We start from the raw sequence: 72089 nt of genomic DNA, 5'->3' as shown, positions 1-72089 counted from the left end.
AACCATTTTTATTGATAACAAGGGACTTCCCCAACAGTAGGGTATTCGGATCATTACTACAGAGAGTCAGAGATTAAGGGAGTAAAGGTTAACATTTAGAAAAAAGACAGATGATACCACCATGGAGCTTCAGGCCTCAAAGGTGCCAATCTTAAAAACGGGTAGTCGAAGGTCAAAGCTCTGTCTTGAATGGAATTTCCTGCATATAGAAATCATGACTTCAATCCTTGAGTCAGCATTGTCTTAGATGTGTGGTTTCAGACATAAATGGTGTTTTGGGTGGTGACGTTCTAGCAGCAAGAAGAATAACATCTCCTGTAGCAGACTGGCCCGTAAGTGTCGTAGCCAGAGCCATATTCACAGCCACAGCAGGAGCCGTATCCACAGCCATATCTGGTTCCATAACCGCAGTCATAATAGGGGCTCAATCCACAGCTGTAGCTGTTTCCACAGCCATAGCCAGAGGAGTTGCCGCAGTAGTTACAACACATGCTGTCGAGGGAAGCAGGTTCAGGTGGACTGCAAGGCGATGTTTCTGAAGTGTGTGTCTTCTCCTTCCCATGGACCTTTATATACTATCAGTAAGTGGCAGAGCATACCATTCATTCCCTGACATAGACAACAAATATGGAAGCGACCACCACGTGCTGGTCACTTTTGACAATCGATAATTTGCCTAAAGTAGCTAGTTATTTTGGAGATATTTAAAGAGCATCATTTTAATTTGCTCTGCCAGAGAATTTTTTCAGTAGAATCATGTGCCTCTAAACAGATACCCATTTCCAAAATTTCCTATCATTTAATATATATCTTATATTAGAAATGCGAGGAGTAATGTCGAAAAATTTTGCCCCCTTTTTCTCTCTTCTTTCTTAAATCATTTGCCACTGGCCATAAGAAATGAATATTCCTACCTCCTTTCTTGCATCATTGCAAATTCATTTATAGAAGCCAAAGATGCTGATGAAACTACAAGGCACAAGAAGCCCCCAACAAGAAAAAAATCTTCTCCAAATTGTCAATAGTAGTAAGAAAAGAAATCTTAGTTTATAGCTACATATTTATAAATGATTCTCTATCTGTAGATGCCTAAATCCAAACATATCCTGTCCTCTCATCTAAAGGAACACCGGACCTTTCTATCATCAAAAATGTGGTCAAAATGTTTTTGTTTGTGGATTTTTTTTTTGCATATCTTACTTGTATAGATTGTACTTTCATATCACCATTTTCAGAATCAGGCAGGTTCCAAATTTTTAAGTTTTTTTTTTTTATTCAACTATATTTGATTTACAATATTGTGTTAGTTTAGGATGTAGAGCATAATGATTTAGTATTTTTGAAGATTATACTCCATTAAAAATTATTATAACATAATAAATAATTCACCATGCTATATAGTACATCTTTATTGCTTATCTATTTTATAAACAGTAGTTTGCATCTGCTAATCCAGTGGCACTAATTGGTCCCTCTCCATTGCTATCTCCTTTCATAAGCAAAAGATTGTTTTCTATATCTTTGGGTCTCTTTCTGTCTTACATATGCATTCATTTTATAATTTTTAGAGTCTTCATATAACTGAAGTAATACAGTATTTGTCTTCCTCTATCTGCCTTATTCCTCTGCCTGAACATCTTTCAGTAAGCATATTCTCCAGATCCATCCATTTTGCTGCAAATGGTAATATCTCATTTTTATGTCTGAGTAATATTCCATGATGTGTTTATGTACACCATATCTTCTTAAATGAGCTGAGAGATGTTTGAATGCTTCCATATGTGAGATATTATAAACATTATTGCTAGGAACACTGGAGTGTATGTATCTTTTCAAGTTAGTGTTTTCACTTTTTCTGGATATGCACCCAGGAGTAGAATTGCTGGATCATATGGCTGTCCTATTTTTAGGTTTTTATGGAACCTCCATACTGATTTCCATAGTGGTTGAACCAATAATTTTCATTGCCCAAGAGTGTTCAAGTGGTTCCTTTTCCCATATCCTTTAAAACTTCTGATATTTACTGATTGCTTTGGTGATACATATTCTGACAGATGTGAGTTGATATTGCATTATTGTTTTAATTTGCATTTTTCTGATAATTGGTAATATTGAGCATCTTTTCTTGTCCTGTTAGCCATCTGTGTGTTCTATGTGCCTTTTTATGCCAATACCATGCTATTTTGATTACTGTAGATTTACAATATAGTCAGTTTGGGAGAGTTATATCTCCAGCATTATCGTTTTTTTTCTGAAGAGTGCTTTGCCAATAAGTAGTCTTTTGTTGTTCTAGTTTTAAGATTATTTTTCTGTAAATTTTATAACTATGTAAGGATTATTCTAGTTCTATGAATTTTAGGATTTTTTGGTCTAGTTCTGTAAAAACCATCATGTGTACTGGATAGAAATTGCATTAAATCTGTAGCTTTCTTTGGGTATTATGGCCATTTTAATAATATTAACTTTTCCAATATCCCAAGGGAATGGGATATCTTTCCATTTTTGCATATAATTTTCAATTTTCTTTATCAAAGTTTTATGGTTTTCAGAATATACTTCTTTCGCTTCCTTAAGTTGATTCCCAGGTATCATTTGTAGAACCAATTAAATAGGATTTCTTTTTACTTTCACTTCCTAATATTTCATAATTAGTGTATAGAAACATAACAGATTTCTCTATACTCATCCTGTAACATACAATCTACTGAATGAACTTATTAGCTCTAAGAGGTTTTCGGTGGAGACTTTCGAGTTCTCTGTACAAAGTACATCATCTGCAAGTAGTGACAGTGTTACCTCTTCTTTCCAATATGTTTTATTTCTTCTTGTTACTGCAGCTAGAATGTCCAAATCTACTTTAAATAGAAGTGGTGAGAATGAGCATCTTTGTCTATTTCCTGAATTTAGCAGGAAAGATTTCACCTTTTCACCAATGAGTATTATATTGGCTGTGAATTTCTCATAAATAGTCTTAATATATTCAGTTATTTCCCCCTAAACCACTTTGATGAGAGTTTTTAACTTGAATGGATGCTGATTTTTTTTAAACTATTTTTATGCATTTATTGAAGTGACCATGTATTTTTTGTCTTTCTTTTTGTTAACATAGGTGTATCACAGTGATTGATTTGCATATGTTAAATTGTCTCTGTGACCTGGGATTAAATCCAACTTGATCACAGTGAATGACGCTTCTTTGTATTTTTTAATTTGGTTTGCTAACATTTTGTGGAGGGTTTTTTTTTTTTTTTTTTTGGTAGTGTTTTTCTCTAGTTTGGTAGCAAGGTAATGGTGGTCTAGTATTGGGATAAATTAGGGCATGTTCCCTCATCTTCAGTTAGTTGGAATAGTTTGAGAAGGATAAATAAGTTATTTTCTATATGTTTGGTAGAATTTCCCTGGAAATTTTTTGAATTGCTGGTTTAATTTCATTTCTGGTGATCAGTGTGTTCAAATGATTTGCCTCTTCTTAACTCAGTCTTGGTATGCTCTGTGTTTCTAGGAATTTGTGTTTCTGCCAGGTTATCCAGTTTGTTAGTATATAACTGTTCACAGTATTTTCTTATGATTTTTTGTATGTCTGTGGTATCTCCTAGTCCTAGGGATTGGAAGGTAGAAAAATATATACCCTAAGGAGGAAATTTATGAAGTGAAGTGAAGTGAAGTGAAAGCTATTCAGTCGTGTTTGACTCTCTGTGACTAGAGCCTGCCAGGCTCCTCTGTCCATGGAATTCTCCAGGCAAGAATACTGGAGTGCATAGCCATTCCATTCTCCAGGGGATCTTTCCAACCCAGCGATCAAACCCAGGTCTTTTATATCTTCTGCATTGCATGCAGATTCTTTACCATCTGAGCCACCAGAAAAGTCCATATATAGTCCTAATTATGGGAATCTTTAGAACATATTTCACATGGATATTTAAAACCTACTGTTTAATAAGCCTTTGATCTTGACTAAAAAGTCTTACTGCGAGATGATACTTAGTTCAAATTATCAAAATAGACATAGTCCTAGAAATAAAATATTTTTCTACTATGGACTGATCTTTTTACTCCTGTGGAGTTTCAAAACTACTGATATCAAATTTTTGCATAAACATGTTCCCAAGACATATGCTTTAAAAATAGAACATAAAGTTATTCTTTAGTTTCTGAACTTGAAAATACGCATGATTCCTTGTCCATTATGTTGACATAATGTTGACACTGTATTTTGGGTAATAAATTACTATACAAAATTGCCCAGTCAGAGTGCAAAAAGGTCAATAGATAGGTAAATTATATTCAGATGGGTTTTGCTTCCTCATCATAAAAGCTTTTTTAATTAGGGCATACATATGTGTATACCATAGAATGACTTCTTTTATGTTACGAAGCTATTACATTAAATTCAGACTAAATCAGGAATACAGCAAAAATTAATATGGCTATTTTAAAGCTATTACTAAACAAGAATTTCAAACTATAGAATAAGAAAAATGAGATTTCAAAAATTTAATTTTTATTGGAGTATAGTTGATTTACAATATTGTGCTAGATTCTGCTGTACAACAAAGTGAATCAGTTATATATATACCTATATCCACTCCTTTTTTTAGATTCTGTTCTTATATAGGTCATTACAGAATATTGGGCAGAATTCCCTGTGCTATACAGTAGATTTTTATTAGTTATCTATTTTATATATAGTAGTGTAAATATGTCATTCTCAACCTCCCAGTTTATCCCCCCTTCCCCGCCCCACTCCTTGGTAACCATGCTTGTTTTCTACTTCTGTGACTCTATTTCTGTTTTATAAATAGGTTCATTTGTACTATTATTTTTAGATTTCTTAGAAATCTAAAAAAAGCAGTATCATATATTTGTCTTTCATTGTCTGATTTACTTCACTCTATATAAGAATATCTAGGTCCACCTTATCACTGCAAAAAAAAAAATTATTTAAAATTTTAATTTATGTTTGGATTCTAAAAAGTGCATACTTAAATAACATGTATTAAATGATAATCACAAAAATAAATGTATATAGCCAAGAGGGGGAAAAAAAAGGAAAGTGAGATAAAGGGAATAGCATTTATTGAGTAAAATTCCTGACCAGAACACTAAATAGGTATGAAACATAAGGAAAACAAATATGTAAAAATAGGTAGACCTCATTTTAGAAAGAAGAAATTTGCATTTAGACAATTTAATCATATAATCAAATGTCTTTACAGTATATGTGGCTCTCCAATGTTTGACTATATGTTTGATTTGATTCATCCATTTTTATGGAAGAATATTGAGTCCAAATTATCAGGGACTGTACTCAGAGTTGGTTATTCAAGGATGCACAGAATAGGGGTTGTCTTTACTGTTTTAAACCAGTATCCAGAGATCTGAATGGAAAGGTATTAGAAATAATGTAATAAAGATAAAAGAGTTTTTCAATAATCCAGGGATACTGTGACCAGAGAGTGTGTTGGCTGTGGTACTGAAAAGTAAAGTGTCTGTACCAGAGAATTTGTCAGGTAGAATTTATAGTTTTTAATTTCAAGACAGACAGAAAAGGCAAGAAACTGAAGGATAAGAAGAATGGAATGAGAATATATTTTCTTTATGTTTATGGTTAGGGATGAAACAGCAGAGTGTTCAAATTAGACCAGTGACCAATATCAGAAAAACCGGTAGAATGATTTCTCAACAGAAGGAAAAATGTCTGATAATGAAACGTCTCAAAAATTGAAGTTGGCAGCCTTGTGAAAATCCCTGTTAAAGGCATTCAATAAAGTACTCAATCACCACTTATTTGTTTGTTGTCGAAATTCAAGTATATCCAGTGGAAAGAATGATCTTGACTTTATACTCCCTTCCAATTCAGATTTCATGGTTGTTACAGTGAAAAATAATCTAAATTTTGGAGTCTGCCAGATTCTGAAAAAGTTGATTTAAATAAAACATAGAAACTAAGATAAGCAAAAAAAAAGAAAGGAAAAAATGTCCCACTACCCCAACAAACAAAGCAACATGACTGAATGTTTGGTCATGAAAGGTTGAATGTTTGGTAGGAAGTTACATTTCAGTTAGTGAGGCAAGACATAGTTTTAATAAACTTTGACAAGTGCTTTGACATGTATCTGCACATAAGAGCCAGGAGGTGCTGGCGGTGGTGGCTTAGATGCTAGCTCATGTCAGACTCTTTGCAACCCCATGGACTGTATACCCCACTAGGCCCCTCTGTCCTTGGAATTTCCCAGGCAAGAACACTGGAGGGGGTTGCCATTTCCTCCTCCAGGGGATCTTCCAGACCCAGGGATCAAACCTACATCTCTTGCATTGTAGGCAGATTCTTTCCTGAGCCACTAGGGAAGCCCCAGTACCAAGAGGAGGATGATCCAGTTCAGACAATAAAACGGAGGAAAGGCATCTCACAGGAGCTGATTACAGATCTGAATTTTGATGTACAAATAGATTTTTTTTAAGCCAAGAAATTTGGTGGCAAGAAAAATATTAACAGCAGAAGAAATGATACTAATTTCCCTCTTTTACATGTCAAAAAGGTAAGTGTGTTAGAGAGGATTATTTAGAAGAAAGGAGACATATTATATTGTAAAGTCACAATGAACATTTTTGTAGAAGGTTGAGAACTTCTGATTAATGTACATATGAATAAGGATAAAAGTGAGTTTTGTGGTACTTGATGTCATGAATGTATTAGGAGCTGAGATGGGCTTTTGCTGTAAGTATCAGAGTGACCCTACTTACCTTTGGCCTTTGAACTAAATGTGTAAGGAACAGTAGTGATATAACAAGGTAAGAATGATTAAGGGAGGGGAATAGACTAAGGCTTTATGTGAAAAAAAATGAGTTTCTGGTCTAACTGAGGACTTCTGATTCTTCAGCCAAATAAAGTTGGTTAAACTATCAAAGTCTCCTCAATGGTGAGACTCAGGTAGCTACAAAAAAGAGAGAAAAAGAGGGCTGCCCCACGTGAACAGGACCTTCCATTGCCTGGTGCATGGAAGAAGAAAATACAAGAAGGAACACATGCAGCATACTGTCTCCACGCCTGTAAGTCTTCACTCTTTCCGGGAATTGACTTCGTTTTGAATTATCAGATACTGATCAGATTCTTAGGATTTGAGGAGAGTCGGACAAGGCAGGGGTAAGGAATGCAGAAAGGGTAGTGATTCAGGAAAGGAGACAGGAATATTCCTTTTCCTGTGGTCAGAAGCAGGTATTTTGGAAAACTGAGAGAGAAAAGGAGGCAAAATTGTCTGACATTCCCCAACAAGCTTGTTTTGTAAGGTATCTGTTAAATGAGAGGAGATTTTGAAAATGATCAGCTTTGGGTCACACGATTCTACTAAGACAGTTTGTCAGCAGAACAAATTAAAGTGAAGCTCTTAAAATGAAACAGGAGTCTCTCAAATAATGAGCTATTTTAAGCAAACATTAGTGATTGTCAATAGTGACGTGACTGGCTCATAATGTTGCTTCCATATTTGTTGTCTATGTCAGGGAATGAATGGTATGCTCTGCCAATTACTGACAGTATATAAAGGTCCATGGGGAGGAGACACACACTTCAGAAACATCCTCTTGCAGTCCACCTGAATCCTCTTGCCTTGACAACATGTGTTGTAACTACTACAGCAACTCCTGTGGCTATGGCTGTGGAAACAGCTACAGCTGTGGATTGAGCCCATATTATGGCTGCGGATATGGAAGTGGATACGGCTGTGGATACGGCTGTGGATACGGCTCAGGATATGGCTGTGGATACGGCTCAGGATACGGCTGTGGATATGGGACTGGATATGGCTGTGGATTTAGCCCCTATTATGGCTGTGGTTATGGAACCAGATATGGCTGTGGATATGGCTCTGGCTATGGCAGCTACTGGCCAGTTTGCTACAGGAGATGTTATTCTTGCTGCTAGAACATCACCCTCTTAGCCTACTCTGCTTCTGAAATGAGGAATCTACAGATAATACTGCTTTGAGGATCTGTAACCCATGATTTGTACTTGCAAGAAATTGTATACGTAACAGAGGTTTTGACCTCCAACTACCCATTTTTAGATTGACGTCCTTGAGATCTGAAGATCAATGGTGATATCATCTGACTCTTCCAAATTTAGCCTTTACTCCTTAATCCCTGAGTCTCTGTTATGACTGTGTTAATAATCCTAACATTCTAAAGCTTGGATAACCCCTTATCCTCAATAAAAATGGCTCATTGCTTCTAACAAATCTCTGTGTACTGCTTATGAATTAGTCTTTCATGAGGTGCTATGGCCTCTTTCAAAGACTGGGCTAAGAGGTGGCTTGAACCTTGAGTTCTTTGATATAATACAAGCATTTCTTTTTGTATTTTCACCAAAAATAATACCTTCTCCAACTATTTCTTGTATCTCACATGCTCAGGCACTCACATACACAAGCACAAATCTCACAGTATTTCAGAACAGTCTGAACCGTGCAAATCTCACTGTGTCAAGAATGGAGCTGGAGGAGCAAGTGGAGGAGGAATGACACACATTCAGGTGGTCATGACAAAGTCCAGGTGCAGAAGAGACAATCTGATTTCCTGCAGGTGTAATGGAATTGAAGCGATGCTTCCCAGAAGCAATGAGAAATTGGAAGCAGAGTTGGGTGTTAGGCACTTGAAAATAAAGAACTAAGGAATGTATATTCTTTGCAGCCAAAGATGGAGAAGCTCTATACACTCAGCAAAAACAAGACCAGGACCTGACTGTGGCTCAGATCATGAACTCCTTATTGCCAAATTCAAACTTCAGTTGAAGAAAGTAGGGAAAACCACTAGACCATTCAGGTATGACCTAAATCAAATCCCTTACAAATATACAGTGAAAGTGAGAAATAGATTTAAAGGACTAGATCTGATGGACAGAGTGCCTGATGAACTATGAACGGACTTAGTGACATTGTACATGAGAAAGGAATCAAGACCATCCCCAGGAAATAGAAATGCAAAAAAGTAAAATGGCTATCTGAGGAGGCCTTACAAATAGCTGTGAAAAGAAGAGAAGCAAAAGGCAAAGGAGAAAAGGAAAGATATACACATTTGAATGCAGAGTTCCAAAGAATAGCAAGGAGAGATAAGAAAGCCTTCTTCAGTGATTAACTCAAAAAATAGAGGGAAGAAGAGAATGGGAAAGACTAGAGATCTATTCAAGAAAATTAGATATACCAAGGGAATATTTCGTGCAATTTGGGCTCAATAAAGGACAGAAATGGTATGGACCTAACAAAAGCAGACGATATTAAGAAGAGGTGGCAAGAATACACAGAAGAACTGACAAAAAAGATCTACATGATCCAGATAATCAGGATGGTGTGATCACTCACCAAGAGCCAAACACCCTGGAATGTGAAGTCAAGTCGGTCTTAGGAAGCATCGCTATGAACAAAACTAGTGGAAGAAGTAGAATTCCAGTTGAGCTATTTCAAATCCTGAAAGATGATGCTGTGAAAGTGTTTCCCTCAATATGCCAGCAAATTTGGAAAACTCAGCAGTGGCCACAGGACTGGAAAAAGTCAGTTTTCATTGCAATCCTAAAGAAAGGCTCAAACTCCAAAGAATGCTCAAACTACCGCACTACTGCATTCATCTCACATGCTAGTAAAGTAATACTCAAAATTCTCCAAGTCAAGTTTCAGCAAATGCAAACTGTGAACTTCCATATGTTCAAGCTGTATTTAGAAAAGGCAGCGGAACCAAAGATCAAATTGCCAACATCCACTGGATCATCGACAAAGCAAGAGAGTTCCAGAAAAGCATCTATCTCCTTTAATGACTATGCCAAAGCCTTTGATTGTGTGGATCACAATAAACTGTGGAAAATTCTGAAAGACATGGGAATACCAGACCACCTGACCTGACTCTTGAGAAACCTGTATGCAGATCAGAAAGCAACAGTTAGAACTGGACATGGAAAAACAGACTGGTTCCAAATAGGAAAAGGAGTACATCAGGGCTGTATATTGTCACCCTGATTATTTAACGTCTATGCAGATTACATCATGAGAAACTGAGAGACCCCGGGCTGAAGGAAGCACAAGCTGGAATCAAGATTGCAAGGAGAAATATCAATAACCTCAGATATGCAGATGACACCACCCTTATGGCAGAAAGTGAAGAAGAACTAAAGAGACTCTAGATGAAAATGAAAGAGGTGAGTGAAAAAGTTGGCTTAAAGATCAACATTCAGAAAACTAAGACCATGGCATCTGGTCTCATCACTTCATGGCAAATAGATGGGGAAACAGTAGAAACAGTGGCAGACTTTATTTTTCAGGGCTCCAAAATCACTGCAGATGGTGATTGCAGCCATGAAATTATAAGACGTTTACTTCTTGGAAGAAAGTTATGACCAACCTAGACAGCATATTAAAAAGGAGACACAGTACTTTGCCAACAAAAGTCTGTCTCATCAAGGCTATGGTTTTTCCAGTGGTCATGTATGGATGTGAGAGTTGGACTGTGAAGAAAGCTGAGTGCCAAAGAATTGATGCTTTTAAACTGTGGTGTTGGAGAAGACTCTTGAGAGTCCCTTGGACTGCAAGGAAATCCAACCAGTCCATTCTGAAGGAGATCAATCCTGGGTATTAACTGGAAGGACTGATTTTGAAGCTGAAACTCCAGTACTTTGGCCACCTGATGTGAAGAGCTGACTCATTTGAAAAGACCCTGATGCTGGGAAAATTGAAGGTGGGAGGAGAAGAGGATGGCGGAGGATGAGATGGTTAGATGGCATCACCAACTCAATGGACATGAGTTTGGGTAAGCTCAAGGAATTGGTGATGGACAGGGAGGCCTGGTGTGGAAAAGGCCTGGTTCATGGGGTTGTAAAGAGTTGGAAACAACTGAATGACTGAACTGAACTGAACTGAATCAGTTCATCTCTATTTCATGTTGTAAAATGTCTTTTTACACATTATCTCAATTCATTTTCACATCCTCTAAAAATAGAGTGGCTACTTGACAAACAAGTATTGGGAGAAAGAAGCTGAGGCTCAGAGTGATTAAGTCACTATCTTGAAATCACACAACAAAGCAGTGTCAGAACCAAGTTTTCATAGTCTTCTGCTAGTGAGCTCACTGCCATATGCTCCTCCTGGCCAGGCCCTCTCCTGCCTATGGAAGCAGTATGCGCTGTGCTCTAAATAATCTGAACAGAAAAAGAAAAGTCTGAGAGTTCCTCTCTACATCTGCTTAGTGATTACACACCTCGACTGGTGGTAATAAATGCACAGAAATACTTGCTGTCCCACTCCCTTATCTGACTGGCCAGTTCCTACTCAAGCCTCATGTCTAGTGCCCCATCTTCTCAGAACTCTTTCCTGACTCTCACAGCACTAATAACCTTCCATATTTTATAACTTTCATAACACATGGCTACAAAAACAATTACTTCATTTCTTCTTTAAATCCTACTATGTTACGCCTTTGACTCTGTGGATCACAATAAACTGTGGAAAATTCTGAAAGAGATGGGAATACCAGACTACCTGATCTGCCTCTTGAGAAATTTGCATGCAGGTCAGGAAGCAACAGTTAGAACTGGACATGGAACAACAGACTGGTTCCAAATAGGAAAAGGAACAAGACTATATATTGTCACCCTGTTTATTTAACTTATATGCAGAGTACATCATGAGAAACGCTGGACTGGAAGAAACACAAAATGGAATCAAGATTGCCAGGAGAAATATCAATAACCTCAGATATGCAGATGACACCACCCTTATGGCAGAAAGTGAAGAGGAACTCAAAGCCTCTTGATGAAAGTGAAAGTGGAGAGTGGAAAAAGTTGGCTTAAAGCTCAACATTCAGAAAACGAAGATCATGGCATCCGGTCCCATCACTTCATGGGAAATAGATGGGGAAACAGTGGAAACAGTGTCAGACTTTATTTGTCTGGGCTCCAAAATCACTGCAGATGGTGACTGCAGCCATGAATTTAAAAGATGCTTACTCCTTGGAAGGAAAGTTATGACCAACCTAGATAGCATATTCAAAAGCAGAGACATTACTTTGCCAACAAAGGTTCGTCTAGTCAAGGCTATGGTTTTTCCTGTGGTCATGTATGGATGTGAGAGTTGGACTGTGAAGAAGGCTGAGCACTGAAGAATTGATGCTTTTGAAATGTGGTGTTGGAGAAGACTCCTGAGAGTCCCTTGGACTGCAAGAAGATCCAACCTGTCCATTCTGAAGGAGATCAGCTCTGAAATTTCTTTGTAAGGAATGATGCTAAAGCTGAAACTCCAGTACTTTGGCCACCTCATGTGAAGAGTTGACTCATTGGAAAAGACTCTGATGCTGGGAGAGATTGGGGGCAAGAGGAGAAAGGGACGACAGAGGATGAGATGGATGGATGGCATCACTGACTCGATGGACGTGAGTCTGAGTGAACTCTGGGAGTTGGTGATGGACAGGGAGGCCTGGCGTGCTGCACTTCATGGGGTTGCAAAGAGTTGGACACGACTGAGCAACTGTACTGATCTGATCTGATCTGATGTTACTCCTGCATAAAATTATGAATTCACTGAGAACTAGGCCCATTGGATGGATATAGGGGAGATTCATACATAAATACATGTATCAGTTCAGTTCAGTCACTCAGTTGTGTCCGACTGTTTGCAACCCCAAGGACTGCAGCACATGAGGCCTCCCTGTCCATCACCAACTCCCTGAGTTTGCCCAAATTCATGTCCACTGAGTCAGTGATGCCATTAAACCATCTCATCCTCTGTCATCCCCTTCTCCTCCTGCTTTCAATTTCCCCAGAATCAGGTTTTTTTCAAATGAGTCAGCTCTTTGATCAGGTGGCCAAAGTATTGGAGTTTCAGCTTCAACATGAGTCCTTCCAATGAACACCCAAGACTGATCTCCTTTAGGATGGACTGGTTGAATCTCCTTGCAGTCCAAGGGACTCTCAAGAGTCTTCTCCAACACCACAGTTGAAAAGCATCAATTCTTCAGCACTCAGCTTTCTTTATAGTCCAACTCTTACATCCATACATGACTACTGGAAAAACCAAATCCTTGACTAGATGGACCTTTGTTAGCAAAGTAATGTGCCTCCTCTTTAATATGCTGTCTAGGTTGGTCATAACTTTCCTTCCAAGGAGTAAGCATCTTTTAATTTCATGCCTGCAATCACCATCTGCAGTGATTCTGGAGCCCATAAAAATAAAGTCTGACACTGTTTCCACTGTTTCCCCATCTATTTCCCATGAAGTGATGGGACCGGATGCCATGATCTTCGTTTTCTGAATGTTGAGCTTTAAGCCAACTTTTTCACTCTCCACTTTCACTTTCATCAAGAGGCTTTGAGTTCCTCTTCACTTTCTGCCATAAGGGTGGTGTCATCTGCATATCTGAGGTTATTGATATTTCTCCCGGCAATCTTGATTCCAGCTTGTGCTTCTTCCAGCCCAGCGTTTCTCATGAGGTACTCTACATATAAGTTAAATAAACAGGGTGACAATATACAGCCTTGGCATACCCCTTTTCCTATTTGGAATCAGTCTATTGTTCCATGTCTACAGTATCTAGAACCCAAGGATGCTACTAATTCTCCAGGGCACGGAGCAACATGTAATAACTAAAAGAAAAATAATCGAGAATGTCAGTAGTACTGAGAATAGAAACATTACAGTATACCTGTGTGTTTACAAATAAGTTTCTTCTCTCTATGGATGTCTAAATCCAAACCTACTCTTCCTTTTCACTTGAAGCTACACATCTGAAATTTCTATTGCCAAACATGTAGGGGGAAAAATGGGTGGCTTTTAAAAGTTTCAGTACAGTTCAATTCAGTTGCTCAGTCATGCCCGATTCTTTGTGACCTCATGGACTGCAGCAAGCCAGGGTTCCCTGTCCATCACCAACTACCAGAGCTTCTTCAAACTCATGTCCATCGAGTCGGTGAGGCCATCCAACCATCTCATCCTCTGTTATCTCCTTCTCCTCCTGCCTTCAATCTTTCCCAGCATCAGGGTCTTTTCAAATGAGTCAGTTCTTCACACCAGGTAGTCAAAGTACTGGAGCTTCAGCTTCAGCATCAGTCCTTCCAATGAATATTCAGGACTGATTTTCTTTAGGATGGACTGGTTGGATCTCCTTGCAGTCCAAGGGACTCTCAAGAGTCTTCTTGAACAACACAGTTCAAAAGCATCAATTCTTTGGCATTCAGTTCTTTTTATATTCCAACACTCACATCCATACATGACTACTGGAAAAACCACAGCTTTGATTAGACCTTTCTCAGCAAATCATGTTTCTGCTTTTAACAGCAGAATTACAGCAAAGTTCATCACAGCTTTTCTTCCAGTGAGGAAGCATCTTTTTCTTTCATGACTGCAATCACCATCTGCAGTAATTTTGGAGCCCAGGAAAATGAAGTCTCTCCCTGTTTCCATTGTCTCCCTATCTATTTGCCATGAAGTGATGGGACCAGATTGCATGATCTTTGTTTTCTGAATGTTGAGTTTTAAGCCAGCCATTTCATTCTCCTCTTTCAACTTTCATCAAGAGGCTCTTCAGTTCCTCTTCACTTTCTGCCATAAAGGTGGTGTCATCTACATATCTGAGATTATTTATATTTCTCCCACTAATCTTGATTCCAGCTTGTGCTTCACCCAGCCTGTATTTTGCATGATGTACTCTGCTTAGAAGATAAATAAGCAGGGTGACAGTAAACAGCCTTGACTTATTGCTTTCCCAATTTGGAACCAGTTCATTGTTTCATATCCAGTTCTTTATTTTATTTTTTTTATTTTTAACTTTACAATATTGTATTGGTTTTGCCATATATCAACATGAATCCACCACAGTTATACACGTGTTCCCCATGCTGAACCCTCATCCCTCCTCCCTCCCTGTACTATCCCTCTGGGTCATCCCAGTGCACCAGCCCCAAGCATCCAGTATCGTGCATCGAACCTGGACTGGTGACTCGTTTCATATATGATATTATACACGTTTCAGTGCCATTCTCCCAAATCATCCCACCTTCGCCCTTTCCCACAAAGTCCAAAAGACTGTTCTATACATCAGTGTCTCTTTTGCTGTCTTATATACAGGATTATTGTTACCAACATTCTAAATTCCATGTATATGGGTTAGTATACTGTATTGATGTTTTTCTTTCTGGTTTACTTCACTCTGTATAATAGGCTCCAGTTTCATCCACCTCATTAGAACTGATTCAAATGTATTCTTTTTAATGGCTGAGTAATACTCCATTGTGTATATGTACCACTGCTTTCTTATCCATTGATCTGCTGTTGGACATCTAGGTTGCTTCCATGTCCTGGCTATTATAAACAGGGCTGTGATGAACAGCGGGGTACACGTGTCTCTTTCAATTCTGGTTTCCTCAGTGTGTATGCCCAACAGTGGGATTGCTGGATCATAAGGCAGTTCTATTTCCAGTTTTTTAAGGAATCTCCACACTGTTCTCCATAGTAGCTGTACTAGTTTGCATTCCCACCAACAGTGTAAGAGGATTCCCTTTTCTCCACACTCCCTCCAGCATTTATTGCTTGTAGACTTTTGGATCACAGCCATTCTGACTGGTGTGAAATGGTACCTCACTGTGGTTTTGATTTGCATTTCTCTGATAATGAGTGATGTTGAGCATCTTTTCATGTGTTTGTTAGCCATCTGTATGTCTTCTTTGGAGAAATGTCTATTTAGTTCTTTGGCCCATTTTTTGATTGGGGCTTTCTATTTTGTTCCATTGATCTGTATTTCTGTCTTTGTGCCAGTACCGTACTGTCTTGATGACTGTGGCTTTGTAGTAGAGCCTGAAGTCAGGCAGATTGATTCCTCCAGTTCCATTCTTCTTTCTCAAGATTGCTTTGGCTTTTTGAGGTTTTCTGTATTTCCATATGTTTTTGGGCTCCAAAATCACTGCAGATGGTAACTGCAGCCATGAAATTAAAAGACGCTTACTCTTTGAAAGGAAAGTTATGACCAACCTAGATAGTATACTGAAAAGCAGAGATATTACTTTGCCAACAAAGGTCTGTCTAGTCAAGGCTATGGTTTTTCCAGCGGTCATGTATGGATGTGAGAGTTGGACTGTGAAGAAGGCTGAGTGCCGAAGAATTGATGCTTTTGAACTGTGGTGTTGGAGAAGACTCTTAAGAATCCCTTGGACTGCAAGGAGATCCAACCAGTCCATTCTGAAGATCAGCCCTGGGATTTCTTTGGAGGGAATGATGCTAAAGCTCAAACTCCAGTATTTGGCCACCTCATGCGAAGAATTGACTCATTGGAAAAGACTCTGATCCTAGGAGGGATTGGGGGCAGGAGGAGAAGGGGACGACAGAGGATGAGATGGCTGGATGGTATCACTGACTCAACGGACGTGAGTCTGAGTGAACTCCGGGAGTTGGTGATGGACAGGGAGGACTGGCGTGCTGCCATTCATGGGGTCGCACAGAGTCGGACACGACTGAAGCGACTTAGCAGCAGCAGCAGCAGGTCCTAGCAGCTCAGGTGTTGAGGTGTTTCGTGAGCGCGGTCGCTAAGACTTATTGCGTCCCCTGTCCCTGATGCTCGGTTTCCTGGGTGTACAACCGGCGCACCTTCTCAGGTGGATGTTGACCATCCAGAACCCCAAGAAGTCTTGTTAACAAGGAAGCCTGCTTGCAGTTTTGTAGATAATGTCTCTCTGGGGCGCAATTGCCCCCTTCCGGCTCTGGCTGCCTGTCACGGGAGGGGGATGGTCTGCAGCTGGCTATCTCTGTTCAGTCCTTTGTTCTGTGCACGGCCCTGCGGTGTCTTAGGTTAGGGATGGCTTTTCACATGGTAGTTATCCTGCAGTCTGGTTGGCTAGCCCAAGTTATTTCGCTCAGATAGTGCTCGGGGCATTCAGGCCCGATCCTTACTCTAACTGATGCAGCCCTTGCCTCCCCTACCCAGCCCCTGCTTGCTAGTGGTGGGTGCAGGCGTCTGTGCTGCTTCTCCCCTGGGGGAGTTACCGTTGGGCTCATAATCTGTGGGTTTTAATTATTTATTTATTTTTCCTCCCTGTTATGCTGCCCTCTGTGCTTCCAAGGCTCGGCACAGACTCAGCAGTGAGAGTGTTTCCTGGTGTTTGGAAACTTCTCTCTTTTAAGACTCCCTTCCTGGGACAGAGCTCCATCCCTCCCACTTTTGTCTCTTTTTTTTTTGTCTTTTATATTTTTCCCTACCTACTTTCGAAGACAATGGGCTGCTTTTCTGGGTGCCTGATGTCCTCTGCCGGCATTCAGAAGTTGTTTTGTGGAATTTACTCAGCGTTTAAATGTTCTTTTGATGGATTTGTGTGGGAGAAAGTGGTCTCCCCGCCCTATTCCTCTGCCATCTTAGGTCCTCCTCCCATATCCAGTTCTAACTGCTACTTCTTGACCTGCATACAGGTTTCTCAGGAGGCAGGCAAGGTGGTCTGGTATTTCCATCTCTTGAAAGATTTTCCTCAGTTTATTGTGATCCGCACAGTCAAAGGCTTGGGTGTAGTCAATAAAGCAGAAGTAGATGTTTTTCTGGAACTCTCTTGCTTGTTCTATTTTATTTTTTTCAGTTGGATTTTCATTTATTTGCAACATAGGAACTTACAAAAGTGAAAAGTTTTAATGTACTTATTACTTGTAATATTGTTAAAAACCACCAAATTCCTAGGAATATATTTTATAAAATGTATATAAATCTCTACACTAAAAACTACAGAAAATTATTAAGAAAAACTGAAGAAGATCTAAGTAACAATTAGACAGATTAGATCCATTAGCATAGTGCAAATCTATCAGTTCTCTCCATTTTGATCAAATTTAAATTCAAAATCTCATTAGATTTTACAGTGCCAATTGACGGACTAGCACTGTCAATTGTTCCATTTTAAAGTTTGGTGGGGGGGGGTTATTTTTGTTTATCTCACTTGCTTAGTTGTACCTTTCATAATCTTTCATAATCAAGCAGATTCCAATACTTGTTATTTTTTACAATAAGAACCGTAAAATCGCTTATTGCACACTCAAATTTCAACAACAGTGAGATAAGTGGTAATCCAGTACTTTACTGAATGCCTTCAGAAGGAACTTTAATCAAGCCTCTGATTCTTTTTTTCTGAGAATTTTCAATATTAGGCATTAATCCTTCGGCTGAAAAATCATTTAACCTTTTTTTTTTTCTTGTATTGATCACTGGTATAATCTTATGACTCTGCTATGTTGAACCACGAATGGTGGGCATAAAGAAAATATATCCGCATTCCAATCATCATTATGCTTCAGTTTTTTTACCTTTCCTGTCCTCCTTGCAATTTGAAATTTTAAGTTTGCTTCAAAAAATTTTTCTACAGTAGACATTTTGTTTTTCAATGCTGCTGCCAAAGCAGAATTTCTGGCCACAATTCCACTGGTTAACTGAAAAGTCTTCCAACTTTATTGCATTATTTCTAAACCTTTTCACTCAAGCCTCTCCATACCTAATGATGCCTGCAGAACCACCTCTATTCTGTGCATCATGGAATAACCATCTCTGGTTATAATACCTTGCACATAAGTTGGGCTCAATTAATATTTCTCTAAAAAAAATTGATTTGATCAGATCAAATCAGTCACTCAGTCGTGTCCAAATGTTTGCGACCCCATGAATCGCCGCACGCCAGGCCTCCCTGTCCATCACCAACTCCCAGAGTTCACTCAGACTCACGTCCATCGAGTCAGTGATGCCATCCAGCCATCTCATCCTCTGTCGTCCCCTTCTCCTCTTGCCTCCAATCCCTCCCAGCATCAGAGTCTTTTCCAATGAATCAACTCTTCGCATGAGGTGGCCAAAGTACTGGAGTTTCAGCTTTAGCATCATTCCTTCCAAAGAAATCCCAGGGTTGATCTCCTTCAGAATGGACCGGTAGGATCTCCTTGCAGTCCAAGGGATTCTCAAGAGTCTTCTCCAACACCACAGTTCAAAAGCATCAATTCTTCAGCGCTCAGCCTTCGTCACAGTCCAACTCTCATATCCATACACGACCACAGGAAAAACCATAGCCTTGACTAGACGAACCTTTGTTGGCAAAGTAATGTCTCTGCTTTTGAATATGCTATCTAGGTTGGTCATAACTTTCCTTCCAAGGAGTAAGCATCTTTTAATTTCATGGCTGCAGTCACCATCTGTAGTGATTTTGGAGCCCAGAAAAATAAAGTCTGACACTTTCCACTGTTTCCCCATCTATTTCCCATGAAGTGGTGGGACCAGATGCCGTGATCTTCGTTTTCTGAATGTTGAGCTTTAAGCCAACTTTTTTACTCTCCACTTTCACTTTCACCAAGAGGCTTTTGAGTTCCTCTTCACTTTCTGCCATAAGGGTGGTGTCATCTGCATATCTGAGGTTATTGATATTTCTCCTGGCAATCTTGATTCCAGTTTGTGTTTCTTTCAGTCCAGCGTTTCTCATGATGTACTCTGCATATAAGTTAAATAAACATATAAGTTAAATATACAGCCTTGACGAACTCCTTTTCCTATTTGGAAACAGTCCGTTATTTCATGTCCAGTTCTAACTGTTGCTTCCTGACCTGCATACAAATTAAGTCAAATTTCTGTTCAAATATTTGTGTGTCACTTACAAACTAATAGATATTTGGATTGATTATCACCATTTTGTCATTTCACTGAGCTGAATGTCTCAAGTGTTCTTTAAATTAGTGAAACTATGAAAGTGTTAGTTGTCCAGATGTGTCCAACTCTTTGCAACCCCATGGACTGTAGCCCGCCAGGCTCCTCTATCCATGGAATACTTCAGGAGGGAATATTGGGTTGGATACTCGTTGCCTTCTGCAGGGGATCTTCCCTACCCAAGGACTGACCCCAGGTCTGTGCTGCACGCAGATTCTTTACTGTCTGAGCTACTAAGGAAGCCCTCTTTAACTAAGGGAGTCACAACGTTTCAGATTTTGAAGGTATGTTAAGAGTTACTTTGTGAAGACTCTTTACTGGATATATAAGCTATCTCATTCATGCTTACTAAATCATATTCTTCCAAAACTTCTTGGACTTCTTTTCCCCCTTTACATTTGCTACTGTCCTTTTGAATCTTTCTTTGCAATTGGCATGAGATTCACAAGGTGAAAATACCTCCCTGAAATATCTCTTTAATGCTTCAATCCTTACTCTCTTTCCCACTAAACTGTTTTATTCCCACATCCCAACTGTCAGTTTGAAATTATCTTAATTCTTCTTTATTTTTTAATTCTTCACCTACTAGAATGTAAACACTGTGAGAGTAGGAAATTTTTCTTTAATTTTTCTACTTTGTCTTCAGTGTCTAAGATGAGACCCTTTCAAAACTACTCAAAACTATTTATCAACTAAGTGATTGGAAACAATTTCAACATCAGTGTATACAAACAAATACATTTGCATTTCCATCAAAAGCAGATGATATGATAGAATGTTTTGACTTTTACATGCCTTCTTTAGTCTCATGTACTTGACACCTATCTCTGCTTCTTATTTCTCATATATGCTGGAAAATTCCCCTTGCTTTCCATTATTCCTTTAAATACTCAGGCCACTTCTTGTTTATTTTGGAATTTGCATTAACTTCCTGAATAAAATATCATTCCTCTTCTTTCACCTCCAGCTCCATCCCAGACACAGAGACATTTGCAAAGCACAGTCCTGAATTATTGAGATTTGTGCTTATATATGTGAGTGCCTAAGTATATGAAAAACAAGAAACAGGTGGGAAAGACATTATTTCTGATGCAGGTATAAATAGAAATGCTTATATCAAGAAGGACTTCAAAGTTCAGCTTCACATTTGCTCAGTTTTCAATAGAGGCCATAACACCTCAAAACAAAAATTATGCACAAGCAAATACACAGAGATTTGTTAGAAACAATGAACCATTTTTATTGATAACAAGGGACTTCCCCAACAGTAGGGTATTCGGATCATTACTACAGAGAGTCAGAAATTAAGGGAGTAAAGGTTAACATTTAGAAAAAAGACTGATGATAGCACCATGGAGCTTCAGGCCTCAAAGGTGCCAATCTTAAAAACGGGTAGTCGAAGGTCAAAGCTCTGTCTTGCATGGAATTTCCTGCATATAGAAATCATGACTTTTCAATCCTTGAATCAGCATTATCTTAGATGTGTGGTTTCAGACATAAATGGTGTTTTGGGTGGTGACGTTCTAGCAGCAAGAAGAATAACATCTCCTGTAGCAGACTGGCCCGTAACTGTCGTAGCCAGAGCCGTATCCACAGCCACAGCAAGAGCCATATCCACAGCCATATCTGGTTCCATAACCACAGCCATAATGGGAGCTGTATCCACAGCCATAATAGGGGCTCAATCCATGGCCATATCCTGAACCATAACCACAGCCAGTCCCATAGCCACAGCCATATCTGGTTCCATAACCACAGCCATAATAGGGGCTCAATCCACAGCTATAGCTGTTTCCACAGCCACAGCCATAGGAGTTGCCACAGTAGTTACAACACATGTTGTTGAGGGAAGCAGATTCAGGTGGACTGCAAGGCGATGTTTCTGAAGTGTGTGTGTCTTCTCCTTCCCATGGACCTTTATATACTGTCAGTAGTTGGCAGAGCAAACCTTTCATTCCCTGACATAAACAACAAATATGGATGCGACCACCATGTGCTGGTCACTTTTGACAATTGATAATTTGCCTAAAGTAGCTTGTTATTTTGGAGATATTTAAAAAGCATCATTTTAATTTGCTCTGCCAGAGAATTTTTTCAGTAGAATCATGTGCCTCTAAACAGATACCCATTTCCAAAATTTCCTATCATTTAATATATATCTTATATTAGAAATGCGAGGAGTAATGTCGAAAAATTTTGCCCCCTTTTTCTCTCTTCTTTCTTAAATCATTTGCCACTGGCCATAAAAAATGAATATTCCTACCTCCTTTCTTGCATCATTGCAAATTCATTTATAGATGCCAAAGATGCTGATGAAACTGCAAGGCACAAGAAGCCCCCAACAAGAAAAAAATCTCCAAACTGTCAATAGTAGTAAGAAAAGAAATCTTAGTTTATAGCTACATATAAATGTTTCTGTATCTGTAGATGCCTAAATCCAAAAATATCCTGTCTTCTCATCTAAAGGAACATCGGACCTTTCCATCATCAAAGATGTGGTCAAAATTTTTTTGTTTGTGGACTTTTTTTTTGCATATCTTGCTTTTATAGAATTTACTTTCATTCACCATTTTCAGAATCAGGCAGGCTCCAAATTTTGAAGTTTTCTTTTTCACTCAGCTATAGTTGATTTACAATATGTGTTAGTTTTGGGTGCAGAGCATAATCATTCAATGTTTTTGAAAATTATATTCCATTAAATATTATTACAACATAATAAAGAATTCACCATGCTATGTAGTATATCTTTATTGCTCATCTGCTTTATAAACAGTAGTTTCCATCTGCTAATCCAGTGGCACTAATTGGTCCCTCCCCTTCTCTCTCTCCTTTGGTAACCAAAAGATTGTTTTCTATATCTTTGGGTCTCTTCTGTCTTGCATGTGCTTTCATTTTTCAATTTTTAGTGTTTTCACATAAGTGAAGTAATACAGTATTTGTCTTCCTCTGTCTGACTTATTCCTCTTCTTTCACTAAGCATAATATTCTCTAGATCCATTCATTTTGCCGCAAATGGTAGTATCTCATTTTTATGTCTGAGTAATGGTGATTGCAGCCATGAAATTAAAAGACGCTTCCTCCTTGGAAGGAAAGTTTTGACCAACCTAGATAGTATATTGAAAAGCAGAGATATTACTTTGCCAGTAAAGGTCCGTCTAGTCAAGGCTATGGTTTTTCCAGTGGTTATGTATGGATGTGAGAGTTGGACTGTGAAGAAAGCTGAGTGCTGAAGAATTGATGCTTTTCAACTGTGGTGTTGGAGAAGACTCTTGAGAGTCCCTTGGACTGCAAGGAGATCCAACCAGTCTATCCTCTAGGAGATCAGTCCTGGGTGTTCATTGGAAGGACTGATACTGAAGCTGAAACTCCAATACTTTGGCCACCTCATGCAAAGAGTTGACTCATTGGAAAAGACTCTGATGCTGGAAGGACTGGGGGCAGGAGGAAAAGGGGACAACAAAGGATGAGATGGCTGGATGGCATCACTGACTCGATGGACATGAGTTTGGGCAAACTCTGGGCGTTGGTGATGGACAGGGAGGCCTGGCGTGTGATTCATGAGGTCGCAAAGAGTCAGACACGACTGAGTGACTGAACTGTACTGAAATGAACTGAATATTCCATTGTGTGTATATGTACACCATATCTTTTTAATTGATTCATATTTCTAGGGACCTTTGAGTTGCTTCCCTATGTGAGATATTATAACAGTATTGCTATGAACATTGGAGCATATGTATCTTTTCAAATTAGTGTTTTCACTTTTTCTGAATATGTACCCAGGAGTAGAATTGCTGGCTTATATGGTTGTCCTATTTTTAGGTTTCTATGGAACCTCCATACTGATTTCCATAGTGGTTGCACCAATAATTTACATTCCACTTGAACCAAGAGTGTTCAAGTGGTTCCTTTCCCCATATCCTCTAAAACTTTTGATATTTATAAAATATATAAATATTTTGGTGATAGCTACTCTGACGTAAGTTGATATTGCATTACTGTTTTGATTTGCATTTTTCTGATTATTGGTAATATTGAGCATCTTTTCTTGTCCTATTAGCCACCTGTATGTCTTCTTTGGAAAATAGCTATTCAGGTCTTTTGCCCATTTTTTGATTGGGTCTTTCAACTTTTCTATTTTAAGCTGTTTACATAATTTAAATATTAATACCTTGTCAGTCACATCATTTGCAAATATTTTCTCCCATTCTGCAGAGAATGGGTACCTTTTTACCTTATCAACTGCTTCTTTTGCTATGCAAAAACTTCTAAGTGTAATTATGTCCCATGTCTTTACTTTTGCTTTCATTGCTTTTGCCTTAGGAGACAGATTAAAAATAAAAAATTGTGATACAATTTAATTCAAAGAAGGTTCTGCCCACGTTTTCTTCTAAGAGTTTTTAATTTTTAGGTCTTACATTTATGTCTTTAACCCATTTTGAGTTTACTTCTTTGTATGGTGTGAGGGAATGTTCTAATCTCATTGATTTACATGTGGCTATTCAGTTTTCCCAGCACCACTTGTTCAAGAGATTGTCTTTTCACCACTGTGTATACTAGCTTCTTCTGTCATAAATTAACTGATCATTGGTGTGGAGGTTTGTCTCTGGACTCTGTCTTCTGCTCCATTAATCTATGTGTCTTTTTATTCCAGTACTGTGCTATTTTGATTACTGTAGTTTTACAAGATAGTCACTTTGGGAAAGTTATATCTCCAGTGTTATAATTTTTTTTTCTGAAGAGTGCTTTGCCAATTAGTGGCCTTTTGTTGTTCTAGTTTTAAGATTATTTTTCTATGAATTTTAGAACTATCTAAGGATTGTTCTAGTTCTGTGAATTTTAGGGTCTAGTTCTTTTGGTTCTTTTGTTCTTTGGTTCTTTTGGTCTAGTTCTGTGAAAAATATCATGGGTACTTTGATAGAAATTTCATTAAATCTGTAGATTTCTTTGGGTATTATGGCCATTTTAATAATATTAACTTTTCCAATACAAGGAAATGGGATATCTATCCTTTTTTGCCCATCATTTTCAATTTTCCTTATCAAAGTTTTATGGATTTCAGAATATAGTTCTTTTGCTTCCTTAAGTTGATTTCTAGGTACCATTTGTAGTACCAATTAAATAGGATTTTTTTTTTTACTTTCTTTTCCTAATATTTCATAATTAATGTATAGAGACACAAAAGATTTCTCTATACTCATCTTGTAACATACAATCTACTGAATGAACTTATTAGCTCTAAGAGGTTTTCGGTGGAGACTTTCGAGTTCTCTGTACAAAGTATATCATCTGCAAGTAGTGACAGTGTTACCTCTTCTTTCCAGTACATTTTATTTCTTCTTGTTGCTGCAGCTAGAATGTCCAATTCTACTTTAAATAGAAGTGGTGAGAGTGAGAATCCTTGTCTTATTCCTGAATTTAGTAGGAAAGATTTCACCTTTTCATCAATGAGTATTATGTTGGCTGTGAATTTATCATAAACAGTATTTATTATATTCAGATATTTTCCCCCTAAAACCACTTTGCTAAGAGTTTTTAACATGAATGGATGCTGACTTTTAAAAACTATTTATTGAAGTGACCATGTATTTTTTGTCTTTCTTTTTGTTAACATAGGTGTATCACATTGATCGATTTGTATATGTTAAACTGTCTTTGTGACCCTGGATTAAATCCAACTTGATCACGGTGAATGACACTTCTTTGTATTTTTTAATTTGGTTTGCTAATATTTTGTTGAGTTTTTCTGTTGTTGTGTCTTTATCTAGTTTTGGTAACAAGGTAATGGTGGTCTAGTAGTGGAATAAATTAGGGAATGTTCCCTCATCTTCAATTAGTTGGAATAGCTTGAGAAGGATAAATATGTTATTTTATATATGTTTGGTAGAATTCCTCTTTGTTGGAAATTTTTTGAATTGCTGCTTTAATTTCACTTGTAGTGATCAGTCTGTTCAAATTATCTGTTTCTTCTTAACTCAGTCATGGTATGCTCTGTGTTTCTAGAAATTTGTGTTTCTTCCAGGTTATCCAATTTGTTTGTTTATAACTGTTCACAGAATTCTCTTACGATTTTTTTTATATCTGTAGTACTGCATTTTTTTCCTCTTTCATTTCTTATCAAACTTCAAGTGACTTTTTATGGTGAACACTATGAAATCCAAATTGAATGGAGTATAAAATCTGGAAGACGATTCTCCATTCTGGACACTCACATTTTAACAACAAAAAATTAGTCATAATCCAGTATTTTATAGACTGGAATAACTTCAACAGGAATTTTCACCAAGCTGATGATTTATTTTCTGAGAACATTAATTATTAGACAATTTTATTTCAGTTAAGAAATCACTCTACCTATTTTTTTCTGATATTGGTCACTGCTGTAATCTAATGACTATACTATGTTTAATCCCTAAGAATAAGCATAAAGGAAATATATTTCCATTCCAATTTTTATTACTCTATAGTTTCTTTCCTTTTCTGTCTTCCTTGACATTCAAAACTATCAATTCTACTTCATAAATTCTCTAGTATAGATACTTTACTTTGCAATACTGCTGCCAGTACACACTTTACCATCACAATCCCCCAGGATTATCGAAAAGTCTTCTATTTATTGTGTTACTTCTAATACATTTCCATTCAAACCTCTGGATATTGATCCATAACAACAACAAAAATATATATTCTTTGTATCACTGAATATCCTTCTCTGAGAAGAGTACCTGGCACATAGTATGCACTCAATCAATATTTCTCCAATAAAAAGGGGTAGATTAATTCAAACATTGCTGTGTCAGTATAAGGTATTTGGATAAATTGTCATCATTTTCTAATTTTTCCAAAGCTGAGTGTCTCAAATGTTCTTTACTGGAGTCACAACGTTTCAGGATTTTAGGTATATTAAAAGTTAAAATGTAAATACTCTTCCTGGATATATAAATTATCTCATATGTGTCTAATAAATCGTTCTTCCAAAACGTAGAACATTTCTCTTCCTTTTTTACACTTGCTGCTGTCCTTTTAAATCTTCTTTTGCAATTGATATCAGCTCATTTTTCACAAGTTCAAAATGCCTCCCTCAACTGTCTCTGTAATACTTCAATCCTTACTTTTTTTCTATTAAGCAGTTTTATTCCCCTATCCCAATTGTCAGTCTGAAATCATATTAATATTTTTACTGATTTTTTTAGCTTAAAGTGCTAGATTGTAAAACCTGTGAGAGCAGTAAAGTTGTCTATAATTTTCCTACTTTGTCTTCACTAAGGTAAGACCCTCACAAAGCTACACAAAACTATTTGTCAATTAAATGACTGAAACCAATCTCCTAAAGGTCAATATATGCAAAATATTCATACTGTCACTATCAGTTCAGTCCAGTCGCTCAGTCATGTCTGACTCTTTGCAACTCCATGGACTGCAGGACACCGGGTTTCCCTGTCCATCACCAACTCCCAGAGGTTGCTCAAACTCATGTCCGTTGAGTCGGTGATGCCATCCAATCTTCTCAGCCTCTGCCTCTGTTGTCCCCTTCTCCTCCTGCCTTCAATCTTTCCCAGCATCAGGCTCTTTTCAAATGTGTCAGTACTTTTCATCAGGTGGCCAAAGTACTGGAATTTCAGCTTCAGCATCAGTCCTTCCAGTGAATATTCAGGATTGATCTCCTTCAGGATGGACTGGTCTGATCTCCTTGCAGTCCAAGGGACTCTCAAGAGTCTTCTCCAACACCACAGTTCAAAAGCATCAATTCTTCGGCATTCAGATTTCTTTATAGCCCAACTCTCACATCCATACATGACTACTGGAAAAACTATAGCTTCAACTAGACAGACCTTTGTTGGCAAAGTAATGCTGTTTAGGTTGGTCATAGCTTTTCTTCCAAGGAGCAAATGTCTTTTAATTTCATGCCTGCAGTCACCATCTGCATTAATTTTGGGGCCCCCAAAATAAAGTCTTTAGCTGTTTCCATTGTTTCTCCATCTATTTGCCATGAAGTGATGGGACCAGATGCCATGATCTTCATTTTCTGAATGTTGAGTTTTAAGCCAACTTTTTTACTCTCCTCTTTCACTTTCACTAGGAGGCTCTTCAGTTCTTCACTTTCTTCTATAAGGGTGGTGTCATCTGCATATGTGAGTTTATTGATATTTCTCCCGGCAATCTTGATTCCAGCTTGTGCTTCATCCAGCCCAGCATTTTGCATGAAGAACAATATTAAGATTCCCTTTAAAACTGGGAATAAAACTACCAAATGACCCAACAATTCCAGTACTGGACTAATACCCTGAGAAAATAACAGTTCAAAAATGCACGTGCAGAAGCTTTTAAGTTTAATTAGGTCCCATTTGTTTATTTTTGCTTTTATTTCCAATATTCTGGGAGGTGGGTCATAGAGGATCCTGCTGTGATGTATGTCGGAGAGTGTTTTGCCTATGTTCTCCTCTATTGAGTTTTATAGTTTCTGGTCTTACGTTTAGATCTTTAATCCATTTTGAGTTTATTGTTGTGTATGGTGTTAGAAAGTGTTCTAGTTTCATTCTTTTACAAGTGGTTGACCAGTTTTCCCAGCACCACTTGTTAAAGAGATTGTCTTTAATCCATTGTATATTCTTGCCTCCTTTGTCAAAGATAAGGTGCCCATGGGTGCATGGATTTATCTCTGGGCTTTCTATTTTGTTCCATTGATCAATATTTCTGTCTTTGTGCCAGTACCATACTGTCTTGATGACTGTGGCTTTGTAATAGAGCCTGAAGTCAGGTAGGTTAATTCCTCCAGTTCCATCCTTCTTTCTCAAGATAGCTTTGGCTATTCGAGGTTTTTTGTATTTCCATACAAATTGTGAAATTATTTGGTCTAGCTCTGTGAAGAATACCATTGGTAGCTTGATAGGGATTGCATTGAATCTATAAATTGCTTTGGGTAGTATACTCATTTTCACTATATTGATTCTTCCAATCCATGAACATGGTCTATTTCTCCATCTATTAGTGTCCTCTTTGATTTCTTTCACCAGTGTTTTATAGTTTTCTATATATAGGTTTTTAGTTTCTTTAGGTAGATATATTCCTAAGTATTTTATTCTTTCTGTTGCAAAGGAAACTATTAGCAAGGTGAAAAGGCAGCCTTCAGAATGGGAGAAAATAATAACAAATGAAGCAATGGACAAACAACTAATCTCAAAAATATACAAGCAACTCCTACAGCTCAACTCCAGAAAAATAAATGACCCAATCAAAAAATGGGCCAAAGAACTAAATAGACATTTCTCCAAAGAAGACATACAGATGGCTAACAAACACATGAAAAGATGCTCAAGCTCACTCATTATCAGAGAAATGCAAATCAAAATCACTATGAGGTACCATTTCACGCCAGTCAGAATGGCTGTGATCCAAAAGTCTACAAGCAATAAATGCTGGAAATGGTGTGCAGAAAAGGGAACCCTCTTACACTGTTGGTGGGAATGCAAACTAGTACAGCCACTATGGAGAACAGTGTAGAGATTCCTTAAAAAACTGGAAATAGAACTGCCTTATGATCCAGCAATCCCACTGCTGGGCATACACACTGAGGAAACCAGAAGGGAAAGAGACACGTGTACCCCAATGTTCATCGCAGCACTGTTTATAATAGCCAGGACATGGAAGCGACCTAGATGCCCATCAGCAGATGAATGGATAAGAAAGCTGTGGTACATATACATAATGGAGTATTACTCAGCCATTAAAAAGAATACATTTGAATCAGTTCTAATGAGATGGATGAAACTGGAGCCTATTATACAGAGTGAAGTAAGCCAGAAAGAAAAACACCAATACAGTATACTAACGCATATATATGGAATTTAGAAAGATGGTAACAATAACCCTGTGTACAAAAAGAGACACCGATGTATAGATCAGTCTTATGGACTCTGTGGGAGAGGGAGAGGGTGGGGAGATTTGGGAGAATAGCATTGAAACATGTATAATATCATGTATGAAACGAGTCGCCAGTCCAGGTTCGATGCACGGTACTGGATGCTTGGGGCTGGTGCACTGGGACGACCCAGAGGGAGGGTAGGGGAGGGAGGAGGGAGGAGGGTTCAGGATGGGGAACGCGGGTATACCTGTGGCGGATTCATTTCGATATTTGGCAAAACTAATACAATATTGTAAAGTTTAAAAATAAAATTTAAAAAAAAATTTTTTTTAAATGCACGTGTACTCCAGTGTTTATTGAAGCACTATTTATAATAGACAGGACATGGAAGCAACCTAAATGTCCATTCACAGATGAATGGATAAAGAATTTATGGTGCATACGTGCAATAGAATATTACTCATCCATAAAAGAAATGGACTTGAGTAATTTGTAGTGAGGTGGATGAACCTGTTTGTTACACAGAGTAAAGTAAGTCCAAAAGAAAAAATCAGATATTATATACTAATTTATATATATGTATAGAATCTAGAAGATGGTACTGATGAGTCTATTTTTCAGAGAAGGAATGGTGACACAGACATAGACAGTGGACTTGTGGACAGTGGGGGAAGGAGAGGATGGACTAATTGAGAAAGTAGCATTGACTTACATGCATTATCATGTGTAAAATAGATAGCTAATGGGAGGCTGCTATTAACATAGGGAGCCCAGCTGGAGCTCTGTGATTACCTAGACGGATGGGATGGGGTGGGTGAGAGGGAGGCTGTAGAGGGAGGGGATATGCATATAGTTATGACTAATTTGCATTGTTGTATGGCAGAAATCAACACAGAATTGCAAAGCAATCATCCTTCAATTAAAAATAAAATTTAAAAATACATTTGCAATTCCATCAAAAGAAAATGATATCATAGAATATTTTTATTCTAGCTTAGCCATTTCTTAGTTCTTTATTCTCAAGTGCCTAAACCCAACTCTGCTTCCAATTTCTCATTACTTCTGGGAAGCATCTCTTCTACTCCATTACTCCTGCAGGAAATCAGATTGTCTCTCCTGCGCCTGGACTTTGTCATGACCACCTGAATATGTGTCATTCCTCCTGCACTTGCTCCTGCAGCTCCATTCTTCACACAGTGAGATTTGCACGGTTCAGCATGGTTCTGAAATACTGCGAGATTTGTGCTCGGGTATGTGAGTGCCTGAGCATGTGAGATACAAGAAATACTTGGAGAAGGTATTATTTTTGGTGCAAATACAAGAAGAAATGCTTGTATTATATCCAAGAACTCAAGGTTCAAGCACCCTGTTAGCCCAGTCTTTGAAAGAGGCCATAGCACCTCAAGAAAGACTAATTCACAAGATTTGTTAGAAACAATGAGCCATTTTATTGAGAATAAGGGGTTTTTCATGCTATAGAATGTTAGGATCATTAACACAATCATAAGAGAGACTCAGAGATTAAGGGAGGAAAGGCTAACATTTGGAAGAGTCAGATGATATCACCATAGAACCTCACATATCAAGGACATCGCTCTAAAAATGGAGGTCAAAGCCTCAGTCACACATACAATTTCTTGCAAGTACAAATCATGGGTTACAGATCCTCAAAGCAGTATAATCTTTAGATTCCTCATTTCAGAAGCAGAGTAGGCTAAGAGGATGATGTTCTAGCAGCAAGAATAACATCTCCTGTAGCAAACTGGCCAGTAGCTGCTATAGCCAGAGCCATATCCACAGCCATATCTGGTTCCATAACCACAGCCATATCCTGTCCCATATCCACAGCCGTATCCTGAGCCGTATCCACAGCCATATCTACTTCCATATCCACAGCCATAATAGGGGCTGAACCCACAGCTATAGCTCTTTCCACAGCCATAGCCACAGGAGTTGCCGTAGTAGTTACAACACATGTTGTCAAGGCAAGAGGGTTCAGGTAGACTGCAAGAGGCTGTTTCTGAAGTGTGTGTGTCTTCTCCCCATGGACCTTTATATACTGTCAGTAATTGGCAGAGCATACCATTCCTTCCCTGACATAGACAACAAATATGGAAGCAACATTATGAGCCAGTCACGTCACCACTGACAATCACTAAAGTTTGCTTAAAATAGCTCATTATTTGAGAGACTCCTGTTTCATTTTAAGAGCTTCACTTTAATTTGTCCTGCTGACAAACTGTCTTAGTAGAATCGTGTGACCCAAAGCTGATCATTTTCAAAATCTCCTCTCATTTAACAGATACCTTATAAAACAAGCTTGTTGGGGAATGTCAGACAATTTTGCCTCCTTTTCTCTCTCAGTTTTCCAAAATACCTGCTTCTGACCACAGGAAAAGGAATATTCCTGTCTCCTTTCCTGAATCACTACCCTTTCTGCATTCCTTACCCCTGCCTTGTCCGACTCCTGAAATCCTAAGTATCTGATCAGTATCTGATAGTTCAAAACGAAGTCCATTCCCTGGAAGAGTGAAGACTTACAGGTGTGGAGACAGTATGCTGCATGTGTTCCTTCTTGTATTTTCTTCTTCCATGTACCAGGCAATGGAAGGTCCTGTTCAAGTGGAGCAGCCCTCTTTTTCTCACTTTTTTGTAGCTACCTGAGTATCACCATTGATGAGACTTTAACAGTTTAACCAACTTTATTCGCCTGAAGAATCAGAAGTCCTTAGTTAGACCAGAAACTCATTTTTTCACATGAAGCCTTATCAGAGTTTTGTGTTATGAGATGTGAGTCCATTCCCCTCCCTCAATCATTCTTACCTTCTTCTATCACTACTCTTCCTTACACATTTAGTTCAAAGGCTAAAGGTAAGTAGGGTCACTTTGATACTATAGCAAAAGCCCATCTTCAGCTCCTAATACATTCATGACATAAAGTACCACAAAACTCAATTTTATCCTTATTCATATGTACATTAATCAAAAGTTCTCAACCTTCTACAAAAATGTTCATTGTGACTTTGAAATATAATGTCTCCTTTCTTCTAAATAATCCTTTCTAACACACTTACCTTTTTGACATGTAAAAGAGGGGAATGAGTATCATTTCTTCTGCTGTTAATATTTTTCTTGCCACCAAATTTCTTGGCTTAAAAAAAATCTATTTGTACATCAAAATTCAGATCTGTAATCAGATCCTGTGAGATGCCTTTCCTCCGTGTTATTGTCTGAACTGGATCATCCTCCTCTTGGTCCTGGGGCTTCCCTAGTGGTTCAGGAAAGAATCTGCCTGCAATGCAAGAGATGTAGGTTCGATCCCTGGGTCTGGAAGAAATGGCAACCCCCTCCAGTGTTCTTGCTTCGGAAATCCCAAGGACAGAGGGGCCTAGCAGGCTATACAGTCCATGGGGTTGCAAAGAGTCTGACATGACCTAGCAACTAAGCCACCATCAACAGCACCTCCTGGCTCTTATGTGCAGACACATGTCAAAGCACTTGTCAAAGTCTATTAAAACTATGTCTTGCCTCACTACTTGAAATGTAACTTCATACCAAACATTCAACCTTTCATGACCAAACATTCAGTCATGTTGCTTTGTTTGTTGGGGTAGGGGTACATTTTTTCCTTTTTTTTTTTTTGCTTATCTTACTTTCTATGTTTTATTTCAATCAACTTTTTCAGAATCAGGCAGACTCCAAAATTTAGATTATTTTTCACTGTAACAACCATGAAATCTGAATTGGAAGGGAGTATAAAGTCAAGATCATTCTTTCCACTGGATATACTTGAATTTCGACAACAAAGAAATAAGTGGTGATTGAGTACTTTATTGAATGCCTTTAACAGGGATTTTCACAAGGCTGCCAACTTCAATTTTTGAGAAGTTTCATTATCAGACATTTTTCCTTCTGTTGAGAAATCATTCTACCAATTTTTCTGATATTGGTCACTGGTCTAATCTGAACACTCTGCTGTTTCATCCCTAACCATAAACATAAAGAACATATAATCCCATTCCATTTTTCTTATCCTTCAGTTTCTTACCTTTTCTGTCCGCCTTGAAATTCAAAACTATAAATTCTACTTGACAAATTCTCTGGTACAGACACTTTACTTTTCAGTGCCACAGCCAACAACTCTCTGGTCACAGTATCCCTGGATTATTGAAAAACTCTTTTATCTTTATTGCATTATTTCTAAAACCTTTCCATTCAGATCTCTGGATACTGGTTTAAAACAGTAAAGACAACCCCTATTCTGTGCATCCTTGAATAACCAACTCTGAGTACAGTCCCTGATAATTTGGACTCAATATTCTTCCATAAAAATGGATGAATCAAATCAAACATATATTCAAACATTGGAGAGCCACATATACTGTAAAGACATTTGATTATATGATTAAATTGTCTAAATGCATATTTCTTCTTTCTAAAATGAGGTCTACCTATTTTTACATAATTGTTTCCCTTATGTTTCATACTTATTTAGTGTTCTGTTTAGGAATTTTACTCAATAATGCTATTCCCCTCATCTCACTTTCCTTTTTATTTTTTCCCTCTTGGCTATATATATTTATTTTTGTGATTACCATTTAATACATGATTTTTAAGTATGCACTTTTTAGAATCCAAACATAAATTTTAATTTTAAATATTTTTTTTTTTTTTTTTGCAGTGACAAGGTGGACCTAGAAATTCTTATACAGAGTGAGGTAAGTCAGACAGTGAAAGACAAATATATGAAATGCTTTCTTTAGATTTCTAAGAAGTCTAAAAATAATAGTACAAATGAACCTATTTATAAAACAGAAATAGAGTCACAGAAGTAAAAAATAAGCATGGTTACCAAGGGGTGGGGAGGGGAAGTGGGGATAAACTGGGAGGTTGAAAATGACATATTTACACTACTATATATAAAATAGATAACTAATAAAAATGTACTGTATAGCACAGGGAAATCTACCCAATATTCTGTAATGACCTATATAAGAATAGAATCTAAAAAGGAGTGGATATAGGTATATATATAACTGATTCACTTTGCTGTAGTGCAGAAACTAGCACAACATTGTAACTCAACTATACTCCATAAAAATTAAATTTCTGAAATCTCATTTTTCTTATTCCATAGTTTTAAATTCTTGTCTAATAATAGCTTTAAAATATTCATATTTATTTTTACTGTAATCCTGATTTAGTCTGAATTTAATGTAACAGCTTTGTAACATAAAAGAAGTCATTCTATGGTATCCACATACGTATACCCTAATTAAAAAAGCTTTTATGATGAGGAAGCAAAACCCCTCTGAATATAAATTACCTTCCTATTGACCTTTTTGCACTCTGACTAAGCGATTTTGTATAGTAATTTATTACCCAAAATACAGTGTCAACATTATGTCAACTTAATGGACATGGAATCATGCATATTTTCAAGTTCAGAAACTAAAGAATAACTTTATGTTCTATTTTTAAAGCATATGTCTTGGGAACATGTTTATGCAAAAATTTGATATCAATATTTTTGAAACTCCACAGAAGTAAAAAGATTATTCCATAGTAGAAATATATTTTATTTCTAGGACTATGTCTATTTTGATAATTTGAATTAAGTATCATCTCGCAGTAAGGCATTTGAGTCAAGATCAAAGGCTTATTATACAGTAGGTTTTAAATATCCAAGTGAAATATGTTCTAAAGATTCCCATAATTAGGACTATATATGGACTTTTCTGGTGGCTCAGATGGTAAAGAATCTGCATGCAATGCAGAAGATATAAAAGACCTGGGTTTGATCACTGTGTTGGAAAGATCCCCTGGAGAATGGAATGGCTATGCACTCCAGTATTCTTGCCTGGAGAATTCCATGGACAGAGGAGCCTGGCAGGCTCTAGTCACAAAGAGTCAAACACGACTGAATAGCTTTCACTTCACTTCATAGATTTCCTCCTCAGGGTATATATTTTTCTACCTTCCAATCCCTAGGACTAGGAGATACCACAGACATACAAAAAATCATAAGAGAATACTGTGAAGAGTTATATACTAACAAAGTGGATAACCTGGAAGAAACACAAATTTCTAGAAACACAGAGCATACCAAGACTTAGTTAAGAAGAAGCAAATAATTTGAACACGCCGATTACCAGAAGTGAAATTAAAGCAGCAATTCAAAAATTTCCAGGGGAATTCTACCAAACATATATAAAATAACTTATATTTATCCTTCTCAAACCATTCCAACTAACTGAAGATGAGGGAACATGCCCTAATTTATCCCAATACTAGACCACCATTACCTTGCTACTAAACTAGAGAAAAACACTTCCAAAAAAAAAAAAAAAAACCCTCCACAAAATGTTAGCAAACCAAATTAAAAATACAAAGAAGCGTCATTCACTGTGATCAAGTTGGATTTAATCCCAGGTCACAAAGACAATTTAACATGTGCAAATCAATCACTGCGATACACCTATGTTAACAAAAAGAAAGACAAAAAATACATGGTCACTTCAATAAATGCGTAAAAATAGTTTTAAAAATAGGCATCCATTCAAGTTAAAAACTCTCATCAAAGTGGTTTAGGGGGAAATAGCTGAATATAATAAAGACTGTTTATGACAAATTCACAGCCAACATAATACTCATTGGTGAAAAGGTGAAATCTTTCCTGCTAAATTCAGGAATAAGACAAGGATGCTCATTCTCATCACTTTTATTTAAATAGAATTAAATAGAATACATTTATAAATATGTAGCTATAAACCAAGATTTCTTTTCTTACTACTATTGACAGTTTGGACAAGATTTTTTTCTTGTTGGGGGCTTTTTGTGCCTTGCAGTTTCATCAGCATCTTTGGCTTCTATAAATGAATTTGCAATGATTCAAGAAAGGAAGTAGGAATATTCATTTCTTATGACCAGAGGCAAATGATTTAAGAATAAAGAGAGGAAAGGGGGGCAAAATTTTTCTACATTACTCCTCGCATTTTTAATATAAGATATATATTAAATGATAGGAAATTTGAAAATGGGTATCTGTTAAGAGGCACATGATTCTACTGAAAAAATTCTCTGGCAGAGCAAATTAAAATGATGCTCTTTAAATATCTCCAAAGTAACTAGCTACTTTAGGCAAATTATCGATTGTCAAAAGCGACCGGCACATGATGGTCACTTCCATATTTGTTATCTATGTCAGGGAATGAGTGGTATGCTCTGCCACTTACTGACAGTATACAAAGGTCCATGGGAAGGAGAAGACACACACACTTCAGAAACATCGCCTTGCAGTCCACCTGAACCCTCTTCCCTTGACAATATGTGTTGTTACTACTGTGGTAACTCCTGTGGCTATGGCTGTGGAAACAGCTATAGCTGTGGATTAAGCCCCTATTATGGCTGTGGTTATGGAACCAGATATGGCTGTGGATATGGGACTGGCTGTGGATATGGTTCAGGATATGGCCATGGATTGAGCCCCTATTATGGCTGTGGATACAGCTCCCGTTATGGCTGCGGTTATGGAACCAGATATGTCTATGGATACGGCTCCTGCTGTGGCTGTGGATATGGCTCTGGCTACGACACTTACGGGCCAGTCTGCTACAGGAGATGTTATTCTTCTTGCTGCTAGAACGTCACCACCCAAAACACCATTTACGTCTGAAACCACACATCTAAGATAATGCTGATTCAAGGATTGAAAAGTCATGATTTCTATATGTAGGAAATTACATGCAAGACAGAGCTTTGACCTTTGACTACCGTTTTTAAGATTGGCATCTTTGAGGCCTGAAGCTCCATGGTGGTATCATCTGTCTTTTTTCCAAATGTTAACCTTTACTCCCTTGATCTCTGACTCTCTGTAGTAATGATCCAAATACCCTACTGTCGGGGAAGTCCCTTGTTATCAATAAAAATGGTTCATTGTTTCTAACAAATCTCTGTGTATTTGCTTGTGCATAATTTTTGTTTTGAGGTGTTATGGCCTCTGTTGAAAACTGAACAAATATGAAGCCGAACTTTGAAGTCCTTCTTGATATAAGCGATTCTGTTTATACCTGCATCAGAAATAATGTCTTTCCCACCTATTTCTTGTTTTTCTCATATTTAGGCACTCACTTATATAAGCACAAATTTCAGTATTTCAGGACTGTCTTTGCAAATGTCTCTGTGTCTGGGATGGAGCTGGAGGTGAAAGAGGAGGTGGAATGATACTTTATTCAGGAAGTTAATGCAAATTCCAAAATAAACAAGAGGTGGCCTGAGTACTTAAAGGAATAATGGAAAGCAAGGGGAATTTTCCAGCATATATGAGATATAAGAAGCAGAGAGAGGTGTCAAGCACATGAGACTAAAAAATGCATATGAAATTCAATACATTCTATCATATCATCTGCTTTTGATGGAAATGCAAATGTATTTGTTTGTATACTTTGATATTGAAATTGTTTCCAGTCACTTAGTTGGTAAATAGTTTTGAGTAGTTTTGAAATGGTCTCATCTTAGACACTGAAGACAAAGTAGAAAAATTAAAGAAAAATTTCCTACTCTCACAGTGTTTACATTCTAGTAGGTGAAGAATAAGAAAATAAAAAATAATTAAGATAATTTCAAACTGATAGTTGGGATGTGGGAATAAAACAGTTTAGTGGGAAAGAGAGTAAGGATTGAAGCATTAAAGAGATATTTCAGGGAGGTATTTTCACCTTGTGAATCTCATGCCAATTGCAAAGAAAGATTCAAAAGGACAGTAGCAAATGTAAAGGGGGAAAAGAAGTCCATGAAGTTTTGGAAGAATATGATTTAGTAAGCATGTATGAGATAGCTTATATATCCAGTAAAGAGTCTTCACAAAGTAACTCTTAACATACCTTCAAAATCTGAAATGTTGTGACTCCCTTGATTAAAGAGGGCTTCCTTGGTGGCTCAGACAGTAAAGAATCTGCCTGCAGCACAGACCTGGGGTCAGTCCTAGGGTTGGGAAGATCCCCTGCAGAAGGCAATGACTATCCAACCCAATATTCCTGCCAGAAGTAGTCCATGGATAGAAGAGCCTGGGGGCTCCAGTCCATGGGGTTGCAAAGAGTTGGACACATCTGGACAACTAACACTTTCATACTTTCACTAGTTAAAGAACACTTGAGACATTCAGCTCAGTGAGGGAAATGACAAAATGGTGACAATCAACCCAAATATCTATAAGTTTGTAAATGACACACAAATATTTGAACAGAAATTTGACTTAATCTATCAATTTTTTATTAGAGTAATATTAATTGAGCCCAACTTATGTGCAAGGTATTATAACCAGAGCTGGTTATTCCATGATGCACAGAATAGGGGTGGTTCTTCAGGTATCATACGGTATGAAAAGGCTTGAGTGAAAAGATTTAGAAATAATGCAATAAAGATGGAAGACTTTTCAGTAACCCAGGGGAATTGTGGCCAAGAAATTCTGCTTTGGCAGAGGCATTGAAAAGCAAAGTGTCTACTGTAGAGAATTTGTGAAACAAACTTATAATTTCAACTTGCAAGGAGGACCAGAAAGGTAAGAAAACTGAAGCATAATGATGATTGAAATGAGGATATTTTTTCTTTATGCTTATCATTCCTTATTAAACATAGCAGAGTCATAAGATTATACCAGTGATCAATAGAAGAAAAAAAGAGGTTGAATGATTTCTCAGCTGAAGGATTAATACCTGATACTGAAAATTCTCAGAAAATGAGATCAGAAGCTTGATGAAAGTTCCTTCTGAAGGCATTCAATAAAGTACTGGATCACCACTCATCTCACTGTTGTTGAAATTTGAGTGTACGATAGAAGACTTCATGGTTCTTATTGTAAAAAATAACAAATATTGGAATCTTCTTGATTATGAAAGATACTGGCACACTTAAGCAAGTAAGATAAGCAAAAATTACACCCCCCAACTTTAATACAGAAAAAGCAAGAGAGTTCCAGAAAAAAAATACTTCTGCCTTATTGACTATGCCAAAGCCTTTGACTGTGTGGATCACAACAAACTGTGGAAAAATCTGAAAGAGATGGGAATACCAGACCTCCTTAGCCATCTCCTGAGAAATCTGTATCCAGGTCAAGAAACAACAGTTAGAACTGGACATGGAACAATGAACTGTTCTAAATTGGGAAAGGAGTAAGTCAAGGCTGTATACTGTTACCCTGCTTATTTAGCTTCTAGGCAGAGTACACCATGCAAAATGCCAGGCTGGATGAAGCACAAGCTGGAATCCAGATTGCTGGGAGAAATATCAATAACCTCATATATGAGATGACACCACCCTTATGGCAGAAAGTGAAGAGGAACTGAAGAGCCTCTTGATGAAAGTGAAAGTGGAGAATGAAAACTGCACTTAAAACTCAACATTCAAAAAACTAAGATCGTGGCATCTGGTCCCATCACTTCATGGCAAATAGATGGGGAAACAATGGAAACAGTGAGAGATTTTATTTTCTTGGGCTCCAAAATCACTGCAGAGGGTGACTGCAGCCAGTTAAAAGACACGTGTTCCTTGGAAGAAACTCTGTGACCAACCTACACCAACCTAGACCAACCTAGACCAACCTATTTAAAAGCAAAGACATTACTTTGCCAACAAAGGTCCATCTACTCAAAGCTATGGTTTTTCCAGTAGTCATGTATGGATGTGAGACTTGGACTATAAAGAAAACTGAATGCCAAAGAATTGATGCTTTTGAACTGTGTTGTTGGAGAAGACTATTGAGAGTCCCTTGGACTGCAAGAAGATCAGACCAGTCCATCCTAAAGGAAATCAGTCCTGAATATTCATTGGAAGGACTGATCCTGAAGTTAAAGCTCCAATACTTTGGCTACCTGATGTGAAGAACTGACTCAATGGAAAAGACCCTGAGGCTGTGAAAGATTGAAGGCAGCAGGAGAACAGGACAACAGAGGATGAGATGGTTGGATGGCCTCACCAACTCAATGGACATGAGTTTGAGCAAGCTCTGGGAGTTGGTGATGGACAGGTACCCTGGCTTGCTGCAGTCCATGAGGTGGCAAAAAGTAGGACATGACTCAGCAACTGAACTGGACTGAACTGAACTGAAATTTAAAAAGCTACACATTTTTTGGCTACATTTTGCATTAAAAAGTTCAGATGTTTAGTTTAGAGTGAGAAGGAAGAGTGTGTTTGGATTTAGACATCCATAGAGAGAGAAACTTACTTGCAACCACACAGCTATAGTGTAATATTTCTATTCTCAGTACTACTGACATTCTGGATTATTTTCCTTTTGGTTATTACATGTTGTTCTGTGCCCTGGAGAATTAGGAGCATCCTTGAGTTCTACAACAAGATGCCAATTGGTATTGGGCAGTAGGTATCTGGGTGAAGAACTCTGGCAAGAAGTTACAATGATTCGAGAAAATGAACAGACATATTTGTTTTCAAGTGATCAGAGGTAGATGTGAAAATAAAACAGAAAAAGTTAAGGGGAATTTTTTTTAACATTTCCTCCCAAGGCTTTTGAAATAAGATATATACTAAATGATAAGAGGTTTTGAAAATGGGTGTCTGTGTTTGGGCACATGATTCTAGTGAGAAATTCTTTGGCAGAGGAAAATTAAAATGATGCTCTTTAAATGAAATGAGTCTCCAAAATAAGAAGCTATTTTAAGCAAAGCATTATTGGTCAACAGTGACTGGCTCATAATGTTGCTTCCATATTTGCTGCCTGTGTCAGGGAATGAATGGTATGTCCTGCCAATTACTGACAGTATATAAAGATCCAAGGGAAGGAGAACACACACACACTTCAGAAACATCGCCTTGCAGTCCACCTGAACCCTCTTGCCTTGACAACATGTGTTGTAACTACTACGGCAACTCCTGTGGCTATGGCTGTGGAAAGACCTATAGCTGTGGGTTCAGCCCCTATTATGGCTGTGGATATGGAACGAGATATGGCTGTGGATACGGCTCAGGATACGGCTGTGGATATGGGACAGGATATGGCTGTGGATTTGGCCCCTATTATGGCTGTGGCTACGGAACCAGATATGGCTGTGGATATGGCTCTGGCTATGGCAGCTATTGGCCAGTTTGCTACAGGAGATGTTATTCTTCTTGCTTCTAGAACATCACCATCTAAGCCCTTTTGGCTTCTGAGGTGAAGCATCTAAAGATAATGCCGATTCAAGGATTTATAACCCACGACTTCCACTTGCAAGAAATCACATGCCTGACAAAGGCTTTGACCTGCAAATACCCACTTTAGATTGGCCTCTTTGAGCCCTGAAGCTTCTTGGTAGTATCTCTGACTCTTTTGCAAAGTTAGTCTTTATTCTCTGATTCTCTGTTACGACTGTATTGATGATCCTAACAAAATCACTTGTTCTCAATAAAAATGGTTCATTGTTTCTATCAAATCTCTGTGTACTTGCTTGGGAATTAGTCTTTTTCCTGGTGTTGTAGACTCAGTTGAAAACTGGGCAAACGTGATGCATGAAGTTTGAGCTCTTCTTTGATATAATGCAAACACTTCTTTCATATCTGTGTCAGAAGTAATGTCTTCTCCACCTGTTTCTTGTATCTTATGTTCTCAGGCACTCACAGACCCAAGCACAAATCTCCCAGTATTTCTGAACTGTACTTTGTAAATCCCACTGTGTCTAGGATGGAACTAAAGGGCAAAGAGGAGGAAGAATGCCACTTTGCTCAGGAAGTTGATGCAAAGTCCAAGGTAGACAAAAGACGACCTGAGAGCTTAAAAGAATGGAAGAGACACTCTCCAGGTTCATGAGAATTAGCATTAGATACAGGAATTAAGAACACGAGCATCAGGAACTAAGCAACAGAAAAGTAATAATAGAAACACACTCATATGTCTGTTTTGATGTAATTGCCTATGTATTTGCATATACCGAGGTTGAGGAAATTGATTTCAATCATTTAACTGACAGTTTTGAATATTTTTGAAAGGGTCTCAAATTAGACAGTGAAGGAGATGTAGGTAAATTAAAGACAAGCTTCTTGCTTTCAGTGTTATATTCCAGCATGTACATATAGAAAAACAAACAGCATAAATAATTCAGATAATTTGAAACTGACAATTGGAGTGGAGGGAATAAAATAGCTAAATGCAAAAGACAGTAAAAGTTGTATTAAAGAGGTAGTTCAGGGACGTATTTTGAACTTGTGACAAATGAGCTGATGTCAATCGCAAAGAAAGAGCAGTAGCAAGTGTAAATGGGAGAAAATTTATGAAGTTTTGTAACAATATGATTTGTTAGGCAGGCATGAGATAATTCACACATCTAGAAAAGAGTTTTCATAAAGTAACTCTTAACATACCTTCAAAATCTGAAACGTTGTGACTCCCTTAGTTAAAGAGGGCTTCCTTGGTGGCTCAGACAGTAAAGAATCTGCCTGCAGCACAGACCTGGGGTCAATCCTTGGGTTGGGAAGATCACCTGCAGAAGGCAATGACTATCCAACCCAATATTCCTGCCTGAAGTATCCCATGGATAGAGGAGCCTGGCGGGCTACAGTCCATGAGGTTGCAAAGAGTTGGACACATCTGGACAACTAACACTTTCATACTTTTACTAGTTAAAGAACACTTGAGACTTTCAGCTCAGTGAAATGACAAAATGGTGATAACCAATCCAAATATCTATTAGTTTGTAAATGACACACAAATATTTGAACAGAAATTTGATTTAATCTATCAATTTTTTATTAGAGTAATATTAATTGAACCCACCTTATGTGCTAGGTATTATAACCAGAGCTGGTTATTCCATGATGCACAGAATAGAGGCGGTTCTTCAGGCATCATTAGGTATGGAGAGGCTTGAGTGAAAAGGTTTAGAAATAATGCAATAAAGATGGAAGACTTTTCAGTAAACCAGGGGAATTGTGGCCAGAAATTCTGCTTTGGCAGCGGCATTGAAAAGCAAAGTGTCATACTACCTAAAGCAATCTATAGATTCAATGCAACCCCTATCAAGCTACCAACGGTGTTTTTCACAGAGCTAGAACAAGTAGTTTCACAATTTGTATGGAAATACAAAAAACCTTGAATAGCCAAAGCAATCTTGAGAAAGAAGAATGGAACTGGAGGAATCAACCTGCCTGACTTCAGGCTCTACTACAAAGCCACAGTCATCAAGACAGTATGGTACTGGCACAAAGACAGAAATATAGATCAATGGAACAAAATAGAAAGCCCAGAGATAAATCCATGCACCCATGGGCACCTTATCTTTGACACAGGAGGCAAGGATATACAACGGATTAATTACAATCTCTTTAACAAGTGGTGCTGGGAAAACTGGCCAACCACTTGTAAAAGAATGAAACTAGAACACTTTCTAACACCATACACAACAATAAACTCAAAATGGATTAAAGATCTAAACATAAGACCAGAAACTATAAAACTCTTAGAGGAGAACATAGACAAAACACTCTCCGACATACATCACAGCAGGATCCTCTATGACCCACCTCCCAGAATATTGGAAATAAAAGCAAAAATAAACAAATGGGATCTAATTAAAATTAAAAGCTTCTGCACAACAAAGGAAGCTATAAAGCAAGGTGAAAAGACAGCCTTGAGAATGGGAGAAAATAATAGCAAATGAAGCAACTGACAAACAGCTAATCTCAAAAATATACAAGCAACTCCTGCAGCTCAATCCCAGAAAAATAAACGACCCAATCAAAAAATGGCCCTAAGAATTAAATAGACATTTCTCCAAAGAAGACATACAGATGGCTAACAAACACATGAAAAGATGCTCAACATCATTCATTATCAGAGAAATGCAAATCAAAACCACAATGAGGTATCATTTCACACCAGTCAGAATGGCTGTGATCCAAAATCTACAAGCAATAAATGCTGGAGAGGGTGTGGAGAAAAGGGAACCCTCTTACACAGTTGGTGGGAATGCAAACTAGTACAGCCACTATGGAGAATAGTGTGGAGGTTCCTTAAAAAACTGGGAATAGAACTGCCATATGACCCAGCAATCCCACTGCTGGGCATACACACTGAGGAAACCAGAATTGAAAGAGACATGTGTTCCCCGCTGTTCATCACAGCCCTGTTTATAATAGCCAGGACATGGAAGCAACCTAGATGTCCAACAGCAGATGAATGGATAAGAAAGCAGTGGTACATGTACACAATGGAGTATTACTCAGCCATTAAAAAGAATACATTTGAATCAGTTCTAATGAGGTGGATGAAACTGGAGCCTATTATACAGAGTGAAGTAAGCCAGAAAGAAAAACACCAATACAGTATACTAACACATATATATGGAATTTAGAAAAATGGTAATGACAACCCTGTTTGCGAGACAGCAAAAGAGACACAGATGTCTAGAACAGTCTTTTGGACTCTGTGGAAGAGGGAGAGGGGGATGATTTGGAAGAATGGCATTGAAGCATGTATAATATCATATAAGGAACGAATCGCCAGTCCAGGTTCAACGCAGGATACAGGAAGCTTGGTGCTGGTGCACTGGGATGACCCAGAGGGATGGTACGGGGAGGGAGGTGGGAAAAGGGTTCAGGATGGGGAACACCCATCTGGTACACCTGTGGCGGATGCATGTTGATGTATGGCAAAACCAATACAATATTGTAAAGTAAAAAAGATAATAATAATAATTTAAAAATAAATAAATAAACATTACATATATCTGAAAACAAAAAAAAAAGAAAAGAAAAGCGTCTACTGTAGAGAATTTGTGAAGCAAACTTAAAATTTCAAATAGCAAGGAGGACTGGAAAGGTAAGAAAATGAGGCATAATGATGATTGGAATGAGGATATGTTTTCTTTATGCCTATCATTCGTGATTCAACATAGCAGAGTCATAAGATTATACCAGTGATCAATAGAAGAAAAAAAAAAGTTGAATGATTTCTCAGCTAATGGAAAAATGCCTAATATTGAAAAGTCTCAGAAATGAAATCAGAAGCTTGGTGAAAAAGTTCCTTCTGAAGGCATTCAATAAAGTACTGGATCGCCACTCATCTCACTGTTGTTGAAATTTGAGTGTGCAATAGAAGATTTCATGGTTCTTATTGTAAAAAGTAATAAGTATCGGAATCTGCTTGATTATGAAAGATTATGAAAGGTACACCTAAGCAAGTGAGATAAACAAAAATAACTTTAAAATGGAACAATTGACAGTGTAGTCAGTCAACTGGCACTGTAAAATCTAATGAGATTTTGAATTTATAGATCAAAATGGGGAGAACTGATACATTTGCAATATGCTAATGGGTCTAATCTGTCTAATGGCTACTTAGATCGTCTTCAGTTTTTCTTAATAATTTTCTGCAGTTTTTAGTGTAGAGGTTTGTATATATATTATAAAATATATTCATAGGAATTTGGTGGTTTTTAATGATATTATGAGTAGTAAATACATTAAAACTGTTTACTTTGGTAAGTTCCTATGTTGCAAATAAATGAAAATTCAACTGAAAAAAATAAAATGAAATAGAACAAGCAAGAGAGTTCCAGAAAAACATCTACTTCTGCTATATCGACTATGCCAAAGCCTTTGACTGTACAGATCACAATAAACTGAGAAAAATGTTTCAAGAGATGGGAATACCAGACCACCTTGCCTGCCTCCTGAAAAACCTGTATGCAGGTCAAGAAGCAGCAGGTAGAACTGGACATGGAACAATGAACTGGTTCCAAATTGAGAAAGCAGTAAGTCAAGGCTGTATACTATCATCCTGCTTATTTATCTTCTAAGCAGAGTACATCATGCAAAATGCCAGGCTGGATGAAGCACAAGCTGGAATCAAGATGGTAACAATAACCCTGTGTATGAGACAGCAAAAGAGACACTGATGTATAGAACAGTCTTATGGACTCTGTTGGAGAGGGAGAGGGTGGGAAGATTTGGGAGAATGGCATTGAAACATGTCTAATATCATGTAAGAAACTAGTCGCCAGTCCAGGTTCGATGCATGATACTGGATGCTTGGGGCTGGTGCACTGGGACGACCCAGAGGGATGGTATGGGGAGGGAGGAGGGAGGAGGGTTCAGGATGGGGAGCACATGTATACCTGTGGCGGATCCATTTCGATATTTGGCAAAACTAATACAATATTGTAGAGTTTAAAAATAAAATTAAAAAAAAGGTTAGTGGGAGACATATAAATAATCTCAGATATGCAGATGACACCACCTTTATGGCAGAAAGTGAAGAGGAACCGAAGAGCCACTTGATGAAAGTGAAAGAGGAGAATGAAATAGCTGGCTTAAAACTCAACATTCAGAAAACAAAGATCATGCAATCTGGTCGCATCATTTCATGGCAAATAGATGTGGAGACACTGGAAACAGTGAGAGACTTCATTTTCCTGGGCTCCAAAATTACTGCAGATGGTGATTGCAGCCATGAAAGCAAAAGATGCTTGCTCACTGGAAGAAAAGCTGTGACCAACCTAGACAGCATATAAAAAAGCATAGAAAAAGTCTTTGCTGAGAAAAGTTCATCTAGTCAAAGCTATGGTTTTTCCAGTAGTCATGTATGGATGTGAGTGTTGGATTATAAAAAGAACTGAATGCCAAAGGACTGATGCTTTTCAACTGTGTTGTTCAAGAAGACTCTTGAGAGTCCCTTGGACTGCAAGGAGATCCAACCAGTCCATCCTAAAGGAAATCAGTCCTGAATATTCATTGGAAGGACTGATGCTGAAGCTGAAGCTCCAGTACTTTAACTACCTGGTGTGAAGAACTGACTCATTTGAAAAGACCCTGATGCTGGGAAAGATTGAAGGCAGGAGGAGAAGGGGACAACAGAGGATGAGATGGTTGGATGGCCTCACCGACTCAATGGACATGAGTTTGAAAAAGCTCTGGTAGTTGGTGATGGACAGGGAACCCTGGCTTGCTGCAGTCCATGAGGTCGCAAAGAATCGGACATGACTGACTGAACTGAACTGAACTGTAATGAAACTTTTAAAAGCGACACATTTTTTCCCCCTACATGTTTGGCAATAGAAAGTTCAGATGTGTAGCTTCGAGTGAAAAGGAAGAGTAGGTTTGGATTTAGACATCCATAGAGAGAAGAAACTTATTTGTAAACACACAGGTATACTGTAATGTTTCTATTCTCAGTACTACTGACATTCTTGATTATTTTTCTTTAAGTTATTACATGTTGCTCTGTGCCCTGGAGTATTAGTAGCATCCTTGGGTTCTATATACTGTGGACATGGAACAACAGACTGGTTCCAAATAGGAAAAAGGGGTATGCCAAGGCTGTATATTGTCACCCTGTCTATTTAACTTATATGTAGAGTACCTCATGAGAAACGCTGGGCTGGAAGAAGCACAAGCTGGAATCAAGATTGCTGGGAGAAATATCAATAACCACAGATATGCAGATGACACCACCCTTATGGCAGAAAGTGAAGAGGAACTAAAGAGCTTCTTGATGAAAGTGAAAGTGGAGAGTGAAAAAGTTGCCTTAAAGCTCAATATTCAGAAAACTAAGATCATGGCATCCGGTCTCATCACTTCATGGCAAATAGTGGGGAAACAGTAGAAACGGTGTCAGACTTTATCTTTTTGGGCTCCAAAATCACTGTAAATGGTGATTGCAGCCATGAAATTAGACGCTTACTCCTTGGAATGAAAGTTATGACCACCTACACAGCATATTAAAAAGCAGACACAGTACTTTGCTAACAAAGGTCCATCTAGTCAAGGCTATGGTTTTTCCAGTGGTCATGTATGAATGTGAGAGTTGGACTGTGAAGAAAGCTGAGTGCCGAAGAATTGATGCTTTTGAGCTGTGGTGTTAGAGAAGACTATTGAGAGTCCCTTGGTCTACAAGGAGATCCAACCAGTCCATCCTAAAGGAGATCAGTCCTGGGTGTTCATTGGAAGGACTGATGTTGAAGCTGAAACTCCAATACTTTGGCCACCTGATCAAAGAGCTGACTCATTTGAAAAGAACCTGATTCTGTGGAAAATTGAAAGCAGGAGGAGAAGGGGATGACAGAGGATGAGTTGGTTGGGTGGCATCACTGACTCAGTGGACATGAATTTGGACAAATTCAGGGAGTTGGTGATGGACAGGGAGGCCTCATGTACTGCAGTCCTTGGGGTTGCAAAGAGTCGGACACAACTGTGTGACTGAACTGAACTGAACTGATATAGGTATTTATGTATGAATCTCTCCTCTATCCATCCAATGAGCCTAGTTCTCAGTGAATTCATAATTTTATGTAGGAGTAACATAGTAGGATTTAAAGAAGAAATGAAGTAATTGCTTTTGTAGCCATGTGTTATGAAAGTTATAAAATAAGGAAGGTTATTAGTGTTATGAGAGTCAGGAAAGAGTTCTGAGAAGATGGGGCACTAGACATGAGGCTTAAGTAGGAACTGGCCAGTCAGATAAGGGAGTGGGAAACAAGTCTTTCTGTGCATTTATTATCACCAGTCGAGGTGTGTAATCACTAAGCAGACGTAGAGAGACTTTTCTTTTTCTCTTCAGATTATTGAGAGCACAGCACATACTGCTTCCATAGGCAGGAGAGGGCCTGGCCAGGAGATGCATATGGCAGTGAGCTCACTAGCAGAAGACTATGAAAACTTGGCTCTGACACTCAGTTGCTGTGTGATTTCAAGATAGTGACTTAATCACTCTGAGCCTCAGCTTCTTTCTCCCAATACTTGTTTGTGAAGACCCACTCTATTTATTTTAAGAGGATGTGAAAATGAATTGAGATAATGTGTAAAAAGGCATTTTACAACATGCAATAGAGATGAACTGGTTCAGTTCAGTTCAGTTCAGTCATTCAGTTGTTTCCAACTCTTTACAACCCCATGAACCAGGCCTCTTCCACGCCAGAACTCCCTGTCCATCACCAATTCCTGGAGCTTACCCAAACTCATGCCCATTGAGTTGGTGATGCCATCCAACCATCTCATCTTCTGCCATCCTCTTCTCCTCCTGCCCTCAATTTTCCCAGCATCAAGGTCTTTTCAAATGAGTCAGCACTTCACATCACGTGGCCAAAGTATTGGAGTTTCAGCTTCAGTATCAGTCCTTCCAATGAACATCCAGGACTGATCTCCTTTAGGATGGACTGGTTGGATCTCCTTGCAGTCCAAGGGACTCTCAAGAGTCTTCTCCAACACCACAGTTCAAAAGCATCAATTCTTCCGCACGCAGCTTTCTTCACAGTCCAACTCTAACATCCATACATGACCACTGGAAAAACCATAGCCTTGAGGAGACAGACTTTTGTTGGCAAAATACTGTGTCTCATTTTTAATATGTTTTCTAGGTTGGTCATAACTTTCTTCCAAGATGTAAGCGTCTTATGATTTCATGGCTGCAGTCACTATCTGCAGTGATTTTGGAGCCCCCCCCCAAAAGTCTGCCAGTGTTTCTACTGTTTTTCCATCTGTTTGCCATGAAGCGATGAGACCAGATGCCATGGTCTTAGTTTTCTGAATGTTGAGCCTTAAGCCAAATTTTTCACTTTCCTCTTTCACTTTCTTCTAGAGGCTCTTTAGTTCTTCTTCACTTTCTGCCATAAGGGTGGTGTCATCTGTGTATCTGAGGTTACTGATATTTCTCCCGGAAATCTTGATTCCAGCTTGTGCTTCTTCCAGCCCAGTGTTTCTCATGATGTACTTTATATATAAGTTAAATAAGCAGGGTACTTATCCTTGACGTACTCCTTTTCCTATTTGGAACCAGTCTGTTTTTCCATATGCCGTTCTAACTGTTGCTTCCTGACCTGCATATAGGTTTCTCAAGAGGCAGGTCAGGTGGTCTGGTGTTCCCATCTCTTTCAGAATTTTCCACAGTTTATTGTGACCAACACAGTCAAAGGCTTTGGCATAGTCAATAAAGAGTACATGTTTTTCTGGAAATTTCTTGCTTTTTCGATGAATCAGCGGGTGTTGGCAATTTGATCTCTGGTTCCTCTGCCTTTTCTAAATCCAGCTTGAACATCTGGAAGTTCACAGTTTGCATATTGCTGAAACCTGGCTTGGAGAATTTTGAGTATTACTTTACGAGCATGTGAGTTGAATGCAGTTGTGCGGTAGTTTGAACATTCTTTGCCATTGCCTTTCTTTAGGATTGCAATGAAAACTGACCTTTTCCAGTCCTGTGGCCACTGCTGAGTTTTCCAAATTTGCTGGCATATTGAGGGAAACACTTTAACAGCATCATCTTTTAGGATTTGAAAGAGTTCAAATGGAATTCCATTACCTCCACTAGCTTTGTTCATAGCGATGCTTCCTAAGGCCCACTTGACTTCACATTCCAGGATGTCTGGCTCTAGGTGAGTGATCACACCATCCTGATTATCTGGGTCATGAACATCTTTTTTGTCAGTTCTTCTGTGTATACGTGCCATCTCTTCTTAATATCTTCTGCTTCTGTTAGGTCCATACCATTTCTGTCTTTTAGTGAGCCCAAGTTGCATGAAATATTCCCTTGGTACATGTATTTTTCTTGAATAGATCTCTAGTCTTTCCTGTTCTATTTTTTTCCTCTATTTTTTGCGTTGATCACTGAGGAAGGCTTTCTTATCTCTCCTTGCTATTCTTTGGAACTCTGCATTCAAATGGGTATATCTTTCCTTTTCTCCTTTGCTTTTCCCTTCTCTTCATTTCACAGCTATTCATAAGGCCTCTTCAGACAGCCATTTTACTTTTTTCACATTTCTGTTTCTTGCGGATGGTCTTGATTCCTTTCTCATGTACAATGTCACTAAGTCCGTTCATAGTTCATCAGGCACTCTGTCCATCAGATCTAGTCCTTTAAATCTCTTTCTCACTTTCACTGTATATTTGTAAGGGATTTGATTTAGGTCATACCTGAACGGTTTAGTGGTTTTCCCTACTTTCTTCAACTGAAGTTTGAATTTGGCAATAAGGAGTTCATGATCTGAGCCACAGTCAGGTCCTGGTCTTGTTTTTGCTGAATGTATAGAGCTTCTCCATCTTTGTCTACAAATAATATACATTCCTTAGTTCTTTATTTTCAAGTGCCTAACACCCAACTCTGCTTCCAATTTCTCGTTGCTTCTGGGAAGCATCTCTTCTATTCCATTACTCCTGCAGGAAGTCAGATTGTCTCTCCTGCACCTGGAGTTTGTCATGACCACCTGAATGTGTGTCATTCCTCCTCCACTTGCTCCTCCAGCTCCATTCTTGACACAGTGAGATTTGCATGGTTCAGCATGGTTCTGAAATACTGTGAGATTTGTGCTTGTGTATGTGAGTGCCTGAGAATGTGAGATACAAGAAATACTTGGAGAAGGTATTGTTTTTGGTGCAAATACAAGAAGAAATGCTTGTATTATATCAAAGAACTCAAAGTTCAAGCACCCTCTTAGCCCAGTCTTCAAAAGAGGCCATAGCACCTCAAGAAAGACTAATTCACAGAGATTTGTTAGAAGCAATGAGCCATTTTTATTGAGAAAAAGGTGTTATCCAAGCTTTAGAATGTTAGGATCATTAACACAATCATAAGAGAGACTCAGAGATTAAGGGAGGAAAGGCTAACATTTGGAAGTGTCAGATGACATCACCATTGAACTTCAGACTTCAAGGACATCAATCTAAAAATGGGTAGTTGGAGGTCAAAGCCTCTGTCACGCATACAATTTCTTGCAAGTACAAATCATGGGTTACAGATCCTCGAAGCAGTATTATCTTTAGATTCCTCATTTCAGAAGCAGACTAGGCTAAGAGGGTGATGTTCTAGCAGCAAGAATAACATCTCCTGTAGCAAACTGGCCAGTAGCTGCTATAGCCAGAGCCATATCCACAGCCATATCTGGTTCCATAACCACAGCCATAATAGGGGCTAAATCCACAGCCATATCCTGTCCCATATCCACAGCCGTATCCTGAGCCATATCCACAGCCATATCTACTTCCATATCCACAGCCATAATAGGGGCTGAACCCACAGCTGTAGCCCTTTCCACAGCCATAGCCACAGGAGTTGCCGTAGTAGTTACAACACATGTTGTCAAGGCAAGAGGATTCAGGTGGACTGCAAGAGGCTGTTCCTGAAGTGTGTGTGTCTCCTCCCCATGGACCTTTATATACTGTCAGTAATTGGCAGAGCATACCATTCATTCCCTGACATAGACAACAAATATGGAAGCAACATTATGAGCCAGTCACGTCACCACTGACAATCACTAAAGTTTGCTTAAAATAGCTCATTATTTGGGCGACTCCTGTTTCATTTTAAGAGCTTCACTTTAATTTGTTCTGCTGACAAACTGTCTTAGTAGAATCGTGTGACCCAAAGCTGATCATTTTCAAAATCTCCTCTCATTTAACAGATACCTTATAAAACAAGCTTGTTGGGGAATGTCAGATGATTTTGCCTCCTTTTCTCTCTCAGTTTTCCAAAATACCTGCTTCTGACCACAGGAAAAGGAATATTCCTGTCTCCTTTCCTAAATCATTGCAACTCCCTGTCCGTTTTCTCCTACCCTTTCTGCATCCTTACCCCTGCCTTGTCCGACTCTCCTCAAATCCTAAGAATCTGATCAGTAAACGAAGTCCATTCCCTGGAAGAGTGAAGACTTACAGGTGTGGAGACAGTATGCTGCATGTGTTCCTTCTTGTATTTTCTTCTTCCATGCACCAGGCAATGGAAGGTCCTGTTCACGTGGGGCAGCCCTCTTTTTCTCTCTTTTTTGTAGCTACCTGAGTCTCACCATTGAGGAGACTTTAACAGTTTAACCAACTTTATTTGCCTGAAGAATCAGAAGTCCTCAGTTAGACCAGAAACTCATTTTTTTTTTTCACATAAAGCCTTATCAGAGTTTTGTGTTATGAGATGTTAGTCCATTCCCCTCCCTCAATCATTCTTGCCTTCTTCTATCACTACTCTTCCTTACACATTTAGTTCAAAGGCTAAAGGTAAGTGGGGTCACTCTGATACTTACAGCAAAAGCCCATCTTCAGTTCCTAGTATATTCATGACATCAAGTACCACAAAACTCAATTTTATCCTTATTCATATGTACATTAATCAGAAGTTCTCAACCTTCTACAAAAATGTTCATTGTGACTTTACAATATAATATGTCTCCTTTCTTCTAAATAATCCTCTCTAACACACTTACCTTTTTGACATGTAAAAGAGGGAAATGAGTAACATTTCTTCTGCTGTTAATATTTTTCTTGCCACCAAATTTCTTGGCTTAAAAAAAATCTATTTGTACATCAAAATTCAGATCTGTAATCAGCTCCTGTGAGATGCCTTTCCTCTGTGTTATTGTCTGAACTGGATCATCCTCTTCTTGGTCCTGGGGCTTCCCTAGTGGCTCAGGAAACAATCTGCCTGCAATGCAAGAGATGTAGGTTTGATCCCTGGGTCTGGAAGATCCCCTGGAGGAGGAAATGGCAACCCTCTCCAGTGTTCTTGCCTGGGAAATCCCAAGGACAGAAGGGGCCTGGCGGGCTATATAGTCCAAAGGGTTGCAAAGAGTCTGACATGACCTAGCAACTAAGCCACCACCCCCAGCACCTCCTGGCTCTTATGCACAGACGCATGTCAACGCACTTGTCAAAGTTTATTAAAACTCTGTCTTGCCTCACTACTTGAAATGTAACTTCATACCAAACATTCAACTTTTCATGACCAAACATTCAGTCATGTTGCTTTGTTTGTTGGGGTAGGGGGGCATTTTTTTTTTTTCTTTTCTTTTTTTTTTTTTTGGCTTATCTTGGTTTCTATGTTTTATTTCAGTCAACTTTTTCAGAATCTGGCAGACTCCAAATTTTAGATTCTTTTTCACTGCAACAACCATAAAATCTAAATTGGAAGGGAGTATAAAGTCAAGATCATTCTTTCCACTGGATATACTTGAATTTGACAACAAAGGAATAAGTGGTGATCGAGTACTTTACTGAATGCCTTTAACAGGGATTCTCACAAGGCTGCCAACTTCAATTTTTGAGAAGTTTCATTATCAGATATTTTTCCTTCTGTTGAGGAATCATTCTACCGATTTTTCTGATATTGGCCACTGGTCTAATCTGAACACTCTGCTGTTTCATCCCTAACCATAAACATAAAAAACATATAATCCCATTCCATTTTTCTTATCCTTCAGTTTCTTACCTTTTCAGTCTGCCTTGAAATTCAAAACTATAAATTCTACTTGACAAATTCTCTGGTACAGACAACGTTACTTTACAGTGCCATAGCCAACACATTCTCTGGTCACAGTATCCCTGGATTACTGAAAAACTCTTTTATCTTTATTGCATTATTTCTAATACCTTTCCATTCAGATCTCTTCATACCAGTTTAAAACAGTAAAGACAACTCCTGTTCTGTGCATCCTTGAAAAACCAGCTCTGAGTACAGTCCCTGATAATTTGAACTCAATATTCTTCCATAAAAATGGATGAATCAAATCAAACATATATTCAAACACTGGAAAGCCACATATACTGTAAATACATTTGATTATATGATTAAATTATCTAAATGCAAATTTCTTCTTTCTAAAATGAGGTCTACCTATTTTTACATAATTGTTTTCCTTATGTTTCATACTTATTTAGTGTTCTGGTTAGGAATTTTACTCAATAAATTCTATTCCCTTTATCTCCCTTTCCTTTTTATTTTTCCCCTCTTGGCTATATATATTTATTTTTGTGATTATCATTTAATACATGTTATTTGAGTATGCAATTTTTAGACCCCAAACATAAATTTTAATTTTAAATAATTTTTTTTTTTTTTTACAGTGACAAGGTGGACCTAGAAATTCTAATGCAGTGTGAGGTAAGTCAGACAGTGAAAGACAAATATATGATATGCTTTCTTTAGATTTCTAAGAAATCTAAACATAATAGTACAAATGAACCTATTTATAAAACAGAAATAGAGTCACAGAAGTAGAAAACAAGCATGGTTACCAAGGAGTGGGGAGGGGAAGGGGGGATAAACTGGGAGGTTGAGAATGACATATTTACACTACTACATATAAAATAGATAACTAATAAAAATGTACTGTATAGCACAGGGAACTCTACCCAATATTCTGTAATGACCTATATAAGAATAGAATCTAAAAAAGGAATGGATATAGGTATATATATAACTGATTCACTTTGCTGTATTGCAGAAACTAGCACAACATTGTAAATCAACTATACTCCATAAAAATTAAATTTCTGAAATCTCATTTTTCTTATTCCATAGTTTTAAATTCTTGTCTAATAATAGTTTTAAAATATCCATATTTATTTGTACTGTAATCCTGATTTAGTCTGAATTTAATGTAACAGCTTTGTAACATAAAAGAAGTCATTCTATGGTATCCACATATGTATACCCTAATTAAAAAAGCTTTTATGATGAGGAAGCAAAACCCCTCTGAATATAAATTACCTTCCTATTGACCTTTTTGCACTCTGACTAAGCGATTTTGTATAGTAATTTATTACCCAAAATACAGTGTCAACATTATGTTAACATAATGGACATGGAATCATGCATATTTTCAAGTTCAGAAACTAAAGAATAACTTTATGTTCTATTTTTAAAGCATATGTCTTGAGAACATGTTTATGCAAAAATTTGATATCAATAATTTTGAAACTCGACAGAAGTAAAAACATCAGTCCATAGTAGAAAAATATTTTATTTCTAGGACTATGTCTATTTTGAAAATTTGAACTAAGTATCATCTCGCAGTAAGACTTTTTAGTCAAGATCAAAGACTTATTATACAGTAGGTTTTAAATATCCACGTGAAATAGGTTCTAAAGATTCCCATAATTAGGACTATATGTGGACTTTTCTGGTGGCTCAGATGGTAAAGAATCTGCGTGAAATACAGAAGATATAAAAGACCTGGGTTTGATCTCTGGGTTGGAAAGTTCCCCTGGAGAATGGAATGGCTATGCACTCCAGAATTCTTGCCTGGAGAATTCCATGGACAGAGGAGCCTGGCAGGCTCTAGTCACAAAGAGTCAAACACGACTGAATAGCTTTCACTTCACTTCACTTCATAGATTTCCTCCTCAGGGTATATATTGTTCTACCTTCCAATTCCTAGGACTAGGAGATACCACAGACATACAAAAAATCATAAGAGAATACTGTGAACAGTTATATACTAACAAATTGGATAACCTGGAAGAAACACAAATTTCTAGAAACACAGAGCATACCAAGACTGAGTTAAGAAGAAGCAAATAATTTGAACACACTGATCACCAAAAGTGAAATCAAAGCAGCAATTCAAAAAATTTCCAGGGAAATTCTACCAAACATATAGAAAATAACCTATATTTATCCTTCTCAAACCATTCCAACTAACTGAAGATGAGGGAACATTCCCTAATTTATCCCAATACTAGACCACCATTACCTTGCTACTAAACTAGAGAAAAACACTTCCAAAAAAAAAAAAACCCCTCCACAAAATGTTAGCAAACCAAATTATAAAATACAAAGAAGCGTCATTCACTGTGATCAAGTTGGATTTAATCCCGGGTCACAAAGACAATTTAACATACGCAAATCAACCACTGTGATACACATATGTTAACAAAAAGAAAGACAAAAAATACATGGTCACTTCAATAAATGCATAAAAATAGTTTCCAAAAAATCAGCATCCATTCAAGTTAAAAACTCTCATCAAAGTGGTTTAGCGGGAAATAGCTGAATATAGTAAAGACTGTTTATGACAAATTCACAGCCAACATAATACTCATTGGTGAAAAGGTGAAATCTTTCCTGCTAAATTCAGGAATAAGACAAGGATGCTCATTCTCACCACTTCTATTTAAAGTAGATTTGGACATTCTAGCTGCAGCAACAAGAAGAAATAAAACATATTGGAAAGAAGAGGTAACACTGTCACTACTTGCAGATGAAGTACTTTGTACAGAGAACTCGAAAGTCTCCACTGAAAACCTCCTAGAGCTAATAAGTTCATTCAGTAGATTGTATGTTACAGGATGAGTATAGAGAAATCTGTTATGTTTCTATACACTAATTATGAAATATTAGGAAGTGAAAGTAAAAAGAAATCCTATTTAATTGGTTCTACAAATGATACCTAGGAATCAACTTAAGGAAGCGAAAGAAGTATATTCTGAAAACCATAGAACTTTGATAAAGAAAATTGAAGATTACATGCAAAAATGGAAAGATATCCCATTCCCTTGTATTGGAAAAGTTAATATTATTAAAATGGCCATAATACCCAAAGAAAGCTACAGATTTAATGCAATTTCTATCTAGTACCCATAATGTTTTTACAGAACTAGACCAAAAAAATCCTAAAATTCACAGAACTAGAATAATCCTTAAATAGTTCTAAAATTTATAGAAAAATAATCTTAAAACTAGAACAACAAAAGACTACTTATTGGCAAAGCACTCTTCAGAAAAAAACGATAATGCTGGGGATATAACTCTCCCAAATGGACTGTATTGTAAATCTACAGTAATCAAAATTGCATGGTATTGGCATAAAAAGGCACATAGAACACACAGATGGCTAACAGGACAAGAAAAGATGCTCAATATTACCAGTTATCAGAAAAATGCAAATTAAAACAATGATGCAATATCAACCCACATCTGTCAGAATACCTATCACCAAAGCAATCAGCAAATATCAGAAGTTTTAGAGGATATGGGAAAAGGAACCACTTGAATGCTCTTGGGCAATGTAAATTATTGGTTCAACCACTATGGGAATCAGTATAGAGTTTCCATAAAAACCTAAAAATAGGACAGCCATATGATCCAGCAATTCTACTCCTGGGTACATATCCAGAAAAAGTGAAAACACTAACTTGAAAAGATACATACAGTCCAGTGTTCCTAGCAATACTGTTTATAATATCTCACATATGGAAGCATTCAAACATCTCTCAGCTCATTTAAGAAAAGATGGTGTACATAAACACATCATGGAATATTACTCAGACATAAAAATGAGATACTACCATTTGCAACAAAATGGATGGATTTAGAAAATATACTCAGTGAAAGATGCTCAAGCAGAGGAATAAGGCAGATAGAGGAAGAAAAATACTGTATTACTTCAATTATATGAAGACTCTAAAAATTATAAAATGAATGCATATATAAGACAGAAAGAGACCCAAAGATATAGAAAACAATCTTTTGCTTACGAAAGGAGATAGCAAAGGGGAGGGACCAATTAGTGCCACTGGATTAGCAGATGCAAACTACTGTTTATAAAGCAGATGAGCAATAAAGATATACTATATAACATTGTGAATTATTTATTATATTGTAATAATTTTTAATGGAGTATAATCTTCAAAAATACTGAATCATTATGCTCTATACTCTAAACTAACATGATATTGTAAATCAAATATAGTTGAATAAAATAAAAACTTAAAAATTTGGAACCTGCCTGATTCTGAAAATGGTGATATGAAAGTAAAGTCTATACAAGTAAGATATGCAAAGAAAAGTCCACAAACAAAAACATTTGACCACATCTTTGATGATGGAAAGGTCCGGTGTTCCTTTAGATGAGAAAACAGGATACGTTTGGATTTAGGCATCTACAGATAGAGAATCATTTATAAATATGTAGCTATAAAACAAGATTTCTATTCTTAACACTATTGACAGTTTGGACAAGATTTTTTCCTGTTGGGGGCTTCTGTGTGAATGCAGAATCAACATCTTTGGCTTCTATAAATGAATCTGAAATGATTCAAGAAAAGGGGTAGGTATACTCTATTCTTATGGCCAGAGGCAAATGATGTAAGGAAAAAGAGAGAGAAAAGGGGCAAAATTTTTCTACGTTGCTTCTCACATTTTTAATATAAGATATATATTAAATGATAGGAAATTTTGGAAATGGGTATCTGTTTAGAGGCACATGATTCTACTGAAAAAATTCTCTGCCAGAGCAAATTAAAATGATGCTTTTTAAATATCTCCAAAATAACTAGCTACTTTAGGCAAATTATCAGTTGTCAAAAGTGACCAGCACGTGGTGGTCGCTTCCATATTTGTTGTCTATGTCAGGGAATGAGTGGTATGCTCTGCCACTTACTGACAGTATACAAAGGTCCATGGGAAGGAGAAGACACACACACTTCAGAAACATCGCCTTGCAGTCCACCTGAACCCTCTTGCCTTGACAACATGTGTTCTAACTACTACAGCAACTCCTGTGGCTATGGCTGTGGAAACAGCTATACCTGTGGGTTCAGCCCCTATTATGGCTGTGGTTATAGAACCAGATATGGCTGTGGATATGGGACTTGCTGTGGATATGGTTCAGGATATGGCTGTGGATTTAGCCCCTATTATGGCTGTGGATACAGCTCCCATTATGGTTGTGGTTATGGAACCAGATATGGCTGTGGATACGGCTCCTGCTGTGGCTGTGGATACGGCTCTGGCTACGACACTTACGGGCCAGTCTGCTACAGGAGATGTTATTCTTCTTGCTGCTAGAACGTCACCACCCAAAACACCATTTATGTCTGAAACCACACATCTAAGATAATGCTGATTCAAGGATTGAAAAGTCAAGATTTCTATATGTAGGAAATTCCATGCAAGACAGAGCTTTGACCTTCGACTACCTATTTTTAAGATTGGCATCTTTGAGGCCTGAAGCTCCATGGTGGTATCATCTGTCTTTTTTCCAAATGTTAACCTTTACTCCCTTAATCTCTGACTCTCTGTAGTAATGATCCGAATACCCTACTGTCGGGGAAGTCCCTTGTTATCAATAAAAATGGTTCATTGTTTCTATCAAATCTCTGTATATTTGCTTGTGCATAATTTTTGTTTTCAGGTGTTATGGCCTCTGTTGAAAACTGAGCAATTGTGAAGCTGAACTTTGAAGTCCTTCTTGATATAAGCGTTTCTATTTATACCTGCATCAGAAATAATGTCTTTCCCAACTATTTCTTGTTTTTCATATACTTAGGCACTCACATATATAAACACAAATCTCAATAATTCAGGACTGTGCTTTGCAAATCTCTGTGTCTGGGATGGAGCTGGACGTGAAAGAGGAGGAATGATATTTTATTCAGAAAGTTAATGCAAATTCCAAAATAAACAAGAGGTGGCCTGAGTACTTAAAGGAAAAATGGAAAGCAAGGGGAATTTTCCAGCATATATGAGAAATAAGAAGCAGAGATAGGTGTCAAGTACATGAGACTAAAGAATGCATGTAAAAGTCAAACATTCTATCATATCTTCTTCTTTTGATGGAAATGCAAATGTATTTCTTTGTATACATTGATGTTGAAGTTGTTTGCTATCACTTAGTTGATAAACAGTTTTGAGTAGTTTTGAAATGGTCTCATCTTAGACACTGAAGACAAAGTAGAAAAATTAAAGAAAAATTTCCTGCTCTCACGGTGTTTACATTCTAGTAGGTGAAGAATAAGAAAATAAAAAATAATTAAGATAATTTCAAACTGACAGTTGGGATGTGGGAATAAAACAGTTTAGTGGGAAAGAGAGTGAGGATTGAAGTATTAAAGAGATATTTCGGGGAGGTATTTTCACCTTGTGATATCTCATGCCAATTGCAAAGAAAGATTCAAAAGGACAGTAGCAAATGTAAAGGGGGAAAAGAAGTCCATGAAGTTTTGGAAGAATATGATTTAGTAAGCATGTATGAGATAGCTTACATATCCAGTAAAGAGTCTTCACAAACTAACTCTTAACATACCTTCAAAATCTGAAATGTTGTGACTCCCTTGATTAAAGAGGGCTTCCTTGGTGGCTCAGACAGTAAAGAATCTGCCTGCAGCACAGACCTGGGGTCAGTCCTTGGGTTGGGAAGATCCCCTGCAGAAGGCAATGACTATCTAACCCAATATTCCTGCCTGAAGTATTCCATGGATAGAAGAGCCTGGCGGGCTACAGTCCATGGGGTTGCAAAGAGTTGGACACATCTGGACAACTAACACTTCCATACTTTCACTAGTTAAAGAACACTTGAGACATTCAGCTCAGTGAAATGACAAAATGGTGATAACCAATCCAAATATTTATAAGTTTCTAATGGCACACAAATATTTGAACAGAAATTTGACTTAATCTATCAATTTTTATTAGAGTAATATTAATTGAGCCCAACTTATGTGCAAGGTATTATAACCAGAGCTGGTTATTCCATGATGCACAGAAGAGAGGTGGTTCTGCAGGCATCATTAGGTATGGAGAGGCTTGAGTGAAAAGGTTTAGAAATAATGCAATAAAGATGGAAGACTTTTCAGTAACCCAGGGAAATTGAGGCCAGAAATTCTGCTTTGGCAGAAGCATTGAAAAGCAAAGTGTCTACTGTAGAGAATTTGTGAAGCAAACTTATAATTTCAAATTGCAAGGAAGACAGGAAAGGTAAGAAAACTGAAGCGTAATGAGGATTGGAATGAGGATATATTTTCTTTATGCCTACCATTCGTTATTAAACATAGAATCATAAGATTATACGAGTGATCAATAGAAGAAAATAAATGGTTGAATGATTTCTCAGCTGAAGGATTAATGCCTAATACTGAAAATTCTCAGAAAAGAGAAGCTTGATGAAAGTTCCTTCTGAAGGCATTCAATAAAGTACCAGATCACCACTCATCTCACTGTTGTTGAAACTTGAGTGTACAATAGAAGATTTCATGGTTCTTATTGTAAAAAATAACAAGTATTGAAATCTGCTTGATTATGAAAGATAGTGGTACACCTAAGCAAGTGAGATAAGCAAAAATTACATCCCCCAACTTTAATATAGAAAAAGCAAGAGAGTTCCAGAAAAACATCTATATCTGCCTTATTGAATATGCCAAAGCCTTTGACTGCATGGATTACAATAAACTGTGGAAAAATCCGAAACAGATGGGAATACCAGACCTCCTTAGCCATCTCCTGAGAAATCTGTATCCAGGTCAAGAAGCAACAGTTAGAACTGGACATGGAACAACAGACTGGCTCTAAATTGGGAAAGGAGTAAGTCAAGGCTGTATACTGTTACCTTGCTTATTTAGCTTCTAGGCAGAGTACACCATGCAAAATGCCAGGCTGGATGAAGCACAAGCTGGAATCAAGATTGCTGGGAGAAATATCAATAACTTCAGATATACAGATGACACCATCCTTATGGCAGAAAGTGAAGAGGAACTGAAGAGTCTCTTGATGAAAATGAAAGTGGAGAATGAAAACTGCACTTAAAACTCAACATTCAAAAAACTAAGATCATGGCATCTGGTCCTATCACTTCATGGCAAATAGATGGGGAAACAATGGAAACAGTGAGAGACTTTATTTTCCTGGGCTCCAAAATCACTGCAGATGGTGACGGCAGCCATGAAATTAAAAGACTTCTTGGAAGAAAATCTATGACCAACCTAGACAACATATTAAAAAGCAAAGGTATTACTTTGCCAACAAAGGTCCATCTACTCAAAGCTATGGTTTTTCCAGTAGTCATGTATGGATGTGAGACTTGGACTATAAAGAAAACTGAATGCCAAAGAATTGATGCTTTTGAACTGTGTTGTTGGAGAAGACTATTGAGAGTCCCTTGGACTGCAAGGAGATCAGACCAGTCCATCCTAAAGGAAATCAGTCCTGAATATTTATTGGAAGGACTGATCCTGAAGCTAAAGCTCCAATACTTTGGCTACCTGATGCGAAGAACTGCCTCATTGGAAAAGACACTGATGCTGCAAAAGATCAAAGGCAGGAGGAGAATGGGAAAACAGAGGATTAGATGGTTGGATGGCATCACCAACTCAATGGACATGAGTTTGAGCAAGCTCTGGGAGTTGGTGATGGGCAGGTACCCTGGCTTGCTGCAGTCCCTGAGGTGGCAAAAAGTAGGACATGACTGAGCAACTGAACTGAACTGAACTGAAACTTAAGAAGCTACACTTTTTTGGCTACATTTTGGCATTAGAAAGTCCAGATGTTTAGTTTAGAGTGAGAAGGAAGAGTGTGTTTGGATTTAGACATCCATAGAGAGAGAAACTTACTTGCAACCACACAGCTATAGTGTAATATTTCTATTCTCAGTAGTACTGACATTCTAGATTATTTTTCTTTTGGTTACATGTTATTACATGTTGTTCTGTGCCCTGGAGAATTAGGAGCATCCTTGAGTTCTACAACAAGATGCCAATTGGTATCAGGCAGTAGGTATCTGGGTGAAGAACTCTGGCAAGAAGTTACAATGATTCAAGAAAATGAACAGACATATTTGTTTTCAAGTGATCAGAGGTAGATGTGAAAATAAAAAAGACAAAGTTAAGGGGAATTTTTTAAACATTTCCTCCCAAACCTTTTAAAGTAAAATGTATATTAAATGATAGGAGGTTTTGAAAATGGGTATCTGTTATTGGGCACATGATTCTAGTAAGAAATTCTTTGGCAGAGGAAAATTAAAATGATGCTCTTTAAATGAAATGAGTCTCCAAAATAAGAAGCTATTTTAAGCAAAGCATTATTGGTCAACAGTGACTGGTTCATAATGTTGCTTCCATATTTGCTGCCTGTGTCAGGGAATGAATGGTATGTCCTGCCAATTACTGACAGTATATAAAGGTCCAAGGGAAGGAGAAGACACACACACACTTCAGGAACAGCCTCTTGCAGTCCACCTGAATCCTCTTCCCTTGACAACATGTGTTGTAACTACTACGGCAACTCCTGTGGCTACGGCTGTGGAAAGACCTATAGCTGTGGGTTCAGCCCCTATTATGGCTGTGGATATGGAACGAGATATGGCTGTGGATACGGCTCAGGATATGGCTGTGGATATGGGACAGGATATGGCTGTGGATTTGGCCCCTATTATGGCTGTGGCTACGGAACCAGATATGGCTGTGGATATGGCTCTGGCTATGGCAGCTATTGGCCAGTTTGCTACAGAAGATGTTATTCTTCTTGCTTCTAGAACATCACCATCTAAGCCCTTTTTGCTTCTGAGATGAAGCATCTAAAGATAATGCTGATTCAAGGATTTATAACCCATGATTTCCACTTGCAAGAAATCACATGCCTCACAGAGGCTTTGACCTGCAAATACCCTCTTTAGATTGGCCTCTTTGAGCCCTGAATCTTCTTAGTAGTATCTCTGACTCTTTTGCAAATGTTAGTCTTTATTCTCTGATTCTCTGTTACGACTGTATTGATGATCCTAACAAAATTACTTGTTCTCAATAAAAATGGTTCATTGTTTCTATCAAATCTCTGCATACTTGCTTGGGAACTAGTCTTTTTCCAGGCATTGTAGGCTCAGTTGAAATTTGGGCAAACGTGATGCATGAAGTTTGAGCTCTTCTTTGATATAACGCAAACACTTCTTTCATATCTGTGTCAGAAGTAATGTCTTCTCCACCTGTTTCTTGTATCTTATGTTCTCAGGCACTCACATACCCAAGCACAAATCTCCCAGTATTTCTGAACTGTGCTTTGTAAATCCCACTGTGTCTAGGATGGAACTAAAAGGCAAAGAGGAGGAAGAATGCCACTTTGCTCAGGAAGTTGATGCAAAGTCCAAGGTAGACAAAAGACGACCTGAGAGCTTAAAAGAATGGAAGAGACACTCTCCAGGTTCATGAGAATTAGCATTAGATACAGGAATTAAGAACACGAGGAAAAGGAACTAAGCAACAGAAAAGTAATAATAGAAATATCGTCATATGTCTGTTTTGATGTAATTGCCTATGTATTTGCATATACTGAGGTTGAGAACATTGATTTCAATCATTTAACTGACAGTTTTGAATATTTTTGAAAGGGTCTCAAATTAGACAGTGAAGGCAATGTAGGTAAATTAAAGACAAGCTTCTTGCTTTCAGTGTTATATTCCAGCATGTACATATAGAAAAACAAACAGCATGAATAATTCAGATAATTTGAAACTGACAATTGGAGTGGAGGGAATAAAATAGCTAAATGCAAAAGACAGTAAAAGTTGTATTAGAGAGCTACTTCAGGGAGGTATTTTGAACTTGTGACAAATGAGCTGATGTCAATCGCAAAGAAAGGGTAGTAGCAAGTGTAAATGGGAGAAAATTTTATGAAGTTTTGTAACAATATGATTTATTAGGCATGTATGAGATAATTCACACATCTAGAAAAGAGTTTTCACAAAATAACTCTTAACATACCTTCATAATCTGAAATGTTGTGACTCCCTTAGTTAAAGACGGCTTCCTTGGTGGCTCAGACAGTAAAGAATCTGCCTGCAGCTCAGATTTGGGGTCAATCCTTGGGTTCAGAAATCCCCTGCAGAAGGCAATGAGTATCTAACCCAATATTCCTGTCTGAAGTATTCCATGGATAGAAGAGCCTGGGAGGTTACAGTCCATGGGGTTGCAAAGAGTTGGACACATCTGGACAACTAACACTTTCATACTTTCACTAGTTAAAGAACACTTGAGACATTCAGCTCAGTGAAATGACAAAATGGTGATAATCAATCCAAATATCTATAAGTTTGTAAATGACACACAAATATTTGAACAGAAATTTGACTTAATCTATCAATTTTTTATTAGAGAAATATTAATTGAGCCCAACTTTTGTGCAAGGTATTATAACCAGAGCTGGTTATTCCATGATGCACAGAATAGAGGTGGTTCTGCAGGCATCATTAGGTATGGAGAGGCTTGAGTGAAAGGGTTTAGATATAATGCAATAAAGATGGAAGACTTTTCAGTAAACCAGGGGAATTGTGGCCAGAAATTCTGCTTTGGCAGAGGCATTGAAAAGCAAAGTGTCTACTGTAGAGAATTTGTGAAGCAAACTTATAATTTCAAATTGCAAGGAGGACAGGAAAGGTAAGAAAACTGAAGCACAATGATGATTGGAATGAGGATATATTTTCTTTATGCCTACCATTCGTGATTCAACATAGCAGAGTCACAAGATTATACCAGTGATCAATAGAAGAAAAAAAAAGGTTGAATGATTTCTCAACTGAAGGAAGAATGCCTAGTATTGAAAGTTCTCAGAAAATAAATCAGAAGCTTGATGCAAGTTCCTTTTGAAGGCATTCAGTAAAGTACTGGATTACCACTTACCTCACTCTTGTTGAAATTTGAGTGTACAATAAAAGATTTTATTGGTCTTATTGTAAAAAATAACAAGTATCGGAATCTGCTTGATTATGAAAGATTATGAAAGGTACAGCTAAGCAAGTGAGATAAACAAAAATAACTTTAAAATGGAACAATTGACAGTGTAGTCAGTCAACTGGCACTGTAAAATCTAATGAGATTTTGAATTTATAGATCAAAATGGGGAGAACTGATACATTTGCAATATGCTAATGGGTCTAATCTGTCTAATTGCTACTTAGATCTTCTTCAGTTTTTCTTAATAATTTTCTGTAGTTTTTAGTGTAGAGGTTTATATATATTTTATAAAATACATTCCTAGGAATTTGGTGGGTTTTAATGATATTACAAGTAATAAATACATTAAAACTTTTTACTTTTGTAAGTTCCTATGTTGCAAATAAATGAAAATCCAACTGAAAAAAATAAAATAAAATACAACAAGCAAGAAAGTTCCAGAAAAACATCTACTTCTGCTTTATTGACTACGCCAAAGCCTTTGACTCTGCGGATCACAATAAACTGAGGAAAATGTTTTAAGACATAGGAATACCAGACCACCTTGCCTTCCTCCTGAGAAACCTGTATGCAGGTCAAGAAGCAGCAGTTAGAACTGGACATGGAACAATGAACTGGTTTCAAACTGGGAAAGCACTAAGTCAAGGCTGTATACTGTGACCCTGCTTATTTATCTTCTAAGCAGAGTACATCATGCAAAATGCCAGGCTGGATGAAGCACAAGCTGGAATCAAGATTAGTGGGAGAAATATAAATAATCTAAGATATGCAGATGACACCACCTTAATGGCAGAAAGTGAAGAGGAACTGAGAACCCTCTTGATGAAAGTGAAAGAGGAGAATGAAATGGCTGGCTTAAAACTCAACATTCAGAAAACAAAGATCATGCAATCTGGTCCTGTCACTTCATGGCAAATAGATGGGGAGACAATGTAAACAGTGAGAGACTTCATTTTCCTGGGCTCCAAAATTACTGCAGATGGTGATTGCAGCCATGAAAGAAAAAGATGCTTGCTCACTGGAAGAAAAGCTGTGACCAACCTAGAGCATATTAAAAAGCAGAGACATGACTTTGCTGAGAAAGGTCCATCTAGTCAAAGCTATGGTTTTTCCAGTAGTCATGTATGGATGTGAGTGTTGGATTATAAAAAGAACTGAATGCCAAAGAATTGATGGTTTTGAACTGTGTTGCTCAAGAAGATTCTTGAGAGTCCCTTGGACTAAAGGAAATCAGTCCTGAACATTCATTGGAAGGACTGATGCTGAAGCTGAAGCTCCAGTACTTTGACTACCTGGTGTGAAGAACTGACTCATTTGAAAAGACCCTGATGCTGGGAAAGATTGAAGGCAGGAGGAGAAGGGGACAACAGAGGATGAGATGGTTGCATAGCCTCACCGACTCGATGGACATGAGTTTGAAGAAGCTCTGGTAGTTGGTGATGGACAGGGAACCCTGGCTTGCTGCAGTCCATGAGGTCGCAAAGAATCGGACATGACTGACTGAACTGAACTGAACTGTAATGAAACTTTTAAAAGCCACCCATTTTTTCCCCCTACATGTTTGGCAATAGAAATTTCAGATGTGTAGCTTCGAGTGAGAAGGAAGAGTAGGTTTGGATTTAGACATCCATAGAGAGAAGAAACTTATTTGTAAACACACAGGTATACTGTAATGTTTCTATTCTCAGTACCACTGACATTCTCGATTATTTTTCTTTTAGTTATTACATGTTGCTCTGTGCCCTGGAGACTTAGTACCATCCTTGGGTTCTACATACTGTGGACATGGAACAATAGACTGGTTCCAAATAGGAAAAGGGGTACGCCAAGGCTGTATATTGTCACCCTGTTTATTTAACTTATATGCAGATTATATCATGAGAAATGCTGGGCTGGAAGAAGCACAAGCTGGAGTCAAGATTGCCAGGAGAAATATCAATAACCTCAGATATGCAGATGACACCACCCTTATGGCAGAAAGTGAAGAGGAACTCAAAAGGCTCTTGATGAAAGTGAAAGTGGAGAGTGAAAAAGGTGGCTTAAGCTCAACATTCAGAAAACGAAAATCATGGCATCGGGTCCCATCACTTCATGGGAAAAAGATGGGGGAACAGTGGAAACAGTGTCAGACTTTATCTTCTTGGGCTCCAAAATCACTGTAGATGGTGATTGCAGCCATGAAATTAGATGCTTACTCCTTGGAAGGAAAGTTATGACCAACCTACACAGCATATTAAAAAGGAGACACATTACTTTGCTAACAAAGGTCCGTCTAGTCAAGGCTATGGTTTTTCCAGTAGTCATGTATGAATGTGAGAGTTGGACTGTGAAGAAAGCTGAGTGCTGAAGAATTGATGCTTTTGAGCTGTGGTGTTGGAGAAGACTCTTGCGAGTCACTTGGACTACAAGGAGATCCAACCAGTCCATCCTAAAGGAGATCAGTCCTGGGTGTTCAGTGGAAGGACTGATGTTGAACCTGAAACTCCAATACTTTGGCCACCTGATCAAAGAGCTGACTCATTTGAAAAGATCCTGATTCTGGGGAAAATTCAAAGCAGGAGGACAAGGGGATGACAGAGGATGAGACAGTTGGATGGCATCACTGACTCAGTGGACATGATTTTGGCAAACTCAGGGAGTTGGTGATGGACAGGGAGGCCTGATATCCTGCAGTCCTTGGGGTTGCAAAGAGTCGGACACAATGAGTGACTGCACTGAACTGAACTGATATAGGTATTTATGTATGAATCTCTCCTCTATCCATTCAATGAGCCTAGTTCTCAGTGAATTCATAATTTTATGTAGGAGTAACATAGTAGGATTTAAAGAAGAAATGAAGTAATTGTTTTTGTAGCCATGTGTTATGAAAGTTATAAAATAAGGAAGGTTATTAGTGTTGTGAGAGTCAGGAAAGAGTTCTGAGAAGATGGGGCACTAGACATGAGGCTTAAGTAGGAACTGGCCAGTCAGATAAGGGAGTGGGACAACAAGTCTTTCTGTGCATTTATTACCACCAGTCGAGGTGTGTAATCACTAAGCAGATGTAGAGAGGAACTCTCAGACTTTTCTTTTTCTGTTCAGATTATTTAGAGCACAGCGCATACTGCTTCCATAGGCAGGAGAGGGCCTGGCCAGGAGGAGCATATGGCAGTGAGCTCACTAGCAGAAGACTATGAAAACTTGGCTCTGACACTCAGTTGCTGTGTGATTTCAAGATAGTGACTTAATCACTCTGAGCCTCAGCATCTTTCTCCCAATACTTGTTTGTCAAGTACCCACTCTATTTATTTTAAGAGGATGTGAAAATGAATTGAGATAATGTGTAAAAAGACATTTTACAACATGCAATAGAGATGAACTGGTTCAGTTCAGTTCAGTTCAGTCATTCAGTTGTTTCCAACTCTTTACAACCCCATGAACCAGGCCTCTTCCATGCCAGGACTCCCTGTCCATCACCAATTCCTGGAGCTTACCCAAACTCATGTCCATTGAGTTGGTGATGCCATCCAACCATCTCATCCTCTGCCATCCTCTTCTCCTCCTGCCCTCAATTTTCCCAGCATCAAGGTCTTTTCAAATGAGTCAGCTTTTCACATCAGGTGGCCAAAGTATTGAAGTTTCAGCTTCAAAATCAGTCCTTCCAATGAACACCAAGGGCAGATCTCCTTTAGGATGGACTGCTTGGATCGCCTTGCAGTCCAAGGGACTCTCAAGAGTCTTCTCCAACACCACAGCTCAAAAGCACCAATTCTTCTGTACTCAGCTTTCTTCAGAGTCCAATTCTCACATCCATACATAGCCACTGGAAAAGCCTTAGACTTGACTAGAAAGACTTTTGTTGGCAAAGTAATGTGTCTCCTTTTTAATATGCTGTCTAGGTTGGTCATAACTTTCTTCCATGAAGTAAGTGTCTTATAATTTCATTGCTGGAGTCACCATCTGCAGTGATTTTGGAGCCCAAAAAAAATAAAGTCTGCCACTGTTTCCACTGTTTCCCCATCTATTTGCCATGAAGTGATGGGACCGGATGCCATGATCTTAATTTTCTTATGTTGAGCTTTAAGCCAACTTTTTCAGTCTCCTCTTTCACTTTGATCAAGAGTTTCTTTAGATCTTCTTCACTTTCTGCCATAAGGGTGGTGTCATCTGCATATCTGATGTTATTGATATTTCTCCTGGCAATCTTGATTCCAACTTGTGCTTCCTTCAGCCCAAGTTTTCTCAGTTTTTCATGATGTACTCTGCATATATGTTAAATGAGCAGGGCGACAATATACAGCCCTGACGTACTCCTTTTCCTATTTGGAACCAGTCTGTTGTTCCATGTCCAGTTCTAATTGTGGCTTCCTGACCTGCATACAGGTTTCTCAAGAGGCAGGGCAGGTGGTCTGGTATTCCCATCTCTTTCAGAATTTTCCACAGTTTATTGTGACCCACACAGTCAGTGACTTTGTCATAGTCAATAAAGCAGAAATAGATGTTTTTCTGGAACACTCTTGCTTTTTTGATGATCCAGCAGATGTTGATAATTTGATCTCTGATTCCTCTGCCTTCTCCAAATCCAGCTTGAACATCTGGAAGTTCATGGTTTTCATATTGCTGAAACTTGGCTTGGAGAATTTTGAGTATTACTTTACTAGCATGTGAGATGAATGCAGTTGTGCGGTAGTTTGAGCATTCTTTGGCATTGCCTTTCTTTAGGATTGCAATGAAAACTGACCTTTTGCAGTTCTGTAGCCACTGCTGAGTTTTCCAAATTTGCTGGCATATTGAGTGCCGCACTTTCACAGCATCATCTTTCAGGATTTGAAATAGCTCAACTGGAATTCCATCACCTCCACTAGCTTTGTTCGTAGCGATGCTTCCTAAGGCCCACTTGACTTCACATTCCAGGATGTCTGGCTCTAGGTGAGTGATCACACCATCCTAATTATCTGGATCATGAACATCTTTTTTATCAGTCCTTCTATGTATTCTTGCCACCTCTTCTTAATATCTTCTGCTTCTGTTAGGTCCATACCATTTCTGTCCTTATTGACCCCAAATTGCAGGAAATATTCCCTTGGTATCTCTAATTTTCTTGAATAGATCTCTAGTCTTTCCATTCTATTGTTTTCCTCTATTTTTTGCGTTGATCACTGAAGAAGGCTTTCTTATCTCTCCTTGCTATTCTTTGGAACTCTGCATTCAGATGGGTATATCTTTCCTTTTCTCCTTTGCTTTTCACTTCTCTTCTTTTCACAGCTATTTGTAAGGCCTCCTCAGACAGCCATTTTACTTTTTTGCATTTCTATTTCCTGGGGATGGTCTTGATTCCTTTTTCATGTACAATGTCACTAAGTCCGTTCATAGTTCATCAGGCACTCTGTCCATCAGATCT

General features: G+C 38.0%; 8 protein-coding genes across 8 annotated transcripts; 5 read left to right on the top strand and 3 right to left on the bottom strand.

Annotated features, from left to right (window-relative positions):
- Positions 1-7615: 7615 nt before the first annotated feature.
- LOC133254060 (keratin-associated protein 6-2-like) lies at positions 7616-8220 on the top strand. Its single transcript, XM_061428066.1, has one exon. It carries the CDS (start codon positions 7616-7618, stop codon positions 7919-7921), a length of 306 nt encoding a protein of 101 aa, XP_061284050.1. The 3' UTR covers positions 7922-8220.
- A 12980-nt stretch (positions 8221-21200) lies between these two features.
- On the bottom strand, positions 21201-21613 carry LOC133254990 (keratin-associated protein 21-1-like). The gene has a single exon (XM_061429501.1). It carries the CDS (start codon positions 21513-21515, stop codon positions 21201-21203), a length of 315 nt encoding a protein of 104 aa, XP_061285485.1. The 5' UTR covers positions 21516-21613.
- Positions 21614-30963: 9350 nt separating this feature from the next.
- Positions 30964-31546, bottom strand: LOC133254057 (keratin-associated protein 21-1-like). Its single transcript, XM_061428054.1, has one exon. The coding sequence runs from the start codon at positions 31513-31515 to the stop codon at positions 31270-31272; it is 246 nt and encodes an 81-aa protein (XP_061284038.1). The 5' UTR covers positions 31516-31546; the 3' UTR covers positions 30964-31269.
- Positions 31547-36866: 5320 nt separating this feature from the next.
- Positions 36867-37191, top strand: LOC133254050 (keratin-associated protein 21-1-like). The gene has a single exon (XM_061428043.1). The coding sequence runs from the start codon at positions 36867-36869 to the stop codon at positions 37179-37181; it is 315 nt and encodes a 104-aa protein (XP_061284027.1). The 3' UTR covers positions 37182-37191.
- Positions 37192-41330: 4139 nt separating this feature from the next.
- Positions 41331-41964, top strand: LOC133254044 (keratin-associated protein 21-1-like). Its single transcript, XM_061428039.1, has one exon. It carries the CDS (start codon positions 41400-41402, stop codon positions 41670-41672), a length of 273 nt encoding a protein of 90 aa, XP_061284023.1. The 5' UTR covers positions 41331-41399; the 3' UTR covers positions 41673-41964.
- A 10059-nt stretch (positions 41965-52023) lies between these two features.
- Positions 52024-52600, bottom strand: LOC133254038 (keratin-associated protein 6-2-like). The gene has a single exon (XM_061428026.1). The coding sequence runs from the start codon at positions 52583-52585 to the stop codon at positions 52316-52318; it is 270 nt and encodes an 89-aa protein (XP_061284010.1). The 5' UTR covers positions 52586-52600; the 3' UTR covers positions 52024-52315.
- Positions 52601-59245: 6645 nt separating this feature from the next.
- Positions 59246-60112, top strand: LOC133254033 (keratin-associated protein 21-1-like). Its single transcript, XM_061428014.1, has one exon. It carries the CDS (start codon positions 59634-59636, stop codon positions 60063-60065), a length of 432 nt encoding a protein of 143 aa, XP_061283998.1. The 5' UTR covers positions 59246-59633; the 3' UTR covers positions 60066-60112.
- A 4086-nt stretch (positions 60113-64198) lies between these two features.
- LOC133254027 (keratin-associated protein 21-1-like) lies at positions 64199-64808 on the top strand. The gene has a single exon (XM_061428003.1). It carries the CDS (start codon positions 64249-64251, stop codon positions 64519-64521), a length of 273 nt encoding a protein of 90 aa, XP_061283987.1. The 5' UTR covers positions 64199-64248; the 3' UTR covers positions 64522-64808.
- The last annotated feature ends 7281 nt before the right edge of the window (positions 64809-72089 follow it).

Source organism: Bos javanicus, chromosome 1 (assembly GCF_032452875.1).
Source record: "Bos javanicus breed banteng chromosome 1, ARS-OSU_banteng_1.0, whole genome shotgun sequence".
In the NCBI taxonomy this organism is placed as follows: Eukaryota; Metazoa; Chordata; class Mammalia; order Artiodactyla; family Bovidae; genus Bos; species Bos javanicus.
Note: the sequence above shows the minus strand (reverse complement) of the source record. Positions and strands in the feature narration are given on the sequence as shown.

Bases quoted from the DNA above. Each gene is read 5' to 3' on its own strand.
- LOC133254060 (XM_061428066.1), top strand. From the start codon at position 7,616: ATGTGTTGTAACTACTACAGCAACTCCTGTGGCTATGGCTGTGGAAAC.
- LOC133254050 (XM_061428043.1), top strand. From the start codon at position 36,867: ATGTGTTGTTACTACTGTGGTAACTCCTGTGGCTATGGCTGTGGAAAC.
- LOC133254033 (XM_061428014.1), top strand. From the start codon at position 59,634: ATGAGTGGTATGCTCTGCCACTTACTGACAGTATACAAAGGTCCATGG.
- LOC133254057 (XM_061428054.1), bottom strand. From the start codon at position 31,515: ATGTGTTGTAACTACTACGGCAACTCCTGTGGCTATGGCTGTGGAAAG.
- LOC133254027 (XM_061428003.1), top strand. From the start codon at position 64,249: ATGTGTTGTAACTACTACGGCAACTCCTGTGGCTACGGCTGTGGAAAG.
- LOC133254038 (XM_061428026.1), bottom strand. From the start codon at position 52,585: ATGTGTTGTAACTACTACGGCAACTCCTGTGGCTATGGCTGTGGAAAG.
- LOC133254990 (XM_061429501.1), bottom strand. From the start codon at position 21,515: ATGTGTTGTAACTACTGTGGCAACTCCTATGGCTGTGGCTGTGGAAAC.
- LOC133254044 (XM_061428039.1), top strand. From the start codon at position 41,400: ATGTGTTGTAACTACTACGGCAACTCCTGTGGCTATGGCTGTGGAAAG.